Here is a 72,089-nt window from a genome sequence, read left to right on the forward strand (position 1 = left end):
AAAGGAATAGAGAGAAAAACTTTGACTCTTTGCATAAAAGTAAAAGATAGGCCCTTTGCAGAGGGAAGCAGAGGTTGCCATGCGCTTATTTGTTTGTATGCTCAACCCCTTAGTGCAAAAGAATGGCACGTTGTTGTATTGCCCCTTGTGATGGCAACCTTTATTATGCAGTATGTCGCTTTTATTTTTCACCATCACAAGTTCGTACAACGCTTAATTTTCTCTTACACTAAATGATCTCACACTTTTAGCAGCAATTTTTATTGCCTTATTGCACCGATGACAACTTACTCGAGGGATCTTTGCTCAATGCCTAGGTAGGTATGGTGGACTCTTGAAAATAAGATTTTGGTTTAAGGGTTTTTGGATGCATAGGTAGTATCTGTACTTGCTGCTGAATTTCTGGCTAGCAAAGATAGGGGGCAAGCGCCACATGTTAAAGGATCTATGACAATATAACTTCTATGTGAATATGAACAAACATAAATCATTAAGTTGTCTTCCTTGTCCAACGTCAACAATTTTGGCATATAATATTTTGATGGGGGCTCACAATCACAAAAGATTCCTAGGATAGTGTATTTATATGTGAATCTTCTCTTCCCTTATTAATTCTTTCATGAATTGCATCATTGACCAATGCTATGTTTGTCAATCTCTAATAAAATTTCCTACTTATACTTTTCCTTATGTGGTGTCATCACCTACCATAAGATTAGCATATGATTTTTTTCATTTATTTCCTTTCTTTTTATTGCAACATGAAAGTAAAGAAAGCAAAAACTCAAATTAAACTTTATTATATATTTACAAGGATAGATCAATAAGCAAACTCTTGAAAAGAAATGATCGAACTAAACTTTTATTCATCTAAAGCAAAAGATAACTATGGATCGAACTAAGATAAGTAAAGGCAAAAGATAGTGGGGATGATACGATACCGGGGCACCTCCCCCAAGCTTGGCGGAAGCTAAGGGGAGTGCCCATACCCGATACTCAATTTTCTTTTGGTGATGAAGAAGGTGGTGGTGATGATGAGATCTTGTCCTCGGATTTCCATGGCAGAGGTCCACCATCATAAGAGGAGGAGTGAGTCTCACCGGTCCTACAACCGGCAGCCAAACTCATACCTTTAAACCTCGCCTCATATACAAAGACTTGGTTTTGGAGATCGTAAATCTGGCTTTGGAGGAAGTTGATTTGCTCGTTGAGGGTGAAGACGATGTCCTTCATGGACTTGCCATCCACCTTGAGATCACGGGAAAGGTCTATGATCATGAGGTGATTGGCATTGAGTCCACGCTCCAGCATCCCCTTGCATCGGAAGACCTCCTGCTCCATAGCTTCAAGCCTGGCCTCCATGGTTCCCGTCCCCTTAGGACCTGGCACATCGCGGAGGTGAAGCACCCCCTCATGCATCTGGATGACCTGAGGGTGTTGCACCACCTCCCGCAAATACGGGTTGATGACGTTCTTGAAGAACTTGTCCTTGGAGGAACTTGAAGCGGCCAATGGCAGATGGGATCTGGCAGAAAACAGCAAGCAAAAGAAAACAGAAGATTTCTCTGTGATACGATGGTCAATAGGTTCGGGGGGTATATAATGATTTTTTATCTTTGGAAACAAGCAAACGGTAGAAAAACAGAGTCCGGGAGGTACCCGAGGTGGGCACAACCCACCTGGGTGTGCATGGCAAGCCAGGCGCGCCCTAGTGTCTTGTGCCCACCAGGGTACGCTTCCTGGTTGTTTCTTATTTTCCTAATTTTTGTTATATTCCAAAACTGTCAAAAAATATTTTTGCGGATTTTTCGGAGTCCGTTTACTTACCGTATCACGTACCTCCTTATTTTCACGATTGTGGAGTGTTCCAGAAGGACTCTTTTATGTGTTCTTCCGGTGTCAAAGTTTGGATAATATTAATTTCAACATTAATGGGCGTACCTGAGAAATAATGTTTTATTCGTTTCCCATTAACAACCTTCGGGTTAGTACCTTCGGCATTATTTATTTTGATAGCTCCAGACCGATAAACCTCCTCGATAACACAGGGTCCTTCCCATTTTGAGAGGAGTTTTCCTGCAAAGAATCTAAAACGAGAGTTGTACAAAAGAACATATTCTCCAACTTTAAACTCACACTTTTGGATTCTTTTATCATGCCATCTTTTAACTTTTTCTTTAAATAACTTGGCATTTTCATAAGCTTGGGTTCTCCATTCATCTAATGAGCTAATATCAAATAACCTCTTTTCACCGGCAAGTTTGAAATCATAGTTGAGTTCTTTGATTGCCCAATATGCTTTATGTTCTAACTCAAGAGGCAAATGACAAGCTTTTCCATAAACCATCTTATAAGGAGACATACCCATAGGATTTTTGTATGTTGTTCTATAAGCCCAAAGTGCATCGTCTAGTTTCTTAGACCAATTCTTCCGGGACCTATTGACAGTCTTTTGCAAAATTAATTTTATTTCTCTATTGCTAAGTTCAAGTTGACCACTAGACTGAGGATGAGAAGGTGATGCAATTCTATGGTTAACATCATACTTAGCAAGCATTTTACGGAAAGCACCATGATTAAAGTGTGAACCACCATCAGTCATCAAATATCTAGGGACTCCAGACCTTGGGAAATAACTTCCTTAGGCATTTTAATAGAGGTGTTGTGATCAGCACTACTAGTTGGAATAGCTTCACCCACTTAGTAACATAATCAACAACAACCAAAATATGTGTATACCCATTAGAGGAAGGACAAGGTCCCATGTAATCTAATCCCGAAACATCAAATAGTTCAACAACAAGTGAATAATTCATAGGCATTTCTTGAGGCTTACCGATATTACCTATTCTTTGACATTCATCACAAGATAAGATGAACTTACGGGAATCCTTGAAGAGAGTAGGCCAATAAAATCCAGATTGCAATACCTTGTGAGCAGTTCTATCTCCAGCATGATGCCCTCCATAAGCTTCGGAGTGACATTTTTGTAGGATTTGTCCATGTTCATGCTCAGGTACACAACGTCTAATAATACCATCTACTCCTTCTTTATAAAGATGTGGGTCATCCCAAAAGTAATGTCTTAAATCATAGAAGATTTTTTTTCCTTTGTTGGTATGTAAAGCTAGGTGGAAAATATTTAGCAACAATGTAATTAGCATAGTCAGCATACTAAGGAGTGTTATGAGCAACATTTATTGCAGCTAACTGCTCATCAGGGAAACTATCATCAATAGGTAGTGGGTCATCAAGCACATTTTCAAGCCTAGACAAGTTATTAGCTACGGGGTTCTCAGCTCCTTTTCTATCAGTGATATGTAAATCAAATTCTTGTAGCAAGAGAACCCATCGAATAAGTCTAGGTTTAGCATCTTTCTTTTCCATAAGATATTTTATAGAAGCATGATCGGTGTGAACAATTACTTTTGAATCAACAATGTAAGATCTAAATTTATCAAAAGCAAACACCATTTCTAGGAATTCTTTTTCAGTAGTAGCATAATTTGGTTGAGCACTGTCTATAGTTTTACTAGCATAATGAATAACATTCAGTTTCTTATCAACTCTTTGTCCTAGAACAACACCAATAGCATAATCACTAGCATCACACATAATTTCAAAAGGCAAGTTCCAATTAGGTGGTTGAACTGCAGGTGCAAAAATTAAGGCTTTCTTGAGTGTTTCATGGGCTTCTAAGCAATCACCATAAAAACAAAAGGAATATCCTTTTGCAAAAGATTTGTAAGAGGCCTAGAAATTTTATAGAAGTCTTTGATAAATCTCCTATAGAAACCAGCATGACCTAGGAAACTACGAATACCTTTGATATCTTTAGGACATGGCATTTTCTCAATTGCATCAACCTTAGCTTTGTCCACCTCAATACCTCTTTTAGAAATTTTATGGCCCAAAACAATACCTTCATTAACCATAAAGTGGCACTTCTCCCAATTCAAGACAAGATTTGTTTGCTCGCATCTCTGCAAACTTCGATCAAGATTGCTTAAACAATCATCAAAAGACTTCCCATAAACAGAGAAGTCATCCATGAAAACCTCAATAATATTTTCACAAAAATCAGAGAATATAGGAGTCATGCATCTTTGAAAGGTAGCGGGCGCATTGCATACACCAAAAGGCATACGTCTATAAGCATAAGTTCCAAATGGAAAAGTGAAAGTGGTATTTTCTTGATCAGGTTGAGAAATAGGTATTTGTGAAAAACCAGAGTATCCATCAAGAAAGCAAAAATGTGTGTGCTTAGATAATCTTTCTAGCATTTGATCGATAAAAGGCAGAGGGTAATGATCTTTTCTAGTTGCTTTGTTTAATTTTCTAAAATCAATTACCATTCTATAGCCTGTAACAATTCTTTGTGGAATGAGTTCATTCTTATCATTAGGAACAACAGTGATACCTCCTTTCTTACGGACACAATGAACAAGACTTACCCATCTACTATCAGCTATCGGATAGATTATACCTGCCTCCAGAAGTTTTAAGACTTCCGTTCTTACCACTTCCTTCATTTTTGGATTTAACCGACATTGGTGATCAACAACGGGTTTAGCATCAGGTTACATATTAATCTTGTGCTGACATAGAGTGGCACTAATGCCCTTTAAATCATCAAGAGTATATCCAATAGCAGCTCTGTGCTTCCTTAGAACTTTCAATAATCTTTCTTCTTCATGTTCTAAAAGGTGAGCACTAATAATAACAGGATATATCTTCTTCTCATCAAGATAAGCATATTTCAAAGTGTCTGGCAATTGTTTTAATTCAAACACAGGATCACCTTTAGGTGGAGGAGGACCTCCTAGAGTTTCAATAGGCAAATTGTGTTTAAGCAGAGGACGTTGTTCAAATAAAATATTATCTATTTCATTTCTTTCATGCATATGTAAGTCATTTTCATGGTATAGCAAATATTGCTCTAGTGGATCAGTAGGAGGCACAGCAATAGAAGCAAGACCAATTATTTCATCCTTACTAGGCAATTATTTTTCATGAAGCTTTCTACTAAACTTGGAAAAAATAAACTCATGAGACTCATCACCAAAGCTAACACCGATAGTTTGTTTCTCACAATCTATTTTAGCATTAACGGTGTTCAAGAAAGGTCTACCAAAGATAATGGTACAAAAGTTATCTTGTGGGGAACCAAGAACAAGAAAATCAGTAGGGTATTTTATTTTCCCACACAGGACTTCAACATCTCTAACAATTCCAATTGGTGGAAATGGTGTCTCTATTATCAAATTTAATAGTAACATCTATGTCTTCTATCTCAGCGGGTGCTATGTCATTCATAATTTCTTGATATAAGGTAAAGGGAATAGCACTCACGCTAGCACCTATGTCACATAAACCATGATAATATTGATCTCCTATTTTAACTAAGACAACGGGCATGCCAACAACAGGTCTATGTTTATCCTTTTTATCAGGTTTGGCAATTCTAGCAGCTTCCTCACAGAAGTAAATAACATGCCCATCTACATTCTCTTCCAGGAGATCCTTAACCATAGCAACACTAGGCTCTACTTTAGTTTGTTCATCAGGTTTAGGTGTTCTAATATAACTTTTGTTGACCACAATTGAAACTTTAGCATGTTCCTTTATCCTAATAGGGAAAGGTGGTTTCTCAATATAAGCAGTAGGAACAACTGGATCAACATTATAAATTATGGTTTCCTCTTTAGCTCGTACCGGTTCTTTAATTTCTTCTTTAATAGGTGGGTGATATTTAAACCACTTCTCTCAAGGGAGATCAACATGAGTAGCAAATGATTCACAAAAAGAGGCTACTATCTCAGAGTCAAGTCCATATTTAGTGCTAAACTTTAGAAAAGCATCGGTATTCATAAAAGATTTAACACAATCATAATTAAGCTTAATACCCGACTCTTTACCTTCATCGAGTTCCCAATCTTCAGACTTGCGTTTAATTCTTTCCAAAAGATCCAGTACAAGAAGTATCAAGCATGGGTCAATCATTACGAGAAAGCCGAGCATAAAAATTCTGGAGAATAATTTCTCCTGAGAGCTCATGATTGGACATGAATATAACATTGACTTAAGCCTCCCCAAGCTAGAGCGATACTTTCTCCTTCACGAGGCCAAAAATTATATATGTAATTCTGATCACGATGAACTAGATGCATGGGATATTTTTTTGGTGGAACTCCAATTTCAACCGATTCCAATTCCAAGATCCAGTATCATCGCATAGCCTATACCATGCCAATGCTTTTCCCTTCAAAGATAAAGGTAAAACCTTCTTCTTAACTTCATCTTTGGGTAAACCTGCAAGCTTAAACAATCCACAAATTTGTTCCACATATATCAAGTGTATATCACGATGTTCGGTTCCATCTCCTGCATAAGGATTAGCTAGCGGTTGTTTGATCATACCCGAAGGAATTTCATATTCAATATTTTCAGTAGGTGCAGTAGGTTGAGGGGTGAAATTGCAACTAATCCCCGGGTGGTTTTGGTAATTCATAACAACATATAGCTCATTGAATTAATGTCCATTCAATATTAATGTTTCAGAAAGTACAATGATTGGCATGGCATAGACTAGAGATGTGGACCCCTCAAAATGCTAAGGACACATATTGGCAAAAGCTCAAGACTCTACATTTTAATTTTAGTGATCCAAGATCACATTGAGTCAATAGGAAAAGCCAATACTATTAAAAGGGGATGAGATGTTGCTTAATGGCTTGCTTGCTCAAAATGCTTCGTGATATGCTCCAAAAGCCCTCAACCACTTTCTCATTTCCACATATGTCCTAAACCTAAAGTCAAACACGGCCCCACCGATTTGATCTATCCGACACCACCGAGTTCACTTGACATAGCCATAGCCAGAAACCCTAATCAGTTCGGACTTACCGATAGGGATCTCGGTCTCACCGAGATGGGATTACAAACTCTCTGTTTCCCTTTGTAACGTTCCGGTCTAACCGAGATGAGCGATCGGTCCCACCGAGTTGGCAATGCAAACTCACTGTTTCCTTTTTGTAACATTTCGGTCTCACCGAAATGAGTGATCGGTCCCACCGAGTTTGCCTGGCCAAGTCTCTGTTTGCTTATTACTGAAATCGGTCTCACCGAGTTCATGTGATCGGTCTCACCGAGTTGAGGTTTCGCCCTAACCCTAGCGCATCGGTCTCACCGAGTTGGTATTGTCGGTCCCACTGAAAAAGCCTAACGTTCACATTTTGAACTAGGTCGGTCTCACCAAGTTTCACTATTCGGTCCCACCGAGTTTGGTAAACTGTGTGTAACGGTTAGATTTTGTGTGGAGGCTATATATACCCCTCCACCCCCTCTCCATTTGAGAGAGAGCCATCAGAACGTGCGTACACTTCCACTACTCATTTTCTGAGAGAGAACCATCTACTCATGTGTTGAGACCAACACATTCCAATCCACCCACAAGAATCTTGATCTCTAGCCTTCCCCAAGTTGCTTTCCACTCGAACCATCTTTCCACCATAGCCAAATCTATGAGAGAGAGTTGAGTGTTGGGGAGACTATCATTTGAAGCACAAGAGCAAGGAGTTCATCACCATCTATTACCTTTTGGAGAGTGGTGTCTCCTAGATTGGTTAGGTGTCACTTGTGAGCCTTTGTCAAGATTGTGGAGTTGAACCAAGGAGTTTGTAAGGGCAAGGAGATCGCCTACTTCGTGAAGATCTACCCAAGTGAGGCAAGTCCTTCATGGGCGATGGCCGTGGTGGGATAGACAAGGTTCCTTCTTCGTGGACCCTTCATGGGTGGAGCCCTCCATGGACTTGCGCAACCATTACCCTTCGTGGGTTGAAGTCTCCATCAACGTGGATGTACAATAGCACCACCTATCAGAACCACGCCAAAAATCTCCGTGTCTACATTGCGTTTGCGCCCTCCAAACTCCTCCCCTTTACCTTCATGTGCAATGATTTACATTCCGCTGCTATACTCTTAGAATTGCATGTGTAGGTTGATTGCTTGACTTGTGTTAAGTTGCTAAAATCTGCCAAGATATAAAATTGGGAAAAGGCTAGATTTTTATTTGGTCAAGTACTCTAATCACCCCCCCCCCCCTCTAGACATACTTTCGATGCTACAAGTGGTATCAGAGTGTTGGTGTCCATTTGCCTTGATTCCATAGCTTTGGTGATCATAGCCTTGGTTTCACAACCTACGAGAGTATGGCGTCCAGCGAGAGAAATTACCACCGTAGAGGTTGTTACTTTGATGGTACTAATTTTGCTAGTTGGAAGCATAAGATGAAAATGCATATTCTTGGACATAACCCCGCCGTTTGGGCCATTGTGTGTATTGGCTTGCAAGGTGAATTCTTCGATGGAAGGGAACCAAATCGTGAAGCTACCACTGAAGAATTGAAGATGTTGCAATACAATGCTCAAGCTTGCGATATCCTCTTCAATGGATTGTGCCCCGAAGAATTCAACAAAATAAGCCGTCTTGAGAATGCAAAGGAAATTTGGGATACTTGGATTGATATGCACAAAGGTACCGACTCCATCAAGGAATCCAAATTGGATCTACTTCAAAGTCAACTTGACAAGTTCAAAATGAAGGATGGTGAAGGTGTCGTTGAAATGTACTCTAGGCTTGCTCTCATCACAAATGAGATTTCCGGCTTAGGAATTGAAGAGATGACTGATAGATTCATCATCAAGAAGATCCTAAGAGCCTTGGATGGAAAATATGATACCGTGTGCACATTGATCCAAATGATACCCAATTACAAAGATCTCAAGCCAACGGAAGTCATTGGTAAAATTGTTGCTCATGAGATATCACCTCAAGGACAAAGAAGAGCTTCACAACAAGTCTAGTGGTGCTTACAAAGCTTCATGTGACGCTCCTACATCATCAAGTGAGAAACAAGTCTTCAATGAAGAATTGAGCCTAATGGTGAAGAACTTCAACAAGTTCTATAAGAGTAGAAGCCAAGAAAGAAGTTCCAAGTCAAGGTCCTACAATGACAAAAGATCTTCTAGTCGTGATCGCAATTGCTACAATTGTGGAAGACGCGGACACTACTCAGGTGAGTGTACGACTCCCTACAAAAGAATAGAAGACTCACCTAAAAGGAGAAGTAGAAGAGAAGAATCACCTCCAAGAGAGAGAAGGAGTAGAGATGATCGTTATGAACGAAGAACCTCTCGCAGAAGCAAGGATTCAGAAAGGAAGGACAAGTCATCAAGGAGCTACACAAAACAAAGACATCAAGCTCATGTTGGTGAATGGGTATCCAGTTCCGACTGCGACAACCACTCCGAGAGAAGTTATCACTCCAACTCCGAATATACTCAAGATGAGGGTGTTGCCGGACTAGCACTTGTGTCAACCAACTCCTATGCCATATTTGACTCACCAAATGAAGGAATTGGAAGATGTTTCATGGCTAAAGGCCCAAAGGTATCACACCCCGAGTATGTTGATTTCAATAGTGATGAAGATGATTTGCTAGGTGATGATGATTTACTTGTTGACAACTCTAGTGATGAAAACTATGATGAACTTGCTATTAATCATGCTAATCAAGATAAAACGAATGACGATGATAAGAAGGAGATTGAGCGTCTAACTAAAGAACTAAACACTCTTAAGTTAGCTCATGAAACTACCTTAGAAGATCATCGAGAGCTTTCAAAGACTCATGAGAAGCTACACTTTGAAAAGCTCAATCTAGAGCAAGAGCATGGGTTCTTAAAAGCAATCAATGATGATCTTTGTAAGAAAAGTTCTTCTTACTATTGTCTACTTACATGCCACAAGTAAAATCTAGCAACAAGAGTAAGAAAGATTCTTCTTCTAGTAGTAACAATAATCATGCTAAATCCAATATTGTTGCTTCTGGTAGTTCTCTTTATTCCACTAATGATTCTCTTAGCCAAGTTACACTTGAGCAAGAAAATAGCTTATTGAAGGGGATTATAGAGAAAGGTGTTTACAAGAGCCTTGTTGGGAGTAAGCAATTTGAGGAAATTGTACGCAAGCAAGGAAGGCACCGGAAGAATCAAGGTGTTGGTTTTGAACGCAAGTTCAATGCCAATGGAGTTGAGTGGGAAGAAGATCAATACCCCAAGACGAAGTTTGTTCCTCAACAAGAGAAGTATGATCCTACTTCCTTCAAGGGGACACAAGCTCAAGACGATCTTCCACCACAAGACCACAAGCTAAAAGGCAAGGACAAGCTTCAAGAGGAGATTGATGCATTTGAAGAAACTTCTAAGGCTTTGGTCAAGTGGGTTCCCAAGACTACATCAAGTTCTACTTCATCAAGTATGACTACAACTCCAAGGATTCCCATCAAGATGATGTGGATCCCGAAGAAGAAGAACTAGAGAGTTCTTGAGGGTGACTCAGCCAACATACTTCACTCATATTCATATTGGCAAGGACAAGTGCAATCAACTTTCACATCTTGCACTAGTTCAAGGAGTCACAAACCCTCTTGTTGGTAAGTCAAGGTACAAGGTAACCTAATGTTTTCATGGACATCATCTTGTGTGTACTTCACTCTATGTCTATGGATATCCTTGTATGTTCCTTGTGGGACTAACCCATGTAGGTATTGAAAGTGCAACTCACTCCAATGGATTGCTCCAAATGATTACATCAACATTGAGCATCTACATCTTCAACACCTACATGAAGTCATCATCGACAAAACCCAAGGTTAGTTCATCCCTCTTAGGGGGGATATCACATCTAGGGGGAGCTTTACTCTAAGAATTGAGCTAAAGCAACTCTAATGGTGTGAACACAACAATGCTTTATGTAAAATTGGTAACCCCACTTGTTCTTAAACGATGAGTATGACCTACGATCAAATGTTCTCATTTGACTCCTCGGTCCATATACTCATATATAGATGACCTAGTCATCGCCAATTGCTTGATAGATGCTAGAGTGTTTGTGCATGCTTTGCCACATATTTCATTTGCCATCTTATTGTGTGAGCATGTTGAGTGCATATTTTTATCATTCGAGAACATCCATTTGTTGCTTTGATTGTTTGGTCTTTTCTTTTGCCAAATGGAAGGACAAGAATGCCTAAGAACTCCCTCTAGCTATCTATGCTTTTCTCGTCTCAATCTCTATTCATGCTACATCACAAAGTTTGGTCAAGTCAGATTCGAACCCTCTGGGTGAGGAGCACTCGGAGCCACCAATTCGTCATAGACTTAAACTTCCAAAACCTCTTAGTGTATTTCGGTCTGACTAATTCATTCCTTTCGGTCATACCGAGTTCACTGAGTTGATCTAGGTTTCAATCTCGGTGCAATCGATTTGAACAGTTCGGTCACACTGAGTTGCAGTAACCGCTTGCGATTCTGCATCTCGGTGCAACCAAGTCGTTCCACTCGGTCACAACGACAGGGTCTGGATATATATAGCCACGGGTCAAATTTTGGAAATTTCTCCGAAACCCTTCGCCCGCGCCTGTCCAGCTCTGCCGACTCGAGGTCTCCGGATTGTCTCCTCTATCGCCAGCGACCTCCTGCCGCTGGTCTCCGCCGCCGTCACAGAATCTTCGCCGCTGTTGTCGCCGTAGTGAGTTCACCACCGAGTTAGGGTATGAACTCGACCCCTTTGTGCAATCTTTACCTCTGATTCCTGCACTTAGGTCAATGCCATGAATCTTACCATGTTTGAGATACTTCTATCCAATCAAAAACTCCTTTAGATTAGTTTTTGTTCGAAAAATTAGGGTTAGGTTTTCGCCGAATTCATCTCGGACCGACCGAGTTGTAGAAATCGGTTTCACCAATTTGGCCTAGGCCATTGCACTTGTGATTTTTGGTCTGACCAAAACTTACAAATTGGTGTGACCAAGTTCTATTCTCAGTGAAACCCTAGCAATCTCGGAGTCACTGAACTGTGTCTCGGTCTGACCGATTTCACTAGTTTAGACTCTAATATTGCTTCGGTGTCATCGAGTTTAACAAATCGGTAGCTCCGAAATGACTTCTGTAGAAAACTAAAACTAAGTTTTTGACTCATTTGTTTTGCAAAATCTCTGCACTTTGTGATGCTCATCCACTCTATCTCAACTATATCTATTCACAGGGTCACCTTTCAGCTTTCAGTCATGTCAGACAACAGTGGCGGCCAAAACAGGTCTGAGGAACAGGTTAACTTAAGTGAGGGCACTAGTCCCTCTGACAGCTATGATGAGGGTAGCAGAAGTACTCCTAGCAACCTTCCTAAGGCTGCTACTAGGCAGAGGAGGAAAAGGAAATCAAAAGATGAAGATGAAGATTTTGTGGCTGATGAGGAAGTCACGTCAAGGAAAAAGGTTGTCAAGAAAGAGTTTGGCACAATAGCTTCAACCAAACCAGGTATGAAGAAGGCTCCTGCTCAGAGGAAGCCCATGTCAAAAGCTAGAGCATCAACTCAGGAGAAAGCTCAGCCAGCAAGTGGTGCTGGAAAGGAAAAGAAGGAAAGGAAAAGAGGAAGATGGTGCAAGCTTGTACATACTATGGCTGAATTTGAGAAGCACTCATCTGATGAGGAAGAGGATGATGAAGAAGATGCTGCACCAGCACCCAAAGCTCAGAAGTTGATGGGGGATGCCATCAAGTCAAGGGCTGCTCCATCAAAGCCCAAGACTGCCCCCAAGGCTGCTGTTGCTGCTCAAGCTTCTAAGCCAACAACACCCAAGAGATCAACTAGGAACATACCAGAGGCTGAGAAGAACAAGGCCCCAGTGCCTGAAGTGGAAGAAGAAGAAGAAGAAGCCCAAGTGCTTAGAAAATTGAAGCCCAAGTCTGGAGATCACAGGATGATCATAGGGCACTCCGTCAACTTGCTACACATGTTTGATGTGACAGAGAAATTCAAAGTGATGAGTTTGATTGTTGAGACTGTTAAGAGAACTGCAACTGCCAGAAGAGATCATGTGGCTATGCTCCACACATTCAGATGCTCTAAGATGGGCACAAGCACATATCTTCTGGACAAAGAGCACCTTCCCTTGAGGCTTAATTTTGAGGATAACACTGTTGTGATGGATGCTTCACATCCAACTTCTGTTTAGGCTCAAGAGAAGAGAGAGAAGGCACAGGCTCAAAAAGCTTCAAAGATCCCAGACCCCTCTGCAGTCAATCTCAAGACCAAGCAGGACCAACTCAACTATCTGCTTGAGGCCACTGTGAGAATAGAGAAAGGACTAGCTACCCTGACTCAAAATCAAGAGAGCCTTGAGAGGATCTTTGAGACAAATCTACATGACTTGGATGTCGAAGTCATTGAGATTCAGACTTCAGTGGAGAAGATACAAGAAGAACTTGAGGACAGGAGTTACAAGACAACCACAGATGCCTATCAGAGGGTGACTAGAAGACAGAGGTCTGCAGCAGTGCCAGTGATTGACTCTAGGGCCACAACATCAGCTCCTGCAGCTTCAGCCTCAGTTGCCCCTCCAATGGAAACCCCTCCAGCTCCTCAGACGTCAGCCGAAGTCTTCGCAGATGCTGTTCTCTCCACGCCATCTTCGCACTCCGGAGCTCCCAGAGATCATGCTTAGAGTGTCGTATAACACACTGCATTTTCAAGCTTTTTGGTAACTTGTTGTCAAAGGGGGAGAAAGTGTATAGATCATAGGCTTCGAGAGTGTGTGTTTTGCTTCTTTTTTCCTCTCTTGCTACTTTATTTGCTTGCTCGTTTGGTTGATACTCTACTTATGTGTGTGTGAGATACTTATATGGTCATGTGCTTGATCATATCATATTTTAATTTTTGTGCTTGAATGATGATATTCTATCTCTCATGTATGATCATTCACATCTTGTCTTGCTAATGAGTGCATATTTCACATTCTATCACTTTGAGCGCTCCACCAAGATGTACGTGACATGGAAGAGTAACCCATCATCTTAATCGATTGTGCATTTGCATTCAAAAGCAAATTTTAAATAATGCACAAATTTAGGGGGAGCTCTTGCTTATCACATACTTCTCAAAGCGATGATGTATTTCATTCTTATTATCATTTGTCGAAGCTTTGATCTATATGTTGTCATCAATTACCAAAAAGGGGGAGATTGAAAGTGCAACTAATCCCCGGGTGGTTTTGGTAATTCATAACAACATATAGCTCATTGAACTAACATCCATTCAAGATTAATGTTTCAGAAAGTTCAATGATTAGCATGGCATGGACTAGAGATGTGGACCCCTCAAAATACTAAGGACACATATTGGCAAAAGCTCAAGACTCTACATTTTCATTTTAGTGATCCAAGATCACATTGAGTCCATAGGAAAAGCCAATACTACTAAAAGGGGATGAGGTGTTGCTTAATGGCTTGCTTGCTCAAAATGCTTAGTGATATGCTCCAAAAGCCCTCAACCATTTTCTCATTTCCACATATGTCCTAAACCTAAAGTCAAACTCGGCCTCACCGATTTGATCTATCCGGCGCCACCGAGTTCACTTGACATAGCCATAGCCAGAAACCCTAATCAGTTCGGTCTTACCGATAGGGATCTCGGTCTGACTGAGATGGGATTGCAAACTCTTTGTTTCCCATCGTAACGTTTTGGTCTAATTGAGATGAGCGGTCGGTCCTGCCGAGTTGGCAATGCAAACTCTCTGTTTTCTTTTCGTAACATTTCGGTCTCACCGAAATGAGCGATCGGTCCCATCGAGTTTGCCTGTCCAAGTCTCTGTTTGCTTATTACTAAAATCGGTCTCATCGAGTTCATGTGATCGGTCTCACCAAGATGAGGTTTCGCCCTAACCCTAGCGCATCGGTCTCACCGAGTTGGTATTGTCGGTCCCACCGAAAAGCCTAACGTTCACATTTTGAACCAGGTCGGTCTCACCGAGTTTCACTATTCGGTCCCACCGAGTTTGGTAAATTGTGTGTAATGGTTAGATTTTGTGTGGAGGCTATATATACCCCTCCACCCCTCTCCATTTGAGAGAGAGCAATCAAAACGTCCCTACACTTCCACTACTCATTTTCTGAGAGAGAACCACCTACTCATGTGTTGAGACCAAGACATTGCAATCGAACCACAAGAATCTTGATCTCTAGCCTTCCCCAAGTTGCTTTCCACTCGAACCATCTTTCCACCATAGCCAAATCTGTGTGAGAGAGTTGAGTGTTGGGGAGACTATCATTTGAAGCACAAGAGCAAGGAATTCATCATCAACACACCATCTATTACATTTTGGAGAGTGGTGTCTCCTAGATTGGTTAGGTGTCACTTGGGAACCTCCGTCAAGATTGTGGAGTTGAACCAAGGGGTTTGTAAGGGCAAGGAGATCGCCTACTTCGTGAAGATCTACCCAAGTGAGGCAAGTCCTTCGTGGGCGATGGCCACGGTGGGATAGACAAGGTTGCTTCTTCGTGGACCCTTTGTGGGTGGAGCCCTCCATGGATTCGCGCAACCGTTACCCTTCGTGGGTTGAAGTCTCCATCAACGTGGATGTACGATAGCACCACTTATCGGAACCACGCAAAAAATCTCCGTGTCTACATTGCGTTTGCTCCCTCCAAACTCCTCCCCTTTACCTTCATATGCAATGATTTAAATTCCGCTGCTATACTCTTAGAATTGCATGTGTAGGTTGATTGCTTGACTTGTGTAAAGTGATACATCTCCAACGTATCTATAATTTATGAAGTATTCATGCCATGTTTACAACAATTTTATATGGTTTTGGTATGATTTGCATGGAACTAACCTAGACTGACGATGTTTTCAGCAGAACTACCGTGGTGTTGTTTTTTGTGCAGAAATGAAAGTTCTCCAAATGAGCTGAAACTTTTTGATGATTTTTTTTGGAACATAAGAGACCCCCCGAAGTTTCACGGAAGGACCAGAAGGTGAAGGAGTAGGGCACAAGAAACCGGGGCGCGCCTGGGCCCTTGCCCGTGCCCCGGTGGGTTGTGCTCACCTCGAGGCCCATCTTAGGGTGAAACCAACGCCAAAAATTCCTATAAATAGAGAAACCATCAGGGGTTAACCTAGATCAGAAGTTCCACCGCCGCGGGGCTCTGTAGCCATTGAAAACCAATCTAGACCCCGTTTCGGCACTCTGCCGGAGGAGGGAATCATCTCCGGTGGCCATCTTCATCATCCCGGCGGCCACCACGATGAGGAGGGAGTAGTCCACCCTCGGGGCTGAGGGTTTGTACCAGTAGCTATGTGTTTAATCTCTCTCTCTCTTGTTCTTGAGATGTCACGATCTTGATGTATCGCGGTTTTTGTTAATATAGTCAGATCATATGGTGTTTTCCCCTCTCTATCTTGTGATGAATTGAGTTTCCCCTTTGAGATTTCGTTGTTATCGGATTGAATATTTTTATGGATCTGAGAACACTTGATATATGTCTTGTAATTGAATACTCGTGGTGACAATGGGGTATCGTATTGATTCACTTGATATATGTTTTGGCACTCAACTCGCGGATTCCCGAGGTGACATTGGGGTAATCTATGCATAGGGGTTGATGCACGTTCTTGTCTTTGTTTCTCCGGTAGAAATCTTGGGGCACTCTTTGAAGTTCTTTGTGTTGGATTGAGTATTACGAACCTGAATTTGCTTTGGTGTTATTTTAGTACGAACTCTTGGTTAGATCGATCGGAAAGAATATCTTGGTGTTATTTTAGTACAAAGTATAGGATAGATTGATCGGAAAGAATAGCTTTGAGGTGGTTTCGTACCCTACAAACAATTTATTCTTATGTTCTCCGCTAGATAGGACTTTGGAGTGATTCTTTATCGCACTTTGAGGGATGGTTATATGATCGAATTATATTAGCATTGTTGAGAGGTTGCACTAGCGAAAGTACGGACCCTAGGCCTCATTTTCAAGCATTGCAATACCAGTTTTGTGCATGTATACTATTTGCTACCTTGCTGCTTTTATTTATCCAGATTATAAACATATATTTCTACCATCCATATTACACTTTTATCACCATCTCTTCGCCGAACTAGTGCACCTATACAATTTTCCATTGTATTGGGTGTGTTGGGGACACAAGAGTTTCTTGTATTTGGTTGCAGGGTCGTTTGAGAGAGACCATCTTCATCCTACACCTCTCACGGATTGATAAACCTTAGGTCATCCACTTGAGGGAAAATTGCTACTGTCCTACAAAACTCTGCCCTTGGAGGCCCAACACGTGTCTACAAGAATAAAGTTGCGTAGTAGACATCAAGCTCTTTTCTGGCGCCGTTGCCGGGGAGGTGAGTGCATGAAGGTATATCTTTAGATCTTGCAATTGAATCTTTTAATTTCTTGTTTTATCACTAGTTTGGTTTATAAAAGAAAACTACAAAAAATGGAATTGACGTTGCATCATATCATTGATCATCTTTATAATATCTTTCTTGAAAATGATTGTTCGGAAAATTGTGCTCAATTGTTAGAAGAAGAAGTCAATAAAATATTTGGCACAAAATATTTGAATGATGAGCATGATTGCAATGTTGTTAGTATGAATTCTTTGAATATCCAAAATGCTAATGATAATTGCACAAGTCATGACAAAAATGTTTCTTATAAGCATGTAAATTTTTGTGGAGTGCATAAAGTTTGTGAAGACGTGCCTCATAGGGAAGATAGACTTTGCAAGAAGCATAAACATGATGAAACCAATTCTATGCTCAAAGTGATAGATGAATTTTCTACAAAATTATGTTCTCTTTGTCCTATTACTTGTGAACTTTGCAATAAGGTTGGTCATCTTAATTTCCAATGCAAACTTTTTCATGATCGAATCATGGCCAAATATTGTAATGATTTGATCACCCTTGAACTTTATAATGAGCTTTGTCTATTTTTGGGGAGTGAATAATTGACACATAAAAATAGTTGGTTTGAAGTATTCGTTCTCACGGACGACATTGAAGCTAAACTAAAAAATATCCATATGTTTTGCATGGTAAATTGCAATGAGAATGCTTATATTGCCAACTATAGAAAGATGGGAAAACTAATAGAATATAAAAGGAATACTAATTAAAGGGTAAATATTTCCACCTTCCCTCCTATTGTCTCTCATGATGAAATAGGTGACGAGGGGGGCTCCCTATTCAACCAATCTCATCGATAAGAAGCTTGAAAAATTAATTAAACCCACACATGATGTGGTGAAGAAGAAAAGAAGAAGAAAGAATAGAGGTAAAAAGTTATCTCTCCCAAATAGTGTTTCTCCTATTATTGTTGTGCCTCATGAAAATGAATCAAAAATAATTGTGGAGGATGATGCACTTGATGATGATATTGCTTCTATGTCTTATGGCCCAATGTCCGAGAGCACTATTGATGATGATTTTGTTATGCCTACTGCTTGTTGTGATAATTATGATTGGGAAGATAATGATACTTCTTATAATATTGGAAATCTTTTTGGCACCAACTTGGGAAATTATGATGATAGCATTTGTTATACCGTTGGTGCTATTCATACTATTAATGATGAGAGTGATTGTGCTTATGATATGCCAAGCCACAAGCTCGGAGATGCTATGTTTGATGGGAATGACATGTTTGAGAATTTATTTGCTGCAATTAATGTTTGTCCCAAGCTTGGGGATGCTATGCTTAATGAAGATGATCTGTTTAATCCCCTTACTTTGAATGATCAAATTTGCTATGATCATTGCATGCCTCCTACTTATGATGAATATTGTGATGATAATTATGTTATAAAAAGTAGTGATAATTATGTTAATAATTTTGAACATCCTTTTACTGAACATTACTCTTTTAATGTGGGAACAATTTATAGTATTCGAGTTTCCTATGATACTCCCACTATTATGAATGAGAATAAAATTGCTTATATGGAGAGTAATAAATTTTCTATGCTTTTGGATCATGAAAATAATGCTTTATGTGATGGTTATATTGATGAATCTATTCATGATGCTACTGAAAATTATTATGAGAGAGGAACTTATGATTCATGATGCTCTCTTTATGTTTCAATTCTTATCTTTTATGCGACCATCATTGAAATCATCATGCCTACCTAAAAGGCATTAAAGAAAAGTGCTTGTTGGGAGACAACCCTACACTTTTACCTACTGTTTTTGAGTGTTCACATGATTATTATACTGTATTGATCATGTTTTATTTATTTTGTTTCAATAAAGTGCCAAGTAAAGCCTTTGGGATCATGTTGGGTGATAGTTGATTTGATCTTGCTGAAAAACAAAAACTTTTCTGCTCACGGAAATAATTCTCGTTTTTAACAGAAGAGTGCTTTTGAGTTTATTCTTTTTTCAGAAGTTTAATATACAAATTTCTCACGTGGTACTAATTTTTACCTAATTTTTGGAGTAGCAGAAGTATGGTTTGAGTACAGATTACTACAGACTTTTCTGTTTTTGACAGATTCTGTTTTCAATGCATAGTTTGCTTGTTTTCTAGTTTCTATGGCTTATATTGCTCAATATAAATTGTGGAAATGATATGCTACAGTAGGCATTGTGTGAGAACAATTATGAATCTTTTCTTTGACAGTACCAAAAGTGAAATGGTTTGTTGTTTATCATACTAACCTATCTCACAAAGTTCCGTTAAGTTTTGTGTGATTGAAGTTTTCAAGTTTTGGGTGAGATATCGATATGAGGGGAATAAGGAGTGACAAGACCTAAGCCTGGTGATTCCCAAGGCACCCCAAGTTAATATCCAAGGAAGATCCAAGCAACTAAGCTTGGGGATGCCCCGGAAGGCATCCCCTCTTTCGTCTCCAACATTATCGGTAACCTCACTCGATCGGAGCTATACTTTTATTCATCACATGATATGTGTTTTGCTTGGAGCATCATTTTCTTTCGTTAGGATTTGCTTTCTGTTATTTAGAATAATGTTTTGCATCTTTATTTTCAATAAAAATGCCAAGGATAGCCTTTACCATGCTTATTTTGCAAGTCTACATGTTGTTGTTTGAAAACAGAAAGTTTACCGCTGTTGCAAAAATTCCCTAGAAAAGTCAGAATGTGATAAGATGTTGAAACTTTTTGCAAAATAAGCCCTGATAAATTTTCTACAATTTGGTAGAATTTCATAATGTTTGGAGTTGAATAAGTATTGATACTCTTGCATTCTTTACAGACTGTACTGTTTTGGCAGATTGTTGTTATGTTTGCATATGTTTGCTTATTTAATGATTCTATTTGTGGATAGGAGTATTAAATATGCAGAGGCATTTAGTATGCAATGTTGAATAATAATTTTAGTGATTTGCTACAGTAGAGAATGATAAGGTTTTTGCATTAGTTTATACTAACTTATCTCATGAGTTCTTGTTGAGTTTTGTGTGGATGAAGCTTTTGAGATTTAGGAAAGCCGTGATATGAGAAGAATTAAGGAGACACAAAAGCTCAAGCTTGGGGATGCCCAAGGCATCCCAATATAATATTCAAGAAGTCTCAAGCATCTAAGCTTGGGGATGCCCCGGTAGGCATCCCACCTTTCTTCTTCAACAATTATCGATTAGTATCGGTTGAGCCTAAGTTTTTGCTTCTTCACATTAGTTGTGCTATCCTTGGAATGTCATTTTATTTTGTTTTGCTTGCTGTTTTAATAAAGTACTTAGATCTGAAAGTTTTTAAATAAAATATAGTCCTCAAATAGTTGCCAGGGAGGCTAGGTAAGCGGCACGCACATCCCGTTAACGAAGCTCTTTTCTGTGGAATTGCTCTAGTGCTTCACTTATATCTTTTTTAGCACGGTGTGCTCTAGTATTTTTGAAGAAATTCTCTCTTGCTTCAATTAAATTAATTTGAGAGAAAGAAATATTATGCTCATGATCTTCACTTATATCTTTTGGGAGTAGCTTGTCATTTACTCTTGTGCTTCACTTATATCCTATGAGTAAATTGTTGAATGAACTGAATATCATGAAGTTGAAATTATATCATGCCTAGTGGTAGCTTCACATTGGGTTTAGAAACTGAAATCTTTTGAAGCTTGACAATCACAATATTGGTCATACAAGCAATTCATGAATAATTAGTAGAAGGAAGAGGACTTTCAGATGCAAATATACTATCCTGGAAATCTTTTGTGATTGTGAGCCCCCATCAAAATATTATATGCCAAAATTGTTGACGTTGGACAAGGAAGACAACGTAATGATTTATGTTTGTTCATATTCACATAAGTGAACATGTGGTGCTTGCCCCCCATCTTTGCTAGCCAAAAATTCCGCACCAAGTAGAGATACTACTTGTGCATCCAAAAACCCTTAAACCCAAATCTTATTTTCAAGAGTCCACCATACCTACCTAGGGATTGAATAAGATCCTTCAAGTAAGTTGTCATCGGTGCAATAAGGCAATAAGAATTGCTTCTAAAAGTGTTAGATCATTTAGTGTAAGAGAAAATTGAGCGTTGTACAAAATTGTGATGGCAAAGAATAAAAGCGACAGACTGCATAATAAAGGTTGCTATCATAAGGGGCAATATAATGTGACGTTCTTTTGCACTAAGGGGTTGAGCATACAAACAAATAATTGCATGGCAACCTCTACTTCCCTCTGCTAAGGGCCTATCTTTTACTTTTATGTATTTACTTTTATGCAAAGAGTCAAAGTTTTTCTCTCTATTCCTTTTTATTTTTCTCCTTTGGCAAGCATCATGTGGTGAGGAAAGATCTAGGCACATATGTCCAGTTGAATATGGGTAGCATGAGTTATTATTGTTGACATCACCCTTGAGGTGAATACGCTGGGAGGCGAAATTATAAGCCCCTATCTTTATATGTGTCCAGTTGAAACGTTTTGCTCATGTGTATGCGGTGAGTGTTAGCAATCATAGAAGACTATATGATGGTTGAGTATTTGGAGCTCTTACTTAGACTCTGTTGAATAAGTTGAATTGCAATTGCTTGGTGACTGAGAACATATGTTGTTGAGTTTCAAGAGAATTCATTGTTTGAACCTTAACATGTGAATTGGTTGCTACTTTAACCTGAGAAGTTTTATGAGAAAGAATTGCTATTATGATGCTAGGAAAAGTGATTGAAATTATCATTGATCAAACTTATGCAATTTGCTAGCATCCACACTTCATAAATTATTTCTTTTATCATTTACCTACTCGAGGACGAGTAGGAATTAAGCTTGGGGATGTTGATACGTCTCCAACGTATCTATAATTTATGAAGTATACATGCCATGTTTACAACAATTTTATATGGTTTTGGTATGATTGGCATGGAACTAACTCGGACTGACGTTGTTTTCAGCAGAATTACCGTGGTGTTGTTTTTTGTGCAGAAATGGAAGTTCTCCAAATGAGCTGAAACTTTTTGACGATTTTTTTTGGAACAAAAGAGACCCCCGAAGCTTCATGGAAGGACCAGAAGGTGAAGGAGTAGGGCACAAGACACGGGGGCGCGCCTGGGCCCTTGCCCATGCCCCGGTGGGTTGTGCTCACCTCGAGGACCATCTTAGCATGAAACCAACACCAAAAAATCCTATAAATAGAGAAACCATCAAGGGTTAACCTAGATCAGAAGTTCCACCGCCGCAGGGATCTGTAGCCACCAAAAACCAATCTAGACCCCGTTCCGGCACTCTGCCGGAGGGGGGAATCATCTCCGGTGGCCATCTTCATCATCCCGGCGGCCACCGCGATGAGGAGGGAGTAGTCCACCCTCAGGGCTGAGGGTTTGTACCTGTAGCTATGTGTTTAATCTCTCTCTCTCTCTCGTGTTCTTGAGATGTCACGATCTTGATGTATAGCGGGCTTGGTTAATATAGTCGGATCATATGGTGTTTTCCCCTCTCTATCTTGTGATGAATTGCGTTTTCCCCTTGAGATTTAGTTGTTATCGGATTGAATACTTTTATGGATTTGAGAACACTTGATATATGTCTTGCAATTGAATACTCGTGGTGACAATGGGGTATCGCATTGATTCACTTGATATATGTTTTGGCACTCAACTCGTGGATTCCCGAGGTGACATTGGGGTAATCTATGCATAGGGGTTGATGCACATTCTTGTCTTTGTTTCTCCGGTAGAAATCTTGGGGCACTCTTTGAAGTTCTTTGTCTTGGATTGAGTATTACGAATCTGAATTTGCTTTGGTGTTATTTTAGTACGACCTCTTGGTTAGATCGATCGGAAAGAATAGCTTGGTGTTATTTTAGTACGAACTCTAGGATAGATTGATCGGAAAGAATAGCTTTGAGGTGGTTTCGTACCCTACAAACAATTTATTCTTATGTTCTCCGCTAGATAGGAACTTTGGAGTGATTCTTTATCGCACTTTGAGGGATGGTTATATGATCCAATTATATTAGCTTTATTGAGAGGGTGCACTAGTGAAAGTACGGACCCTAGGCCTCATTTTCAAGCATTGCAATACCATTTTTGTGCCCGTTTACTATTTGCTACCTTGCTGTTTTTATTTATTCAGATTATAAAAATATATTTCTACCATCCATATTACACTTTTATCACCATCTCTTCGCCGAACTAGTGCACCTATACAATTTGCCATTGTATGTGGTGTGTTGGGGACACAAGAGTTTCTTGTATTTGGTTGCAGGGTCGTTTGAGAGAGACCATCTTCATCCTACACCTCTCACGGATTGATAAACCTTAGGTCATCCACTTGAGGGAAAATTGCTACTGTCCTACAAAACTCTGCGCTTGGAGGCCCAACACGTTTCTACAAGAATAAAGTTGCGTAGTAAACATCATTAAGTTGCTAAAATCTGCCAAGATATTAAATTGGGAAAAGGCTAGTTTTTTATTTGGTCAAGTAGTCTAATCACCCCCCCTCTAGACATACTTCCGATCCTACATGGGATAGATAATTGTAGTTCCGGACGAGGTGAAGATACCCCGAGCAAACCCCTCAAAGGATTGTTCTCCATAGTAACAAGTGACAGTAAATTTCAGCACACTATATAAATGTTTCCTTACCAAAGGCGCTTCACTCCCCGGCAACGGCGCCAGAAAATAGCCTTGATGACCCACAAGTATATGGGATCAATTGTAGCTCTTTTCGATAAGTAAGAGTGTCGAACCCAACGAGGAGCAGAAGGAAATGACAAGTGGTTTTCAGCAAGGTAGTGTGGGCAAGTGCTGAAATTGTAAGTGACAGAGTAGTTTGATAGCAAGATAATTTGTAACGAGCAAGTAACGATAATAGTAACAAAAAAGTGCAGCAAGGTATCCCAATCCTTTTGAGGCAAAGGACAGGCCAAAATGGTCTCTTATAATAAGCAAAGCGTTCTTGAGGGTACACAGGAATTTCATCTAGTCACTTTCATCATGTTGGTTCGATTCGTGTTCGCTACTTTGATAATTTGATATGTGGGTGGACCGGTGCTTAGGTGCTGTTCTTACTTGAACAAACCTCCTACTTATGATTAACCCCCTCGCAAGCATCCGCAACTATGAGAAAAGTATTAAGAATAGATTCTAACCATAGCATTAAACTTTTGGATCCAATCGGTCCCTTACGGAATAGCGCATAAACTAGGGTTTAAGCTTCTGTCACTTTCGCAACCCATCATCTAATTACTACTCCACAATGCATTCCCTTAGGCCCAAATATGGTGAAGTGTCATGTAGTCGACGTTCACATGACACCACTAAGGAAATCACAACATACATACTATCAAAATATCGAACACACATCAAGTTCACATGATTACTTGCAACACGATTTCTCCTGTGACCTCAAGAACAAAAGTAACTACTCACAAATGATAATCATGCTCAAGATCAGAGGGGTATTAAATAGCATATTGGATCTGAACATATAATCTTCCAGCAAATAAACCATATAGTAATCAACTACAAGATGTAATCAACACTACTAGTCACCCACAAGCAGCAATCTATAGTTCCGATACAAAGATTAAACACAAGAGATGAACTAGGGTTTGAGAGGAGATGGTGCTGTTGAAGATGTTGATGGAGATTGCCCTCCCCAAGATGGGAGAGTTGTTGGTGATGATGATGACGATGATTCCCCCCCCCCTCGGAGGGAAGTTCCCCCGGCGGAATCCCTCCGCCGGAGGGCAAAAGTGCTCCTGTCCAAGTTTCGCCTCGAGACGGCGGCGCTCCATCTCGAAAGTCCTCTCCTTATTTTTTCTAGGTCAAAATGACTTATATACTAGAAGATGGGCACCGGAGGTGGGCCGAGGGGAGCACAACCCACCAGGGTGCGCCTGGGCTCCGTCTGTACTTATTGGATCCAATATTTCTTATATATTCCATAAAATTTCCTCGTGAAGTTTCAACTTGTTTGGAGTTGTGCAGAATAGGTGGCTTGACGTAGCTTTTCCAGGTCCAGATTTCCAGCTGCCGGAATTCTCCCTCTTTGTGTGTACCCTGCATATTATGAGAGAAAAGGCATTAGAATTACTCCAAAAAGCATTATTATGCATAAAAACAACATAAATAACAGTAGGTAAACATGATGCAAAATGGACGTATCACGTACCCTCTCCCCCTATCAATTCGCCTTTGTCAAAGGCCGATTCATCCTCGATGGGTTTTATGCCTTCACGAAATCAGTCATGACATTCGCAAGACTGGTAGTAAGGTCGTCATTCTCAAGTTGGATTTTGAGAAGGCATACGACTCTGTCAGCTGGGGTTTCTTAGGACAGGTTCTTTTGGCCAAGGGTTTTGATGGTGGCTTCGTTCATAGGGTCATGCAAATGGTCTCGGGAGGCCATACTACGATTTCAGTTAATGGGAGATCTAGAATTTTTTCTGGAACTCTAGAGGCCTCAGGCAGGGTGATCCTGCTTCTCCTATCCTATTTAACTTCGTTGCGGATGCGGTCTCTAATATCATGTCCAGAGCCGCGTCGGCTAGACACATCTCCCCTGTTACCTCCCACCTTATTCCGGAAGGTGTCACCCACCTCCAGTACGCTGACGATACAATTATCATGGTGAAACTCAATGACGCTTGTTTATCCCACCTTAAGTTTCTTCTACTTCGCTTTGAGGCCTTGTCTGGGCTTAAGCTTAACTTTGCAAAAAGTGAGGTGATTGTCACTGGGTGACACAGGCTGAGGCATTGCGAGTCTCTCAATTACTCAACTACTCACTGGGCTCCTTCCCTCTCAAATATCTCGGGTTTCCTATCTCGTGTGATAAACTATTGGCTAAGGATTTTGCACCTACAGTGGCTAAAGTTGGCAACCGTGTCATGCCGTGGAGGGGCCGATATAATACTCAGGCTGGCAAGGTGGCCCTTATCAACGCTTGTCTTTCCTCCCTCCCTATATTTCTGATGGGGTTTTACCTTCTTACTAACGACACTCATGCTGGGTTTGACAAGCACAGGGGTGCTTTCTACTGGAATGTTGCTGATAACAAGCGCAAGTATAGATTGGTTAAATGGGATCACATCTGCCGACCCAAGAGCCTTGGGGGGATGGGTATAATTAACACCTTGGTCATGAACAAGTGATTTCTCATTAAATGGTGGTGGAAGATCATGTCTATTTCGGATAACCCCCTCTGGTATAACATACTCAAGGCCAAATATTTTCCTACCTCAAGTCCTATGTTTGCCCCCGCCGTAGGCGCGTCACAATTCTGGAAAGATCTTGTTAAACTCCGGCCGGTGTGTCAAGGCCTTGTCAAGTTTCTGGATCACAATGGTAGATCCACGAGGTTCTGGCTAGACTGGTGGTGCGGTCCGACCACGTTAGTTGTCTCTTTCCCAGTTCTTTTTTCTTATTGCCCGAATCCCGAGATCTCGGTCTCTGAGCTCTCTCACAATAATTGGGACCTAGAGTTGCGTCGATCTCTGTCTCTTGAAGAGTTGGTTGACTAGCAGCGTCTTGTTGCCCTCTTGCCTGTGCTCTCGGAGGAGGAGGACTCGGTGTCCTGGCCCCACTCTGCGTCTGGGCGTTTTTCTGTGAAATCGTTATATGGCAAACTCATCTCGAGATCGACCACTACCAAATTTAAGTGGATCTGGAGGGGCCGCATCCCCCCTAAGGTTAAGGTCTTCAAGTGGCAAGCTTTCCATGGGCGCCTTCCGACGGCTGACCAGATTCGCAAGCGTAACGGCCTGGGATCTGATCGATGTGCTTTATGTGGCCAGAGAGAGGACATAAATCACATTTTTTTTCAACTGTGTCTTGGCTAAGCTCTTTTGGTGTTGTATCAGATCTTGGCTTCATGTCTCTTGGAGACCTGACTCCTTCTCAGAACTTCGTCTTTTAGCTTCTAACCTGGTTGGGGCCGAGAGAAGAATGTTCTGGGTGGGATTCGCAGCGATGTGCTGGACCCTCTGGACGACTAGGAACAAGTTTACCATTGAACACATTTTCCCTGCTAAACCCGTTGATTGCTTATTTAAAACTTGCATATTCCTGCAGCAGTGGAGATTATGGACTAAGGAGGAGGATCGGGATGCTTTTGATGATATGTCTACTAGGATTCGGGCTACAGCTACCTCCCTTCTTCGCTTTCAGGCCGGCGGTGCCCTACTATCATCGTTAACTTCTGTTTGCCGTGATTAGGCGTTGATACTATGTGGGTGATGTGTCGTTTCGTTTGGCGCGGCTACGTTGTTGACTCTGCCTGGTGCCTTTATTTATAAAGTCGGGCTCTGGCCTTTTCTCTAAAACAAATATTTTTCTTAGTGACGTATGATGGAGATCGAGTATGCATTTTGGTCAATACTGGAGGTTTCACGCCTACTTGTCCATACTAATTATTTATCTATTTCTATTTGTTTCCAACACAAAAGATTTTAGTTTAGTATCCAACTCCATCATTAGTTGTTGAGATTAATTTTTTATGATGAGTACACTAGCAAACAAATGATTTATTTATAGTAACATCAGATTTAGCTCAGATCGTTCATTTGCATCTAAGATCGGCTTTAGATGTTGAAGATTGGAAGCAAATTTCTATGGTGCTGACTGGAGGAAACTGTATAGGCCTAAAAGGTTGTGTGGTGGAGTTTTTAGGGATATGCAACAGCCAATTGAGAAAACTAGCGACAAATTTTTTAGATGTACAGTAACTGATGTGTTGGAGTATTTTTCTTCTCTTTCCATCAAATGGTTCTTTTTAGAGACATCATAGATGCTAACGATATGTTGGATAGATGCACCTTATTTATTTATTTTGAGAAACTTGCTGGTACAAACTAGCAGTACCAAACTAGTCAGAAACATCACACACACAATAGCCTCCACCACTATGAATATGACAATGCCCACGAGGGATTCCGAAGTAATGGCACCACTTAATGCATGAATCATTGTTGTTGCATTCTACTTTAATAGCATGGCCCTTGCAGTCCCCTTGAGCTGCATCCATATAAATAAATAGAGTAAGATACGAAAGTTATCTCATGGTATTGTCAAAACAAGAAGCAATGTATGGAAGGATCATTATATTGAAGCTTCATAGAACAAGTTTGCAACATATCTCATCTCCTTACCAGAAGACACGAGGAGTGCCAACATAAAGATACATGCGATAGCAACAACGACTGTGGTCTTGCAAGCCATGGCAAACACTTTGAATGGGTCTTGGTTTATGTGGACATGTATTTGTAGGACTAGAAAGATTGTGTGATGGATATTTTTCATTTGCGGCATAGTATGATGGAGATTAGATATGCACGTATGTGAAGATCTCGGGTGTTCCACACTTATCTGTTCTTCTCGGACTAATTATATATATATAGCTTTAATGTAGTAGTGTTCATCCTATATCCAATACTGGCATTAGTTGTCGAAAATTGCACATTTCTAATACACAAATAGTAGGAAACTAATTAACATCTCCTCGCACTGAACAGACATCGTCGGAAAGCCTGAAATAAATTCAGAAAAATGTGAGCACTTGTATTGGTTGTCTAAGACTGGCATTAGTTGTCTAAGACTTGAACCCTGGTGGGCTGATTCCACCAACAAACCTAACCATCTAAGCTACGCTCAATTTGCATCATGAAATCAATCTTGACATATACTCTCTCCGTAAAGAAATATAAGAATGTTAGATCACTACTTTAATGATTTATAAACACTCTTATATTTATGTACATAGAGAGTATTTCGTATTTATAGGCCTGAAAAGGTTGCGCGGTGAAGAGATATGTATGGAGAATGAGTAGCATTTTAATGGTACCAGAGGTATCATACCTACTCCACTTTTTTTTCACGAAATGAATTATCTATTTCTATTTGTATCTCTGGCAATATCTGTTGTACTACTAGTTTGTTATCCAAACCCCCTGCATTAGATTCAGAAGATTGAAAACATTAATGGTGTGTACTAGGACAAACACATGATTTATATAAGTAGTAATCGAGATGAACCGTAACTTGATAATGTTCATGTACGTCAAGCCCCGGCATTAGTTTCTGAAGATTAGAAGCAAGACTTTTTTTTCGAGAGTATGCCAATGGCATACCATATTTTTATAGAAGGCAGAATAATATGTACAAGAGCCCGAACGAGGTGCGAACAAGTCGACGGGGGGACACACACCACACCTACACCCTAGAATCAAAGGCTACTCTCTCGTAAAAGCATCTAAAGCTCCAGCACCGCCGAGACCGGCCTTCTTCCAATCCTCAATCTCCTGTTGGATATCATCAGTAAGCTGCAGGGGGGACCTCTGTCGCGATCTGTTGTTGAAGACTCGTGCATTGCGTTGCTTCCAGAGAGCCCATGCGATGAGAATCACGACGGAGTCCACGGATCTCTTGGCCTTCCCTCTGAATCTACTCCTTTGCTGAAGCCACCATTGCAAGGAAGTGGCGTTTGCGTCTGGCGTGTGGATGGTGAATCTCCATGAGCTGAAACAGGTGTGCCACACCTCGCGGGCGTAGACGCACTGCATGAGGATGTGGTCCGTGTTGTCCTCATCCTGGAGACAAGTATAGCAAGGGGATGGGGCGTCCTGAAGGCCATGCCGGGCACGACGGTCCGAAGTCCATAGCCGGTGTTGACAGGCCAACCACATGAAGATTTTGCATTTGAGAGGGGCCCAGCTACGCCAAATGCCACCGGCAGCCGGGGCACGTGTGTATCCAATGCAGAGCCTCGTATAGGTAGAACTGGTTGTGTATTTGCCAGAGGCATCGTAGGGCCAGTCGAACTGATCCGGCTCGTCAATGTTCCTCTCCACCAAGCTAATGGCTTGAGTTAACAGGTAAACTTGCATGTGGCCCATGAATGAGAGCTCTCCATGGATATCGTTCGCCCAGGCGTTATCAAGGAGTGCCTCTTGCACCGTTCTTCTGTTCTTATCACGTGTACTGACAAGTTGGAGGAGCAGCGGGGCAATGTCTTTTATCGCCACTCCATGAATCCAACGATCTTTCCAGAAGAGTATTTTTGATCCCTCTCCGATGGTGATCTTGACCAGGCTATCAAAGACGGCGCGCGCTTGCTCATCAACCATTAGATGGAGCCCTTGCCATGGTCTCTTCGGATCCGTTCTCCTAAGCCATTCCCACCGCACACGAAGTGCGAGAGCTTGCACAGCCAAATTTTTCACTCCCAGACCACCGAAACTCGTCAGCCTGCAGACCGTATCCCAAGCAACAAGGCACTGCTCTCCATGACTCTTATCCTTACCAGCCCAAAAGAAGGATCGCATCCACTTATTGATGTCTTCCAAAACCCAAGCAGGGGGGTCAAGCACCAAAAGCTGATGAACTGGCCTGGCCACGATCACCGTCTTGACAAGGACTAGTCTGCCTGACCTTTGAATGAAGTCACGCTGCCAGGCCGGGATAAAGTGCCGGACCTGATCCAGGAGGGGTTGCCAGTCTGCACGGGATAGTTGATGAATCGCCAGCTGCAGCCCCAGGTAGCGGCAGGAAAATTTAGCAATCTTGCATTGCAGCACTGTCTCCACTCTTTGCTGGTCGATCTCATTTGGCACGAAGGTGTGTTGTGCTACTGCATGTCGGGTCGCACCTTGCACAAGAGCAGTAGAGACTAAATTTGATTCTGACGGTGTGATTTTAGTTGGCATCAAAGATAAACAGCGAATTTTAAAGAGGAGATTTCAATCGTATGATTAAACTGTTAATTCCGAAGAAAAAAAGGTCCTCAGGCGCAACGGCTGGGCGACATACGAGGGCCCAGTAGTAGCTGCTACTGTGGTGAGCCCTCCTCATAAAAAGTAAATTTAATATCATTGTGGGCACATAGCCCATATATTAAATATTAAAATAATAAGAACAGATACTACACTTAATCTTAGCGAAAAGGCCGTGGGTCTGCTTATATAGCGCGTCTTCGACTCCCCTCCGCCTTGGCTGGGCGAGGTGGGACTAAACGAGAGAGCACTACGCAGCGCAGCGCAGCTCCCTGTTCGTTCGTTGTTTCGAGAGGCTCTGGTCGGTTTACTTGGGCCGTAGTTGAATAAGGCCCAACATAGATGGGTTGCTGATTCCCGTAGCATGGCCCGACAGCGAGACTTGCATATTTTCATCTTTGGACGGCGGCAACGCAAGATTGAACGGGTAAAAAAAAACTCCGTAGATCGAGTTTGCGGCAATGGTTTCTCAAAAACAAACAAAAGAAAAAGTTTGCGGCAATGGAGTCGTGGGTAGGGGTAGTTCGAGTTGCTGGTCAGCGGCCGAAGTAACGGCTCCCAAATCTGTCAACGCGGGTTATAGCCACCGTCCAAAGATGAAAACAGGCACCAGTTCTTGGAGCACACCATGTTAAAGCATGATGTATGATGCCACAAGTAAACCAAACGCCGGTCCCCAGCTGATCGATCGCACAAACCTGCAAGTAAGCTGCAAGAGGTTTTTTGCTCAAGGCGGTGACGTCGATCGGCTTCGTCCAACATGCATGGTGGTGTCTCCTGTTATTCAGGACTGCACAAGTTAACGGATCTATAACAGTCAGTGCCGGTGGGCGACAGCCCGAGACAGCAACATGAACAGAACAGGTGTACTATATGGCTGCCACTGGAGCGTTGCCACGGCAGCAGGACATGTCTACCACATCTGGGCTGGAGCGCTCAAACTATACACAACGCGCTCACATTTGCAGGCCGCAGCAACGAACGAATTCCTCGATAACTCTCCTCTGTCATGGGGTAGAGGAGTTCACCCAGATCTCTTGGGGCACAGGGGGGCTCTGCGTCTCCGGAGAAGGGCTGACAAGCCTTTGTACCGTCTTCAGAGCAGTTGTTAACTGCGCAAACGAAGGGCGCAGATTCGGATCCCTGGAGATCCATAAATAAACCAGATAACAGTAGCATCAGCGACATATTTCTGAGTTGTTAAGACCTAAAAAAGGAAGACATGAGAAAAGAGTGCTCTGGAAACTCAGAGACTTACTTCTGCCAGCACTCCCATATGATCCTAGCGACTAGAGGATCAATTTCCTTGGGGATATCAAGCCTTCGATCCTGGAAGCCAACCGCTCCCACGACTTGCATCGGGTTCATCCCACCCCACGGCATTCTTAGTGTTGCCAGCTCCCACAAGATGACGCCAAAGCTGTAGACATCGCACCTGCATTCCAGTAATGGTTGAGCAAGATTAACTAAGATGCCACACCACTTGAGAAAAGATGAAAAGGAAAAGAAGATGAACGAAATAAGCTGAAGGACTAATGGTCCTTCTAAAGTATAGGAGGAGTATTTTATCCCATCCCAACTCTAGGAGTCAAAACTGAGAACATGCCTCTGAAGGATAAGCACATACGCACATACTCCCTCCCTCTGAAAAAACTTGTCCCAACCTTGTCCTTCAAATGGATGTATCTAGCACTAGATACATCCATTTGAGGGACAAGCTTTTTCGGACGGAGGGAGTAGTCGTTATATACCAACATACAGTGTGTGTTTTTATAGCTTACCAGGTTTGCCACCTGGTACCAAAATACAGTGTTAGATCTGTTATCCAGTATTATTTTCATGTCAATGTTGGTGTAGTGTCTACGATACTGCTCTGTAAACACTAAACGGCACCGGAGCCAATTGACAGCTATCGTTATTTTCTGGTTCAAGCTTGGGTAATGTTACTTTGTTTATGCTCTTAACATATAAAGCAAGGGTTACTCTCCGTGCTTGAAAAAAATGGAAACACAACAATTCAAATGGGAAGATCTCTCTTTCACATGAACTATTCTGAATGAATAAGTAAACGAGACTTGCAAGGACATGAATAAAACAGTTAGAATGAAATGCCTCAAGAATCACTCACTTTTCATTTGACTGCTCATTCCGCAAGACCTCAGGTGCCATCCACTCAGGCTGGTGGAATAAAAATTTTAGATTAAAAACAAGAACTAGTAAGTATTTAGTGTGACTAAAGAAACTGAAAATCGCCCCGTAATAGTACAGATTAGAGGTGCTAATTACTTACAGTTCCAGCAGTTGATTTGGATGATAAAAATGTGCTGTGCTTCAAGCGTGAAAGACCAAAATCACAAACCTGCCTCATATCATTGGTGAACCAACAGACCAAACCCAACATTAATATGACTACGAGCCATCAAGTTCTAATAGTTAAAATGCAAAAGGAGAACACACCTTGACATTCCAATTATTGTCGACCAGCAAGTTAGGTGATTTAAGATCCCGGTGAACAATTGTTGGTACACTAGTGTGCAGGCAATTCATGCCCTTGGCCTAATGAGAAAACAGTCATCTACATAAGCAGGGGCAAATAAACAAAATGGCAAAAAATTATGGAAGATTTTTCCATACCACATCAATGGCCATCTTAATCCTCCGCTTCTCGTCAATTTGGCAGCCAGGACGGTGAAGGATCTTATATAAACTTCCCCTAAGCAATGAAATAACAATGAAATCAAGGATGGGCCATCAAAGTTGAACCAATAAATCCATTCTAAACTTGCTTAAGACTGGAACACAAGTTACATGACATTATGCTAGAGCCATATGCCACCTCCGGTAAACCAAAATACTTCTGTTCATCAGATTTTATGAATCCAACTAACAGAAGTATTTTCTCAACAAAGTAGCATGTAGCACCTTCAGTATTAGGTGCCAATTCAAAGCTAGGTGTTCAAAGGAACTTCTCATGTAGGAATTTCTTCAATGATATCTGTACCCAGATACTTGTAAGCAGTGGCGTGGCAAGCCTACCCAAGGAGCCTGGGTCTACTCACTGGAACGCTGGCAACCATTGGCCCCAATAACATCACTACTAATCCCCTAGATAACAACAATATTTAAGGGAGACTAGCCAGAGCAGCCCAGGCAGCTGCCCGGGTCAGGAGCTAGCTCGACCCCTGCTTCTAAGTTGTAACTTGATTCAGGAAAAGCATGAGACTATACCAAGATACGCATAAAATAAGATAGATACAAAACTGGTATACCTTGGAAGATACTCAGATACAATAGATAAGTTTGGAGGGCGTGTAACAGCACCCATAAAGAGAACGATATTTGGATGACGCAGTCGACGCATAATCCGCACCTTGCAAAGAGAATATATGCAATTACAAAAAGAAGTGCATCAAGAATGAACTAAACCAGAATATATAGTATACACTGAGTACTCTTAGAAAAAAACATATAATTTCACCTACTTCACTTCGAAATTCATCCAAAGCATCGCCATAGAAATCTTGATCCAAGAATTTCTTCACAGCTACTTCCTGCAAATTAACAGAAAGTTCAGTGCGCTGACAGAACCAACTTAAGAAGGAAAAAGTGAAGATGGTCCATGATTTGGTCTCTAATCATGTCGACCATTTCATGCATGTAACATCCTGTAAAAAGGACCAATCTCAAGATATACAAACAAAGGGAAATAACTGCTTACTGTTCCATTCCAATCAGCACGGTATACCTCACCATATGAACCTATTGGAAGGAGGAAGCAATTCATTCAATTATTTCTCATGGAGAACTACAAAGATGCAAGTTCGCAACAAATTGGCTCTTAATAGCGCAAAGATTAGAAGTACATAACTGAGCCACACTAATAATTTGACAGTGTATGACAAGTATAATATAAATATACAAATATTTCTCCCTAAACCTAGGAGTGTCAGTTCAACTTGTTAGTGCAAAGGGCAGTAAGGAACACATCAAAACTTGGTTGCAAAGAAATACCTAAGCCAATCCGTTCACCAATCACAAGATCTTCCCAGAGAATTTCACACTCAGAAACATCATCGAACACGCAATCAAGCCTGTGTGACCTGGCAGAGGATGGTGAAACAGATTCTGAATTTCTTGATGGCATCGACACGTCCATGAATCTGTCAAGTGGAGATTTCTTTGGATCAGGAGGCAACTTCTTATGGTCTTGCTTTCCGTCGAAGTTAGTTTCACGTTCTTTTGCTTGGTTCTGAACTGAATTAGTCGGAACCCTTCGTTCAGTAGAATCACCCCATTTGTGTCTTCCAAATGGTGGTTGATCCTCCAGTCTAGAACCTGTAGTACCTTTGCTCAAATCACCACGCATAGCCATTTCAGCGGCCTTCCCAATATCAGCTACAGAAGGCATCTTCATGGCAGAGGAACCAGCCATAAAACTGTCATTATTGTGAGCTGACACTGGTGATCCATCATTGCGTGCTCCAATATTAAGATTAATATTATTTGCAGCAGATCGTGGCACCTGCGGCGATGATACAACATTATCACCAACATTTCTACGTGCAAATGAGTCCTGAACATAGTTGTACTGCTTGTTGTTGGAAACATCATTGTAAGGGGACCAGTTTTTCATAACCAATCTTTGCTGTGGCCTTCCAGTGCTAGGGACTACATTTTCTCTACGCCTTTGTAACTCGTTGTTTCTATTATCTGGCCCATTGAATGGTACTGAAGCTTTCTTTGGCTCAATACGCCCAAAAGGATTAAGCTCAGCAAATAGGTTACTGGACTCTGTATTTTCCTGGTGACCTGGGCTTAGTTTTATATTCCCGGCCCCAGGATGTTCTCCACCTGGGGGTACAACTTTATGCTGTGACGATGTACCAGCAGAAGTCGACGGCTCGTCCGATTGCGTATGAGGAACTAATGTCCAAGAACCATCAAAAACATCTGCAGCAGTAACAGATGGTGTACCACTGGAAGAGGTTTGTGAGTGTGTTATGGCCGCCTCTTTCTCGTATCCAGATTGACTGGCCGATATCCAATCACCACTGTTTAACAAAGGTAGTTGGTTACCTTTATGTTCAAGTGGCAATGCATTGGCACCCAGAGTAGGATAAATGGTACTTGATGACCCAGCCATTTGATTCAGTCCAGGTTTCTGGCCAAGTTTATGGTTAGAATTTGACGAACTGCCCTTCCAACTTAAGACATCTGCTGGAATAAGAGCACCAGGAGCAGCCATCAGATCTACCAAAAACTCCCTGCAGGTTGCAGCACAAAAACTATTTAGCAAATTTGACAAAACAAATGAATTAAAATATATCGGCAATAGTTGTAGCAGATGAACAATGCACTTGGATTGTGTTTCCCTGAGAAATTACTATGACATGAACAAATTACAGTGCCCAATCTTGTCAATACCTTTCTTTGTCCACCTTTATTATGTTAACAGCATCATCCTCATCACCAGTGTAATTACTCCCTTTGACAAGTTTGCATGGAATGCCAACACTATCAGCAAGAATCTGCAGAAAGAGCCACATGAGCTATAAGAATGCTATGTTTGTTAGGCAAATGAACAGATCTAGTGCTATCTTCAATATATTTGGGTTTTTCTGCATTTTCTCTTAGCACTGTCAGTTTATTTTTATACAGAAAAAGGAAATTCATCAATTAGTAATGAATACAGTACCAACATGTTGCTCTCTGCTGTCTGATAGGCTCATGAAGAAACACATGTAAACACATAATAACCCACTCAAATGGCCAACTACATCAATAATTTGGTATGCTTCCACAGACATGGTGACATCAGTCAATCTTGTAACAAGCTACAAAGATACTTCTTTCACAAGATATAACATAGGTAAGCACGTGGCATGTAGTGATTATTAAATAACTAAACATGTCAAACAACGAAGGAAGTATTTTAGGTGAAGATTGATCCTCCCTTCTATACCAGGCAAAAATGCTGACTAATTATAATTTTTAAAGCAAGACATCCTAAATTAGACAGAGAACAAATTTATACTGATATTATCTAGAGTGCACACATCCTAATAACCAAAAGAGTTCAAGTATGGAAGTTGTACAAACCAAACCCCGGTGGAACCATCATACTATCTCTTAGATGTTTCTTTTCATACCCTCTATTCCGCCACAGCCACATGTTAGGCCCAGGCACCTCTATCCATGTGAAGCCGGTGCTGGTGTCAAGCTGTGTAATGCTGGCTGCAGATGCCGCCTGGGGTCTATATAATTTATTGGTTGCCCATTTCCAGGTTTGACAATGATAAATAGATGGAAATGGAGCGAGGATAGTGTTTAAACTTAACTTTGGTCAACAAACAGTGAAATAAATGTACACATAGGTTCAAGGTTAACTTCGTGGGTGAGTGAGTCCATTGGCTAGGTTTTACCATTCTGATCAGGGTGGCTATCGGTATGGGCTTAATATATTTATCCAAGCCATGGACCAGGAACTGGTTAAAGATTGATAAAACTGCACTTCTCAAAGATCTGCCTGGTATAAATAAGACTGGCAGAGGGATGAAAATGGAGCAGAAACTTCCCGTCCATTCCGTAAACAAATGGAAACAGAGCACACAAATGGAAATGGAAATTTACACAGCAGCAGCTGAAACGGAAACGGAATGGTGTGTTCCGGCATAACTCCCGCATAAACAGAATTTCTGTATCCGCACATGCGAAAATATGCGTTTATCTTTAGTCTATATGGGCCCCAGCCCATATACATTTTTGGCCCAACCAAATCATATCCACCAAAAACTAATCATCCACTACTCCTGTAATCGTCGTCCCTCTGACTACACGCCTGCTCACCTTCAAACCTTGTTGCCTCTTCCTTGGCGCATAACCTAACAAGTTTGTCGGTTTGGTTGTGTTTTTTTGTATGGTCCAAGAGGTTTTCGAGTTCTTTCAAACTTTCGCTTTTGTATCGTGTCCGCATCGTATTTGCTCTGTATTCGTTTCCGGCAATATCTGCTTCCGTAATCATCTCCAGTATTTCTGTATTTGTTTCCGCTTCTGCTAAGAAATACGAAAACAAATGTGGCGGCACTCAGTTCTGTCGCTTCCGCTCCGTTTTCAGCCGAGTGAGAGATATTCTACAATTCTGAGGGAACAACAGGGGCACTACACGTGCACTTCCTGACATACACACATAGAGAGGGAGGGAGGGAGCTGACCTTGAAAAGTAGGGCACGGTGACGAGACAACCCTAATTTAATGCAGCCAATTGGCAGCAAGCTAGTATGTAGTGAGGTTCTCAGCTGAGTACTTGTCTCCGACCACCTTGCAAGCATAGCATTTGCATCTTTCACAGGTCCACCTAGATTATCTGTAACAAGATCAGCTATCCTTTGTACTAGGAGTGTAATATTTGCAACAGGGAAATCCAACAAGATGCATTGCGCCACTTGCTCCATCTCCTGCAAGGCAGTATCAACTGCACGGTTGATTACGATGACCTCAAAGCCCAGGTCCCCGATGCCTGTTTGAAGGTCTTCTAGTGATGGCATCTTCCCCTGCCTAGAGGACTCCATGGAGGGGTCAAATATGTCGTAGAAACCATCGACAACTTTCTCATGATAATCGAGGCAGTTGTAGTCCTGGAAATCAGAATGGAGCACAATTGTAAATACATTCACAAAGAATTTGAGATTAATTAATAAATCAAAGAGGAAAAGACGCAGATATTTGCCTAGCCAAGGAGAATAGCTACAACAAAGCAGCAGTGAATAGTATCTGGCACACTAAGTATATGAATGACATCAAAACAGCACATAGAAAAACAGCTAGATGCGATCCAGCAGCGAACATTTTCTACAAATGTATATAACAAATGGACAGCACATTTTGTTGAATGTTGAGCATGTAAGCTGAACTGCGGTCAGGAAAGAACACCAATATCTGTCTTCTCTCTATAAATAGGAAGCAGTAACAAATAGCATATCTATAGCTTTGATGTGGTCGAGCAAGCCTGTTGTTGCTACCACAAGCACCTCTAGCCTGAATCATCCCTATTGCCTTCTTAGTGTTTTCTACTTCTGCAGTAGCTTGTAACACCTCTCCTCTTATGTGATTTTGACTGTGGACCCAGGTGAAGCTTGCCAGCAACCCAGATCTAACTACTCATTTTTTTGGCGAATTCTCCAGATCTAGCTACTGCCCACTACTATCCAACAACCCCCATTGACCTAGTTTAAATGTGAATATAGTGATATGAACAGAAAAACTTCACTTATATTCCAACTTAAAAACTTTACTAATTTAGACAATGATAGATAAACTTAGTAGTATCGTGGATTGAAGAGGTAAATGGTGGAGGTGAACTAGCAAGCAAGTAGCACCACCGGAATCTGGCTCGACATTTGTTTGAACCATGAGTCTTGCTCATTTGTTCCCACATTAAGTGTGTCAATTCTGAAAACTGGCGTAATTAAGCAACCGCAACCTAATAGTACTACTATCTCATTAGAGAACTGCGCGGTTCAGCATTCCAGCTCAGCTCGAATGGAATTCGCCGGTGTGAGGAGTGGAGCCTCACCCAGTAGCGGCGGGAGAGAGAGTCGGCGGTGTGGCCGTCGTCCCGGCCGGCGGCGAAGCGGTCCCCCCCGCCGAGGCTCATGAGCTTGGCGTCCCTGATCTGGTCCCTGTCCCGGTCCCCCGCGCAGTCGCTGTTGGACGCCGACAGCGCCATGGCCAGCTGCATCTGGAACTCCTCCTCCGAGTACATGTAGTCGTCCCCACCCGCTCCGCCTCCCCCTCCCCCACCAACCCCCGCCGTGGGCGTCGTCGCCACCGGGGCGGAAGGGGGCGGGGCGGAGGCCGTCGGCATCGCCGCGGCGGAGGACAGCGCGGGCGCCGGCGCCGTACCCGACGGGGAGCTCGCCGGCGAGGTCGACGACGACTGCGGCTGCGACGAGGAGGCGGGGTCGTTGGACCGGTGCTGCCACTTGATCTTGCTCTTGAACAGGTTCTTCATCTCCGCGACTCGCAACCCCCGGCTCAGCAAGGGGCTACGAGTCTCCCCGCCCCCAGGCTTTTATCTGGCTGGCCGCAGGGCGCGTGGAGCGACGGTGATCGGCGGGGAGGGGTGCCAGAAAGTCTCCGTGTCGTGATCGCGTCGCCACCGCCAGGAGGAGAGGGGACGGGGCGGGGGAAGGTGGGGAAAGCTTGCTGGGTAAGCGAGCGAGCGAGCGGGCAGACGTTTCCGAGGGGGGGAGACTGCGAAAACGCGGTGCTGTGGGGGTGACCTCCGCTGGCGCATTTGGGCCGGGTTTCCGGGACGTTTACCCGACGAAACCGCCGGGTTTAGCACGACGCGAGTAAAGTTCACGCGGGCGGCGGGCGGCGGCGGGGGCGGGGGCGGGGGCCACTGGAGACTGCGACGCGAGTGCAGCAGACGGCGGGGAGCCGGCCGCGGGTCGTGCGCTCGGGCCCGTCTCACGGCGCGGTCATGTGCCGTGTGGGGGCACTGACCGGGAGAGGGACATGTGGAGGATGGATGATGTGCAGATACAATGTGCCGGCGCCGTGTTTCACCGTGACGGGGGCTCGACCGGCGGGCCTCCGACGAGATCCAGAGCGTCTGACTCGGACGACGACGACGAGGTGGCCGTTCTGCATGCCCGCCGCCGTCTCATTGACGCGCGCACGGACTTTGAGGCTGGCTCGGAAGTAGTCGAACGTCGCCGTCGGCAAGCCCTTGGCGAAGATATCCGCGCACCGAGAGCTCACAGGGATGTGCATGGCACGCACCTTGCCAAGAGAGAGACCCCGGTCGCGGACGAAGTGGATAAGCAACATTGTTGTACGACATAGGAAAAAACGGGGCGGTGAGCGTTAAGTACTATAGGGCACCATCTATGCTATGGTGATGGGTGGGACTGGAAAAAGGAGTATTGTTCAACGCGAAAACTTTGGATTTGGTGTCAATCGGTGTGGTGATAGGATTGACGTTGAGGTGGACGCCACGATCTAGGATTTCTAGCATATTGCTCTTGGTAAAAAAAATAGGCCTCTACTATTTTGATGTATGTTGATGCCCAGGAAGTGATGGAGCCCCCATAAACCGAACATGGAAAACAATCATTGAAGAGAGCCAATGATGTTGAGGAGAAGGGGAACGTGGCTAGCCGTGAGGATGATATCATCTACGTGGATAAGAAGGTAGGCGACAGATGTATCTCAATATAAAATGAAGAGGGAGGAGTCTGATTTCAAAGTGACGGACCTCATGGACACAAGGTAGGCGGTGAAACGAGGGAACCATGCTCGGGGGTTTGTTGTAGGACATAAAGTGATTAGTAGACGGTGCGATGGACGAAAGGAGTCAAATCAGCCGAATGGTTGGTTGTTGTACAGGATCTCAGCCAAATGTCCATGCAAGAAGGCGCTTCTCACTGATGGATAGGCCAAGAAGAGCTAAGGAATGTTGAGCATGATGATGATCATCGCGTATTTGACCACTGGGCTAAATGTCTCCCTATAGTCGATGTCGGACTGTTGGGTAAAAACTGCATAACACCCACTGAGTCTTGTACCGCGCTAAAGTCTCGGTCCGAAATTTGTAGTGGTAGATCCATTTGCTTGTCATGACATTCACACTTATAGGATGAGTAATCAAAGATCAAGTGTCATTCCATAACAATGCATTATATTCCTCGAGCAAAGCATTTTAGTAGTTAGGATTCTTAAGAGATGCCTTAATTATAGGAAGAAGGAACGGGACTAAGGGAAGAAACGACGATGTTTAGGTTAGAAAGTTGTTTGTGTTGTAAAAATCCAGTTTTTGCTCATGTGTGCACCAAGTATAAATTGTGGGGGTGAATTTATCTGCACATTGTTGGGATGGGATGGGAGTGCTACATGCCATAGTGGGAGAGGATTGCAAGGGAACAAAAGTGGCCCCTGTAGGCGTGTCGAGTTGGGCACGTGGTGGCTGATACGTCTCCATCGTATCTACTTTTCCAAACTCTTTTGCCCTTGTTTTGGACTCTAATTTGCATGATTTGAATGGAACTAACCCGGAGTGACGTTGTTTTCAGCAGAATTGCCTTGGTGTTATTTTTGTGCAGAAATAAAAGTTCTCGGAATGACCTAAAAATTTACAAAGAATATTTTCAGAATATATAAAAAAATACTAGCGAAAGAATCGACCAGAGGGGGTCCACCCATTGGCCACAGGCCTGGGAGGGCCCCTGGGGCGCGCCCTGGCGGCTTGTGGGCCCCCTAGACCTCCTCCGACCCTAACTCCAACTCTATATATTCACATCCAAAGAGAAAAAAATCAGAGAGAAGGATTCATCGTGTTTTACGATACGGAGCCGCCGCCGCCTCCTGTTCTTCATCGGGAGGGTTGATCTGGAGTCCGTTCGGGGCTCCGGAGAGGGGGATTCGTCGTCGTCGTCATCATCACCAACCTTCCTCCATCACTAATTTCATGATGCTCACCGCCGTGTGTGAGTAATTCCATCGTAGGCTTGCTGGACGGTGATGGGTTGGATGAGATTTATCATGTAATCGAGTTAGTTTTGTTAGGGTTTGATCCCTAGTATCCACTATGTTCTGAGATTGATGTTGCTATGACTTTGCTATGCTTAATGCTTGTCACTAGGGCCCGAGTGCCATGATTTCAGATCTGAACCTATTATGTTTTTATGAATATATTTGTGTTTTTGATCATATCTTGCAAGTTGTAGACACCTATTACGAGTTATGATCCGCATACCCCAAGGTGACAATAATTGGGATTCTTTCCGGTGATTACCGTAGTTTGAGGAGTTCATGTATTCACTAAGTGCTAATGCTTTGGTCCGGTTCTCTATTAAAAGGAGGCCTTAATATCCCTTAGTTTCCATTAGGACCCCGCTGCCACGGGAGGGTAGGACAAAAGATGTCATGCAAGTTCTTTTCCATAAGCACGTATGACTATATACGGAATACATGTCTACATTATATTGATGAATTGGAGCTAGTTTCGTGTCACCCTAGGTTATGACTGCTACATGATGAATATCATCCGACACAATTATCATTGCCGATCCATTGCCTACGAGCTTTTCACATATTAATCCTTGCTAAGTTACTTTTGTTGCTACTGCTGTTACGATCACTACAAAACTGCTACTTTTACTTTTGCCACCGTTACCGTTACTTCCATATTACTTTGCTACTAAATACTTTGCTGCAGATATTAAGTCTTTCAGGTGTGGTTGAATTGACGACTCAGCTGCTAATACTTGAGAATATTCTTTGGCTCCCCTTGTGTTGAATCATTAAATTTGGGTTGAATACTCACTACTGAAGGATGCTGCTAACGCGACACTACGATCAGAGACCCTTCGAGAAACTGTGTGCGATGCAATAATCGCAAACGATGCTGTATGAAAACCATCAGAAATGTATAAAACGTTTGCGATGACGGATGCATCAAACACGGTTCAGGTTTTAGTTGCGTGTGCGATGAAGGGCATACAGTTCAGTTCAATTAACTGTTTGCGATGAGGAGGAACAAAAGAAACGGGCAGCCAGATGAAGGCGTGGGCGATACACAGCATACGGTTCACTCGGATGAACTGTTTGTGATTAGGCAACACAAAAGAAACGGTCAGCCAGATCAAGGTGTGTGTGATATACGGCATGCGGTTCACTTGGATGAACTGTTTGCGTTGAGACATGAGAACAGAAACGGTTCAACTTAACAAGATGTGTGTGATACGCGGCAAACAGGTCTGTAATAAAAAATGTGTGTGAAGACCGATAATAACATAGACGGTTGCTGCTAATAAGATGTGCGTGTTGTGCGATGGGATTGCATACAAAACAACAACATATATACACACACACACTTATAAGGACATGCTTGCATAACCAAATTAAATATCCACTTACATAGGTGGTTACTACAACCATGGCATTTGCACACACCAAAGTAAACTATTACATGCATAATTACATAGGTGGCTACTACACACATGACATTTCCACACACACCAATAAAGTAAACTATATACTACATGCATGATTAACTAGCATAAACGATCATCTGATCATCATCTACTTCTTGTGACGCTTGCTCTGCTTGTGGCTCGATCCGGGCTCGTCGATTTGGGTAACGAGGCACTTCCTCATGTCAACGATCCACCTGTGCATCTCGTAGCATGTGTACACGCTCTTGGCCGCAAACCTGAGGTGAGGTTCATCCAGTTGCCGAATCCAGGCCCCGTGCCAGGATACGGGACTTGTTCTCTGGGCATCCTGCTTCATCTTTTCGTAGTAGGGGTCGATGATGGCCGAGGTGAGTTCGACTAAGGAGTCCTTCTTCGTGCTGCCCCAGACCGTGAAGTGGTCACGGATTTCGACAAGGTTCTTGCAGGCCAAGCCCGTAACACTAAGCGCTTTTACATCATTGGTGGTATCCACCGTGGCGAACTTGTAGTCGGTGCTGTTGACAAACCTGTTGAAACGGTCGCAAGGCTCTGTGGCCATGCAATAGTGGTAGATGAGGACATGATGGCGCACGCACAACTAGGCGACGGCAACCTTCTAATCTATGTCGGGACGACCGGCGGTGTATTGGAGGTCGATGCCAACCACCTTGTACTTGTCTCCAGCAAGCAACTGCTCAACGATGTTGATGTAGTCGTCCACCACGGCCGGGTCGATGGTGTACACCACCGAGAGATCCGTCTCCCTCGCGTGGGTCTCCACTCTATGCTCGCCGAACTCCATTGGAGCGCCGCCGGACATCCCCTCTCTATGTGTCGTCGTGGGTGTGCTTGTTGTGTTGTGGGGCGCGATCGAAAGGTTGAAGAGACTAAGGTTATAATGGCCGCGGGAATTAAAGGGGAAGCCGGACGGCCAGGAAAATATCGGCAGGCCCTGATGGCAGTTCTAATTTGCAGCGCGTAACTCCATCGTGTCGCACGTAACTGCATCGCGTGGCAACGCGCGCGGCGCAACCGCATGCATATGGGGCCCCCGACGTGATCGTGTGCACGCCCAACCGCTGGCAGAGCGCGCGCGGAGGGACGCGAGCAGAGCGCTCCGCGGTCGCCTCAAGGAAAAGTTGTCCACAAGCCGAGCGCGCTGACGGACGCGAGCAGAGCGCGCCGCGGCGCCTAACGGCGAGCAGAGCTTGCCGAGGAACGCGAGCAGAGGACGGTACAGTGATACGTGGCAAATAAGATGAACTGTGTGAGCGATGTCGGAGACATCAAGCACGAATCAGATTAGAGTTGCGTGTGCGATACGTGGCAGACAGTTGATCCATCAGAGCTGTTTGTGATGGAATAAGCCGTGTGTGTTGTGGGCAAACGCTTGCTGGTGTATAACCTTAAATTTAACCAAAAAAGTGTTAATGCATGTTACAAAAATTGTATAGCTGGAAACTATGTTCAAATACGACTCCAACAATATAATCTATGACGACATGCATTCGTATTTTATTAGTTAAATCCTACTTATAAACCAGGACGGGGTATAGTAGGTAATTAAATCGCAAACATTTTTTTATTAACTGTCTGTGTACGTGTCCTCTCGTCCTCCTCTCGCACGTCTTGTCACCCCGCTGCCGCAGATGGCTTACAGCGCAAGCTTGCGCAGCGCGCGGGGGCGTTCTTTTGGCCAAACGGTGGGGCCAATGAATCGTCGGTGAGCTCGTTCCCACGCTACCTCACAGGTTCCCGCGCAAGCTTCCCGCCCGACTCGGTGAAATCCCCCAAAATCCCAATGCTTACCGGTCTGCTATAAAAACCCTCATGGCCGGTGATTCCTGCGTCGCATTTTCCCCTCCCTCCCTGTAGCTTATCTCGTCTACTTCTCCCACAATCGCCAATGGCACCGGTCCGTTGTCGTCGCTCAGCCACTCCGCCGTCATCAGAGGACAGCTCCAGCTAGGAGGCTACACTGCGGCGGCGACGCAGTCCCCAGCGTAGTGTAGTGCGCGTGGCGTCCCTTTTGGGTGTGCGCGGAACAACCACCACACACTCCGCCGCCGCTGCCCGTCGACAGCTATTGCCGGCCGCCTATGATGCCCCAAGACCGACGCTCCAGACGCCTTCCATGTTTTTCGTTGTTGCCATGTGTTTTATTTGTTTGTTGCATTCATCATCGCATCATTCGCATTGCATCGGCACTCCGTTGCCGTCATGTTTTCAAAAGTTGCATCCGCTCGTAGTTGCCGCTTCTTCCTCGTCTTCGTTGACCTTTATCGGGACCCTTTGTCTTTGTCGACCTCTCTTAGACCCCCTCTCGAGCGCATCCAAAACTGTCCCGAACCCGAACCGCTCAGTCGTGACCGATGTGTCCGGATCATCCTCAAACATCCCTAGGACATCTCCGTTTTCTTATTTGGACTCCCTAACCTATCTATTCTCGACCGCCCGGTTACGATCGGACGGACCAAATTAGCCCCTAACCAAAAACCCACATGCTATTTATAACAGTCTAAACCCTAGCCCCTACCTGTCCATTCCATCCCATCCCGCAGCCGCCGTCGCCACTCCACCAAATCCCCCTCGGGATCCAAGCCCGCAGCCAGCCTCTCTCCTTCCCTTGTTTTCAGCATCAGACCAACCGAAGCCGCACCCGATCCAGATCCTCTCCCGCCTCCGACCATCTCCCTGGATTTGCGCCGCCGACCAACCACAACCGCCACCTCCTCTGCTCCCAAGGCCCCGAGCTCCTCCTCTCGATCCAGAGCCCGAGCGCTCGACCCCCTCATCCACGAGCTCGATCAGGAGAGGAGCTCCCGATCGTGCGCGCCTCTGCCTCGTTTCTAACCATCGCCGATGCTGCCGGCGTCCACCACCAGGGGCACCAGCATCCGTCGCGCCTCCTCGCTTCCTCCATCCATGGAGACCAGCTCCTCCCGAACCAAGGCCGTGCCCTTGCTTCCTTCCCTCTTCCTCGAGTTCTCTCTCTCTCTGTCGCTCAAACTCTCTCTGTTGTCTTTGTCCTGCACGACGTCACGGATGCACGCGCTCGATCCTCGCTCGCTCGCGCCTTCGTATTCGACCCTCGTCGCCTCCGACCAACAGCAGGTCGACCGAAGCCGCGCCTGCCCTCACCTTTCTTCCTTCTCCTTCTCTGCTCTCCCTCCCTCTCTCTGAATGCTCCCTCCCTGTCTTTCTTCCATAGGGAACTGGCACCGCCCCTGAGCTCCACCCGCGGCGTCGTTGCCCGGATCCGGTGCCGGCCAGCCGGATCCGCCCCGGCTGCACCTCGCCGGCCTTCCCTGGAGCCCGCTGCCACTCGAGACCGCCGCGCCTCTGCTTCCCCTGCATCGCCCCCTGCCTTCTGCCTCGTCCTCCTCCAAGCAGAGAACGAGCGCACACTGCTGCCGCGCGTTGACCCGCGCCTGGGTCGCTTCCAGCACGCCAAGGCCCAGCGCCTCTACATCCCCGAGCCGGCCTGTTGGCCCGATGTGAGCAGCCGCCCAGCCCCTCCTCTCTGTTGGCCCATCATGCACCAGATTTGGCACGTGTCATGTTTTTTTCCCTGTTCTGCGAATTTGCTAATTATCCAAAGAGTGCACTTTTTCAGAAAAACCCCTAGTGTTCATGCATCTAATAACTAATTAACCATGCATCATATGTAAATGTTTTATATATGAAAAATGTTTAGAATTCTGTCTAGTTTCATAATATGCAACTTTCATCCATGTTTAAAATGTTTAAACTTGCTGTTTGTTTAATTTTGCATAAATGCCATGGTAAAATGCTTTATTTCATAACTAATTAACCGTAGCTCCGATTTTAATAAACTATATATGTAATTGGGTGGAAAAATGCATAGATTAACATGACGCCCTTTGTTTTACTGTTTAACAACATTAAAATATGTTTTAGGGTAGAATAGTAGCTAATTCAAAATATGCATATGGGGATTTTCCGGAATTGTTGTTTGTTGTTTCCGGCCTCATTTAAACTTGCCTAGATAGGTAGTTTTGTTATGCTTCACCCCTTGCCATGTTTTACAACATTTAATATTGTTGGGTACATAACCAAGAGAGAACTAAATGAGTCATGTGGTGTTTCGTCAGTATGCAAGTCGTTGCATATTGAGCTCCACTTAATTTGTAGTGTTGTTTGTGCACTTTGCCATGCCATGCCTTTTTAAACCGGACATGCATCATACTTGATTGTGCATCATGCCATGTTTATGTGATGATTGTTTACTATGTTGCTTGCTTCTTTCCGGTTGCGCTTCTCCTTGATAGTTCCGGTTATGTTGCGATTGTGAGGATTCGTTCGACTACGTTCGTTTGTCTTCTTCATGGACTCGTTCTTCTTCCTTGCGGGATTTCAGGCAAGATGACCATACCCTTGAAATCATTTCTATCTTTGCTTGCTAGTTGTTCGCTCTATCGCTATGTCGCGCTACCTACCACTTGTTGTATCATGCCTCCCATATTGCCATGTCAAGCCTCTAACCCACCTTCCTAGCAAACCGTTGTTTGGCTATGTTACCACTTTGCTCAGCCCCTCTTATAGCGTTGCTAGTTGCAGGTGAAGATGAAGTTTGTTCCATGTTGGAACATGGATATGTTGGGATATCACAATATCTCTTATTTAATTAATGCATCTATATACTTGGTAAAGGGTGGAAGGATCGACCTTATGCCTGGTGTTTTGTTCCACTCTTGCCGCCCTAGTTTCCGTCATACCGGTGTTATGTTCCTTGATTTTGCGTTCCTTACGCGGTTGGGTGTTATGGGAACCCCTTGACAGTTCGCTTTGAATAAAACTCCTCCAGCAAGGCCCAACCTTGGATTTACCATTTGCCTCACCACCACCTACTTTTCCCTTGGGAGTCGCGCTCCCGAGGGTCATCTTTATTTTAACCCCCCCGGGCCAATGCTTCTCTAAGCGTTGGTCCGAACTAGAGTCCTTTGCAGCGCCACCTCGAGGAAACTTGAGGGCTGGTTTTAGTTGTATGGAGTGCTCATCCGGTGTTGCCCTGAGAACGAGATATGTGCAGCTCCTATCGGGATGTCGGCGCATCGGGCGGTCTTGCTGGTCTTGTTTTACCATTGTCGAAATGTCTTGTAACCAGGATTCCGAGTCTGTCGGGTCTTCCTGGGAGAAGGAATATCCTTCGTTGACCGTGAGAGCTTGTGATGGGCTAAGTTGGGACACCGCTGCAGGGTATAAACTTTCGAAAGCCGTGCCCGCGGTTATGTGGCAGATGGGAATTTGTTAATGTCCGGTTGTAGAGAACTTGACACTTAATTAAAATACATCAACCGCGTGTGTAGCCGTGATGGTCTCTTTTCGGCGGAGTCCGGGAAGTGAACACGGTCTTGTGTTATGCTTGTGCGTAAGTAGTTTCAGGATCACTTCTTGATCACTTCTAGCTTACGACCGTTTGCGTTGCTTCTCTTCTCGCTCTCATTTGCTTATGTTAGCCACCATATATGCTTAGTGCTTGCTGCAGCTCCACCTCATTACCTTATCCTACCCATAAGCTTAAATAGTCTTGATCTCGCGGGTTGTGAGATTGCTGAGTCCTCGTGACTGACAGATACTACTAAAATAGTTGCAGGTGCCAATGATACCAGCGCAGGTGACGCAACCGAACTCAAGTGGGTTTTCGACGAGGTCCTTAGTCATTACTATGTTTCGTTTCCAGATGATCAGTAGTGGAGCCTAGTTGGGACGATCGGGGATCTAGCATTTGGGGTTGTCTTCTTTTATTTTGGTTCCGTAGTCGGACCTTGTGTGTACTCTGACTAATGTATGTTTAATTTATGTATTGTGTGAAGTGGCGATTGTAAGCCTCTTTATCCCATTCTTGTTCATTACATGGGATTGTGTGAAGATGACCCTTCTTGCGACAAAACCACCATGCGGTTATGCCTCCAAGTCGTGCCTCGACACGTGGGAGATATAGCCGCATCGTGGGCGTTACACCGCCTTACCGCCACACCACCGTCGAAAGCCAGGACCATCGTCTCTCGCTCCGCCGCCGCGGCCCGAAGGGGGAGGTGGCTGTCGTGGCCGCCACCCCACTGCCGGCCACCCTGGCCATCACCCGCTCCGCCACCGTGGCCCGAAGGCGGGAGGTGGTGGTCGTGGCCGCCACCCCATCATCGGCCGCCGTGGCCGCCAGCCCACCGTCGACTGCCGGGATCATCACCCGCTCTGCCACCGTCGCCCGAAGGAGGGAGGCGGAGGTGGAGGCCCGGACGTGCGTCAGCGACCTTGCGCGCTACATCGAGTTCCTGCGGGAGGAGGAGGAGCGCCTCGTTGAGCATGCAAAGAGCCTTACCGCAGCCGTGGCCGCAGCACACGCCGACGCAGAGGCGAGGAATCGGGAGATCTATGAGCAGTCCGGCCGCTTCGAGAGGAATCGTCTGGAGCGGCAGTGGGCGTTCGAGCTGGCGAGCGTCGCTGAACATGCAGCACGGTAGGCACCGTATTGCATTTGTCCAGCTCGTCGGTAGGCTCCTCCTCCTCCTCTGCCTCTTACTGAGCGCGCTCGGCAGAGGAGAGGCTGCTGGAAGTAGCACAAAGCCCCTCTGTGGTAGTAGTAGTATTTAGGGGCTATTTTGTTCAGTTCATCTGACTATAGATGTGTGGTTGAACTTTACAACGTACTTAAAATTAGCTAGTATATATAGTTGAACTAGCTATTTCAGTACGTGGTTGGCAACAATTGGGGAGAAGTTTGGTCGGTTCAGCTGTCGAGTTGAACTGTTTGTATAAATTAAGAACGACTGCTTAATCTATGAAATCTATGCTTAATTACTGAATTTTAGTTACAAAAATTACATAGTGCTAATGATTTCTAGCTGCTTATTTTGACAGATCGCAGTGTTACAAGGATTGGCAAATGGCAACGTTACTAGATCAACAAATGTAAATCTTTCCAGTCTGACAAATGGCAACATACCCAATATGACAGATGCAAATCTTACCAAATTGTTTGTACGTGGTTGCACACGGGTCATCCAAAACAACCGTTTGCGTTGAAGGGATGCACAAATCCTGCGCTGCTCTCACTTTGCATACGGGTGTTCTATCTAAATCGTTTGCGATCAAGAGTTGCAGAAATCCTGCTCGGCACATTTTCTCTTGGCTCCCTGGGGAAGCTGTCGGTTTGCATACGGGTGTTCTAACTAAAACATTTGCGATGAGTGTTTTATATTTAAAAAGCGAATTAAACTGCGGCTTGGGCGCCATTAATGGAGAGGATGCGAGCAAGGCGGGCGGCCATGGAAGTCAAAGGGCTCGCTTCCCAGTGAGCCTGCGCAGCGTACATCTCGCACGCTTCTCGGTGAGCCTGCGCACTCGAGGACAGCTTGCACACCTCTCGGTCAGCCTATGCACCGGACGGCGCTCGCACGCCTCCCGTTCAGTCAAGGTCAAGCAGCTGTCCGCACGGCACCTCCTACAACCATTAAAACCAAAACACGTGGCGTCACGTCAATGGTTAACAGAATTTTGGATTTACTAGAATTTAAAAACCAGGCATCTCAATGTTTTGCCGGCAATCAACGGTGCCCTGGTGTTTGAAATTCATTCCCATTTCTTGCATGGGACCTAAGCATGCACCCAAGGACACAGATTTGATTTTTCAACCAATTTATATGCACTGGAGAATGTGCATGTAGTTCAAATTTGAATTATGCACATAAATGCATTGAAAACTCAGTTAATGGATAAAAATGTCCAAACGAACCCCGAAAAATCACAAAAAATCACACAACACTCCTGTTGTTCTATGTTGACACGAGAAAAAAAATTGAAAGCAATAAGAGGCAATGGATATCGTTTCGTCCCCAAAGGTGGGACGTTCCCTACCGAAAACCATCATGCTTGTTGTGAGAAGCTCCGGTTTGTGAGAAGCATATACCCAAACCTGCCCCAAATGGGAAAAAATTTGTACCACGGCATGTTGATGCTGCTTCATGATAGCATGCCAAGTTTCATGAATTTCAGACGAGTTTTGGATTTACTAGAATTTAAAAACCTGGCATCTCAATGTTTTGCCGGCAATCAACGGTGCCCTGGTGTTTGAAATTCATTCCCATTTCTTGCATGGGACCTAAGCATGCACCCAAGGACACAAATTTGATTTTTCAACCAATTTATATGCACTGGAGCATGTGCACGTAGTTCAAATTTGAATTATGCACATAAATGCATTGAAAACTCAGTTAATGCATAAAAATGTCCAAACGAACCCCGAAAAATCAAAAAAATTCACACAACACTCCTGTTGTTCTATGTTGACACGAGAAAAAATTTGAAAGCAATAAGAGGCAATGGATATCATTTCGTCCCTAAAGGTGGAACGTTCCCTACCGAAAACCATCATGCTTGTTGTGAGAAGCTCCGGTTTGTGAGAAGCATATACCCAAACCTGCCCCAAATGGGACAAAATTTGTACCACGGCATGTTGATGCCGCTCCATGATAGCATGCCAAGTTTCATGAATTTCAGACGAGTTTTGGTTTACTAGAATTTAAAAACCTGGCATCTCAATGTTTTGCCGGCAATCAACGGTGCCCTGGTTTTTGAAATTCATTCCCATTTCTTGCATGGGACCTAAGCATGCACCCAAGGACACAGATTTGATTTTTCAACCAATTTATATGCACTGGAGCATGTGCATGTAGTTCAAATTTGAATTATGCACATAAATGCATTGAAAACTCAGTTAATGCATAAAAATGTCCAAACGAACCCCGAAAAATCACAAAAATTCACACAACACTCCTGTTGTTCTATGTTGACACGAGAAAAAAATTTGAAAGCAATAATAGGCAATGGATATCGTTTCGTTCCCAAAGGTGGGATGTTCCCTACCGAAAACCATCATGCTTGTTGTGAGAAGCTCCGGTTTGTGAGGAGCATATACCCAAACCTTCCCCAAATGGGACAAAATTTGTACCACGGCATGTTGATGCCGCTCCATGATAGCATGCCAAGTTTCATGAATTTCAGACGAGTTTTGGATTTACTAGAATTTAAAAACCAGGCATCTCAATGTTTTGCCGGCAATCAACGGTGCCCTGATGTTTGAAATTCATTCCCATTTCTTGCATGGGACCTAAGCATGCACCCAAGGACACGGATTTGATTTTTCAACCAATTTATATGCACTGGAGCATGTGCATGTAGTTCAAATTTGAATTATGCACATAAATGCATTGAAAACCCAGTTAATGCATAAAAATGTCCAAACAAACCCCGAAAATCACAAAAATTCACACAACACTCCTGTTGTTCTATGTCAACACGAGAAAAAAAATTGAAAGCAATAAGAGGCAACAGATATCGTTTCATCCCCAAAGGTGGGACGTTCCCTACCGAAAACCATCATGCTTGTTGTCAGAAGCTCCGGTTTGTGAGAAGCGTATACCCAAACCTGCCCCAAATGGGACAAAATTTGTACCACGGCATGTTGATGCCGCTCCATGATAGCACGCCAAGTTTCATGAATTTTAGGCGAGTTTTGGATTTACTAGAATATAAAAACCAGGCATCTCAATGTTTTGCCAGCAATCAACGGTGCCCTGGTTTTTGAAATTCATTCCCATTTCTTGCATGGGACCTAAGCATGCACCCAAGGACACAGATTTGATTTTTCAACAAATTTATATGCACTGGAGCATGTGCATGTAGTTCAAATTTGAATTATGCATAAATGCATTGAAAACTCAGTTAATGCATAAAAATGTCCAAACGAACCCCGAAAAATTACAAAAAATCACACAACACTCCTGTTGTTCTATGTCGACACGAGAAAAAAAATTGAAAGCAATAAGAGGCAACGGATATCGTTTCGTCCCCAAAGGTGGCATGTTCCCTACCGAAACCATCACGCTTGTTGTGAGAAGCTCTGGTTTGTGAGAAGCTTATACCCAAACCTGTCCCAAATGGGACAAAATTTGTACCACGGCATGTTGATGCTGCTACATGATAGCATGCCAAGTGTCATGAATTTTAGACGAGTTTTGGATTTACTAGAATTTAAAAATCAGGTATGTCAATGTTTGCGGCCGAGTGACTCTGGCAGGGTGTTTGAAATTCATTCCCATTTCTTGCATGGGACCTAAGCATGCAACCAAGGACACATATTTGATTTTTCAATAAGTTTATATGCACTGGAGCATGTGCATGTAGTTCAAATTTGAATTATGCGCATAAAATGCCTGGAAAACCCAGTTAATGTATAAAAATGTACAAACGAACCCTGAATAATTCCATTTTTTTGACGACACACCTATAGTTGCATGTTCACTGTAGATAAAAGTTCTAACAATTCAAACACCATCCTTTGTAGCCGTGACCCCATTACGTAATTCAAATGATCAAGACGATAAATCAAGTAGATCGCACATAGTTTATTATCACCAACCGTGTGAGATGCAGCACAAAATATCTTGGAGCACCGTCGGTGTATAGTACGCCTATGGCTTACGAGAGAAGGTGCGTCGGCTACAGTCCACAGCCGGCGTGTCAAGCACACTAGCTCACTCCCCAAATATCATTTCACTGTTCATTCGTCGCCGGTGAAAGATGGGGACGTGGACCCACGTCGTGAGGGCAACTTCGGTGACCCACTCCGGCGAGAGCGCGGCCGCATCCGCCAGACGCGTGCTAATAAGCTTCGTGAGGGCGACCGTAGTCTGCGTTTGGGCGGCCAAGGCAGCCCAAATGGCCGTTGTTGCTTCTCAGGCGGTGGCAGCAGCATCTGCCTCGGGAATAGCAACTGGCGATAGCGGCACAGCAGCCGTCCGTTCCGCAGCGGCGGCCTTAGCCCTGCTGGAGGCCGCCCACTACCATGTCGAGGCCGTCCACGCCCAGCTCGTGGCGGTCACCGCACAAATCGAACGAAGCTTCTCCGACAACAATCGGCAACCCACGGCCAAAGAGCTGGCAATCGCCGAGAGAGTTCGAGCAGCCGTCTGTTCCTGCGCGGCATACCTTGCCACGACGGAGCCTGCCAGATCCCATATCACGGCCGCCCACGCCCAGCTCGTGGTGGCCTATTCCAAAGATATGGCGGACGCGGATGGCGAGATGCTTGCCGAGTATGGTGCAATTGATGCCATGGAGCCCCTTCCCCATGAGACCGTCGGGCGCGAGCTGGACATGGAGGCGGCGACGGAGATCGACGAGGACCAGCCGTAGTAGTACTCTTTGTTTTGTTTAATTAAGAGCGCCGGTCTTTAATTTGTTAGAGTAATGTTTAGGTCAGCTAGCTCTGTTTAATTGCTGAACTTGCTCGATTAAGAAGTTAGTCTCCTTTGTGTACCCAAATTATGCAATGACGTGGATGACCACTGTAACCAGGGAAATTCGAACCAAATTTTTTGACGTTCAAACTCAACACACACGGGTTAAGCTATCTGAATCGTTTGTGATGTTCACATATCGTACACAGTTCTGAATAAGGGATCGTGTCTGATGACACTTTGCGCCCCAGTTTTTAGCTGAAGCGATTCCAAATTTTCGGCTTCCGCGGAAATATCTACCTCCCCGCCCCTCCCACTTACCAAAAGCCACATTTCCCCTCTTTCCGCCTTCCTTTCCAAGTTGAAACCTTCACTCCTTGCTTGCAGCACCGCCGCCTCCTCGCTGGCGACCCTCCTTCACGCTCCTCAGCCTCGCCTATCCAGGCAGGTAATCCACACCCGACCCCCATCCTCCTCCTCCTCCTCCTTCCACATCCCACATGCCCCTACCACCGGCGCGAGCGCGACACCTTCCACCCAAATCAGCAACCCCTCCACCAAATAAGCGCTGGCCTAAGCCATGGTGCACGCAGTATAGCCAGGACCTCAAGGAGCATTTGGTAGCGGAGAAGCAAATCGTGGCCGCACGCGCGGATGAGGTCGCGATGGCTGCCATTCGTGCCGACCCCCAGATTTTGAAGGAGCACCTTGCCATTTGCTAGCTACGCCGGTTAAGCATGCTCGGTTTACCCATTGCGTGTGCTGCTCCTGCCTTTCCTTCACAAATTCTAGTGAATTGTGCTATCTAATTTTACCATGCAATCTGTTGCTCCAGTGTATATGTTCTATATGTCATGCAGTGTGGTGCTCACTTATTAACTGGTTTGTTAATTAGTTGTCGTCTTCAGTTAACTTTTTTGTTCAATTCTGCAAATGTGATGTTCAATTCTTCAGGCTGCAATTTTTTATTGTCTTCCATGTGAGAAATAAATCGAATTTATCTTTACAAAATTGTTGGTGCATTCTGTTATTGTATACCATGTGAGGAATAAATTGAATTTGGTTGTAGTAAATACATGAGAAACAAATACAATTGCTACAATTGGTTGTAGTTAACTGTTTGGTTAACTATCTGATCTTCTATTAGGAGTATGTTATATTGTGCAATGTGGTGCTCAGTTAATGTTTGGTTCATTTGTTGTTGTGTTTAGTTAACTACTTGGTTCAATTCTGCAATGCGATGTCCAATTGTCGTGTGTAGAATTTTGTATTGTTGTGCATGTGAGGAATAAATCGAATTTGACTGCACTTAATACATGAGAAACATATACAAGTGCTATATTTCCTTGTTCTTAATCATGCTTGGTTTGGATAAATGGGTTTTCCGTGTGGCTTGAATTAATCTAATGAATCTGCAATGTGATTATTTTTCATCAACATATTTTACTGATAGCATGCGAACCCTTACTTAACCTGATGACTAACTACCTTATATGTGTTGCAGGGAAACAATGGGAAGCACTGAGGTTTACAATCGAGGTTAGCACGTGCATGGTCCGTTGTCTAATAGCACATTATTGTGCAATTGCAGGAACCATTCTAATATTTAGGTTTTTAACAATTTGGTCTTGCACATGTAGGTCCTGCTGTCAGAGGTTTTGACCCACTGTTCGACCCTTTTTGCATATGGGGAAATGAGTTGTCCATGAATATCAGTCAAGTCAAGAAACTCAGAAAGATTGTTAGGATAAAGAAATTAGCGACAAAAAACAACAAGATCTTTGTCTGCACAATGAAGAAGACATCAGTTCACTACAGGATGGTACTAACTATTATACCTTGCCTTTTTTATTCCTTTGCCCCATTTCCAATATAGAGAAGATATTTATGCACATCCTTGTTTTCAGACCTTTCCAAAGCAGTTCACTGATGATTACCTCTCAAACCACCTGTATGGTCAGGAGGCGAGGAAGGTATTCATACAACACCCACGGTTCAATATTGAAGTGTTCCTGAAGAGGACGAAGGATGTACGGTCAATCATCCACAGGCACTGGCCTAAAGTTACAAAGACCTTCAACATCAATGAAGGCTCAATATTCGCCTTCTGCTTTAGCAGTTTTCCAGCTGAGATACATATGTCTATGTACCGTCTATGATGCTAATTTCGAAAGGTTATAGATGTTGCATTTGAAACTTGGTCCTGGTGTAGTTGTGTAATGGGGTAGCTGAGTGCTGAAGCTATATGATGTTGTACTCTGATGTATTTCAATTATGAAAATGAAATATATTGTGTGCTTAATATGAACTGTCAATTAGATTAATAAATGAATTATGAATAATCGGATAATTAGTCTGCTAGTGGCGAATTAGCCTGCTAGTTGGGTTTTGCTATTGCAAACGGTTGTTGAAAAAATACCATGGGTGATGACCTCAGGCAACACACACAGTTTCTAGGAATAAACCGTGTTGGATCAATGAACAATCACACACGACTTTCTCTTGAAAACTGTTTGCGTTAGGCCACCTTGCGCAAACGTTTACCACATGAAAACTGTGTGTGATGGACAGCCTTTGCCACACAGTTTCTTCCATGCACCGTGTGTGATATATTCAATAACGCAAGCGATTTAACGGGAAAAATTGTGTGTGATGTACCTGTGAACGGAAACGCTTTCCTTGGAGCGACTGTGTGGGATGTACATATGAACGGAAACGTTTAGCGGGGACTGGCTGTGTGGGATGTAATTGCGACCGGAAACAATTTCGCCGTATAATTGTATTTTTAGCTCTACTGTACGTATTTCCGTATTTGAGCGCTCGCCGGTCGCACACGACCTCATTTTGCCGAACGTGTGTGCCAGGAGGGCATATCTCCGACGGTTTCTGGGTCGTGTGGAAAGGACCCCCCTATCGCCCACACTCACTTGGCGACGGTTCCAAATGCCGTCGTGGAAAGGGGTTAAAAACCATTTGTTTAGGAGCTCGCTGTACTAGTGACTCTACCCTCGAAAACTGTTGCGATCCCCTATACTTGTGGGTTATCTGTGGCGCGGTGCAATGTGGTGACCGATGAGTGGTGGAAGTTGTCCCCTGCATGGGAAGCAAAGGTGTGTGTGATTGCGTGGTCTAGCCAGAGAAAGCGAGTCGAACCTGAGTCGGAGCAATTCTGAGGGGGGTTGACTGCATCCAGGTGCCGTCCGAGGTAGGCCCGACGCATGGGTTGGGAAGGATATGCGGTGGTAGGATGGGAGGATCGCATGTGGCAAAGCTATGTGTGGCGGTGCTGTGTTGCTGAGTTCTGCAAAGAGAAACCATGATTCATCAATTATAGTATGGCGAGAAATGATAACCTTGTGTGTGGCCGTGTGGGCAAGTTGAGGCACATGCATGCACTTGTGCTATGGTGGGGTACCCAATGAAAACACAACATGTTGAACGCTGGGGGAAAGTTTGTGAGGTGTGAAGGCGCAGAGATTAGGAAAACACAAACATCAAAAAGTGCGAAGATGAGATAGGATGGGTTATGACCATGGAGTCGAAGGTGTGGGGTTTGGTTGGTGATGGTGCTAGGAAGGCGGATATTGTGGAGGTGGTAGCAATATGGAGGCCTATAACCATAATTTGGTGGCAGGGCATGGGGGCGAGTAGTGCACATAATATCGTTTGTGAGTTGAGGAGGCGATCGGCCTTGCCGTAGGAGAAGTATGCATGGATCAAGAAACACAATGCCTTATGGGAAAAGAACGCAAGCACGGTATGGTCGAATCCCTCCTCCCCTCCCCCCCCCATTTTCACTCTGCATACACTTAAGAAAAAACATGAAATTGGTCTAGGGCCGGACCAACTTCTACCAAGACAAAAGCAAACACCAAAAAAGAGAGGGGGCAACTTCAATACATTGTAGTGCACATCACATGTGTAAGACATGACATGTTAAGGTGTTGATTTGACCCAATCCAACTAGCAACAATTTAATTGAAATAGAATTCAAGCCATTTCCAAATTCAAAGCATTTTAATAAAATGCCACTTGTTTTACCCTAGACAACAAGGTTCGGTTGCTTAATCATGCATGAACATGGCAAATAGATATGGTCCATTTTTCATCATTTCTCATATAGATAACCTATTTCAATTGGATATGCGGTTGAAGTTTTCTCACAAAAAGAAGAATTTCTATGAAAATTTGAAGTTTATATTGTTTTTCTAAAATTCCAAAACAAATCTAAAATTAAAATTTCAGATAAACACTTATGTTACTCGGGAGGGGGGGGGGGCTAGCCTATGTCACAGACTGCACTACAAAATTTCGTCTATTTAGCGTGTCACAAACAATGTTAGGTGGGTTTAGAAAAATGGATAACAAAATGGCTTGTTGGTGTTCAGATCATAGTACCTTATAAATTCTACCATGGCAGAGTTTACAACATATTAGAATTAAATTTTCAGTGTTTAGGGTTGAGATGCTCGTATCAAAATCCATTGAGTATTTCTTCATAGAACATACATGTTCATCATCATCACATCAGTACCAACAGTAACATAAAACATGGCATACAAAGATGGACGATCACTGAGGCAACATGATAGAGAGTCAGAACTACTCCTCATCTGGTTCGGCAGCAATGAAACCGAGGAAGAGAAAGGTCCCTGCACGTCCATGGTGTAGGATGAAGATCATCCTGTCTCCAATATCCATGTCGTACACGTCAACTACTTTGTTCTACCCATTAAGGATGATGCTTCCATCCCCTTGTCCCGAAGCCTAGTATGAAGTTGAACTGATGTTCACTCTAGGATGGAGAACAATGGTCAGCTCTCCATTTGCACCCATCTCCTTAGGCACAACACGTTGCGGAAGTATCTGGTGGCATAACACAATTTGAACACTTTAAGCAATCCACATAAGTACCTGCACTATCTGAAGGTAATGAGAGTAGATACAATCCAACCATGATTCTGTTGGGGAGGGTTGCATGGGAACCAAAAAAATTCCTACGCTCACCAAGATCCAATCTAGGAGATGACCATCTATGAGAGGAGAGATTGGATCTACATATCCTTGTAGATCGCTAAGCGGAAGCATTAAGAAATGCGGTTGATGTAGTCGAACGTCTTCGCAATCCAATCACGATCCATCCCGCGAACTCCCGATCCAAGTGCCGAACGGACGGCACCTCCGCATTCAACACACGTACGGCTTGATGACGCCTTCACCTCCTCGATCCACTCAGCAATGGTGAAGTATTAGCTCGAGTCCTCCTGCAGCACGACGGCGTGGTGGCGGTGGTGGTGGCGGAATCTCAGCAGAGCTTGCTAAGCACTACGGAGAGGAAGAGGGATGCGAGGGAGAGGAGAGGCAGCGCCGTGATACATCTCCAACGTATCTATAATTTTTTATTGTTCCATGCTATTATATTATCTGTTTTGTATGTTTAATGGGCTTTAATATACCTTTTTATATTATTTTTGGGACTTACCTATTAGCCGAAGGCCCAGTGCAAATTGCTATTTTTCTGCCTATTTCAGTGTTTCGCAGAAAAGGAATATCAAACGGAATGAAACCTTCACGAGGATCTTTTTGGAACAAACGCAATCCAGGAGACTTGGAGTGGATGTCAATGAAGCAACGAGGCGGCCACGAGGCAGGGAGGTGCGCCCAGGGGGGTAGGCGCACCCCCACCCTCGTGGGCCCCTCGTAGCTCCACCGACCCACTTCCTTCGCCTATATATACTCTTATACCCTGAAAACATCCAGGAGAGCCACGAAACACTTTTTCCACCGCCGCAACCTTCTGTACTCGTGAGATCCCATCTTGGGGCCTTTTCCGGCGCTCCGCTGGAGGGGGAATCGATCACGGAGGGCCTCTACATCAACACCATGGCCTCTCCGATGATGTGTGAGTAGTTTACCACAGACCTTTGGGTTAGCTAAATGGCTTCTTCTCTCTCTTTGGATCTCAATACAAAGTTCTCCTCGATTCTCTTGGAGATCTATTCGATGTAATACTTTTTGCGGTGTGTTTGTCAAGATCCGATGAATTGTGGGTTTATGATCAAGATTATCTATGAACAATATTTGATTCTTCTCTGAATTCTTATATGCATGATTTGATATCTTTGCAAGTCTCTTCGAATTATCAGTTTAGTTTGGCCTACTAGATTGATCTTTCTTGCAATGGGAGAAGTGCTTAGCTTTGGGTTCAATCTTGCAGTGTCCTTTCCCAGTGACAGCAGGGGCAGCAAGGCACATATTGTATTGTTGCCATCGAGGATAAAAAGATGGGGTTTATACCATATTGCTTGAGTTTATCCCTCTACATCATGTCATCTCGCCTAATGCGTTACTCTGTTCTTATGAACTTAATACTCTAGATGCATGCTGGATAGCGGTCGATGTGTGGAGTAATAGTAGTAGATGCAGAATCGTTTCGGTCTACTTGACACGGACGTGATGCCTATATACATGGTCATGCCTAGATATTCTCATAACTATGCGCTTTTCTATCAATTGCTCGACAGTAATTTGTTCACCCACCATAGATTATGCTATCTTGAGAGAAGCCACTAGTGAAACCTATGGCCCCCGGGTCTACTTTACATCATAGTAGTTTATCGTCAACTAGCTATTTCTGTCGCCGTTTATTTTGCAATCTTTACTTTTCAATCTATACAACAAAAATACCAAAAATATTTATCTTATTATCTTTATCAGATCTCACTTTTGCAAGTGGTCGTGAAGGGATTGAAAACCCCTTTATCGCGTTGGTTGCAAGGTTCTTGATTGTTTGTGCAGGTACTAGGCGATTTGCGTGTAACCTCCTACTGGATTGATACCTTGGTTCTCAAAAATTGAGGGAAATACTTACGCTACTTTGCTGCATCACCTTTTCCTCTTCAAGGGAAAACCAATGCATGCTCAAGAGGTAGCAAGAAGGATCTCTGGTGCCGTTGCCGGGGAGGCTTCGCCAAGTCAATTCAAGATTTGATCTCCCGCCAACGTGCGATTTTTGGCGCCGTTGCCGGGGAGATCTACGCACAAGTCAAGACATACCAAGTACCCATCACAAACTCTTATCCCTCGCATTACATTATTTGCCATTTGCCTCTCATTTTCCTCTCCCCCAATTCACCCTTGCCGTTTTATTCGCCCTTTTTCCGTTCGCTTCTTTTTGCTTGCTTCCTGTTTGCTTGTGTGTTGGATTGATTGTTTGTCACGATGGCTCAAGACAATACTAAATTGTGTGACTTTTCCAATACCAACAACATGATTTTATGAGCACCCCGGTTGCTCCTATTATCGATGCTGAATCTTGTGAAATTAATGCTGCTTTGTTGAATCTTGTCATGAAAGATCAATTTTCTGGCCTTCCCAGTGAAGATGCCGCTACCCATCTAACCAACTTTGTTGATTTGTGCGATATGCAAAAGAAGAAAGATGTGGATAATGATATTGTTAAATTGAAGCTATTTCCATTTTCGCTTATAGATCGTGCTAAAACTTGGTTTTCTTCTTTGCCTAAAAATAGTATTGATTCATGGAATAAGTGCAAAGATGCTTTTATCTCTAAGTATTTTCCTCCCGCTAAGATCATCTCTCTTAGAAACGATATCATGAATTTTAAGCAACTTGATCATGAGCATGTTGCACAAGCTTGGGAGAGGATGAAATTAATGATACGTAATTGCCCTACACATGGTTTGAATTTATGGATGATTATACAAAAAAATTATGCCGGATTGAATTTTGCTTCTAGAAATCTTTTAGATTCGGCCGCGGGAGGCACTTTTATGGAAATCACTTTAGGAGAAGCTACTAAACTCCTAGATAATATTATGGTTAATTATTCTCAATGGCACACCGAAAGATCTACTAGTAAAAAGGTTCATGTGATTGAAGAGATTAATGTTTTGAGTGGAAAGATGGATGGACTTATGAAATTGTTTGCTAAGAAGAGTGTTTCTTCCGATCCTAATGATATGCCTTTTTCCACTTCGATTGAGAATAATAATGAATCCATGGATGTGAATTTTGTTGGTAGGAACAATTTTGGTAACAATGCGTATAGAGGAAACTTTAATTCTAGGCCGTTCCCTAGTAATTCCTCTAATAATTATGGTAATTCCTACAACAACTCTTATGGAAATTTTAATAAGATGCCCTCTGATTTTGAGACTAGTGTTAAAGAATTTCAATGCTTTGCTTGAAGAAAAATTGCCTAAGATTGATGAGTTGGCTAGGAACGTGGATAGAATTTCTCTTGATGTTGATTCTTTGAAACTTAGATCTATCCCACCTAAGCATGATATCAATGAGTCTCTCAAAGCCATGAGAATTTCCATTGATGAGTGTAAAGAAAGAACCGCTAGGATGCGTGCTAAAAAGGATTGCTTTGTGAAAGCGTGTTCTTCTAGTTTTCGTGATAATAATGATGAAGATCCAAAAGTGACTGATGTGTCTCCTATTAAATATTTGTTTTCTAATATGAATCTTGATAATGATGGGACTGGAGATGAGTCAACTTTAGTTAAAAGGTGTCCCAATGATTCAGAGTTTTTAGATCTTGATGCAAAAATTGATAAAAGTGGGATTGAAGAGGTCAAAACTTTAGATAGCAATGAACCCACTATTTTGGATTTCAAGGAATTTAATTATGATAATTGTTCTTTGATAGATTGTATTTCCTTGTTGCAATCCGTGTTAAATTCTCCTCATGTCTATAGTCAAAATAAAGCTTTTACCAAACATATCGTTGATGCTTTAATGCAATCCTATGAAGAAAAACTTGAATTAGAAGTTTCTATCCCTAGAAAACTTTATGATGAGTGGGAACCTACTATTAAAATTAAGATTAAAGATGATGAATGCTATGCTTTGTGTGATTTGGGTGCTAGTGTTTCCACGATTCCTAAAACTTTGTGTGATGTGTTAGGTTTTCGTGAATTTGATGATTGTTCTTTAAATTTACAACTTGCGGATTCCATTATTAAGAAACCTATGGGAAGGATTAATGATGTTCTTATTGTTGCAAATAGGAATTATGTGCCCGTAGATTTTATTGTTCTTGATATAGATTGCAATCCTACATGTCCTATTATTCTTGGTAGACCTTTCCTTAGAATGATTGGTGCAATTATTGATATGAAAGAAGGAAATATAAGATTCCAATTTCCATTAAGGAAGGGCATGGAACACTTTCCTAGGAAGAAGATTAAATTACCTTATGAATCAATTATGAGAGCCACTTATGGATTGCCAACCAAAGACGACAATACCTAGATCTATTCTTGTTTTTATGCCTAGCTAGGGGCGTTAAACGATAGCGCTTGTTGGGAGGCAACCCAATTTTATTTTTGTTCCTTGATTTTTGTTACTGTTTAGTAATAAATATTTCACCTAGCCTCTGGTTAGATGTGGTTTTATGTTTTAATTAGTGTTTCTTCCAAGTAAAACCTATAGGATCTTCTTGGGTGATAATTATTTGATCTTGCTGAAAAAGACAGAAACTTTCTGCTCACCAAAACAATTGTTAAAAATCACCAGAAAGTGATAAAATACTGATTCCAATTGAAGTAGATCAATAATCAAATTATCTAGGTCGTCCTATTTTTGCAGATTTTTCTGAGTTACATAAGTTTGCGTTTGATGCAGATTACTACAGACTGTTCTGTTTTTGACAGATTCTGTTTTTCGTGTGTTGTTTGCTTATTTTGATGAATCTATGGCTAGTATCGGGGTTTATGAACCATAGAGAAGTTGGAATACAGTAGGTTTAACACCAATATAAATAAATAATGAGTTCATTACAGTACCTTAAACTGGTGGTTTGTTTTATTTCGCTAACGGAGCTCATGAGATTTTCTGTTGAGTTTTGTGTTGTGAAGTTTTCAAGTTTTTGGGTAAAGATTTGATGGATTTTGGAACAAGGAGTGGCAGGAGCCTAAGCTTGGGGATGCCCAAGGCACCTGTCGGTGTCAAAACCGGCGGATCTCGGGTAGGGGGTCCCGAACTGTGCGTCTAGGATCGATGGTAACAGCAGACGGGGGACACGATGTTTACCCAGGTTCGGGCCCTCTCTATGGAGGTAATACCCTACTTCCTACTTGATTGATCTTGATGAATATGAATGTTACAGGGGTTGATGTACCACGTGATCGTAATGGCTAAACCCTAGAAGTCTAGCCTATGAGAATATGGTAATGCGTCTCCCTTTATCCGGACTACTCTCTCCGGTTTATATAGACACCAGAGAGATCTAGGGTTACATGAAGTCGGTTACATCAAAGGGAATCTTCATAGTTGGTCGCCAAGCTTGCCTTCCACGCCAAGTAGAGTCCAATCCGGACACGGGTATAGTCTTCGGCCTTCATGTCTTCACAGCCCATCAGTCCGGCCCAAAGGATAACAGGCCGGACGCCCAAGGACCCCGTAGTCCAGGACTCCCTCAGTAGCCCCTGAACCTGACTTCAATGACGAGGAGTCCGGCGCGCAGATTTGTTTTCGACATTGCAAGGCGGGTTCCCTCCCGCCGAACTCCAGAATAGTCTTCGGGTGTAGTAAGTATGTCCGGACCTGTGCACATAATTGCAGAAAATACAATATTCCACAAGTCCAATTTGCTGATAACTGTTTATGACATCGTATCACGCGTGCCCGGTTACTATTTCCAACTGTTGGCTAGCACGTCGCCCCATGTCTCGGGACGCGGTTTTACTGGCACGTCTTGTCAAGGCAGAGATCGTGTTCCCTTATTCATGAGATTTTTATTAATGCAGGCGTGGGTAACCCAACCGTCCCCTGGGTACAACTCTTTGGGGACAGGTAAGTTTCGAGACCCAGGTGGAGACGCTCAGTATTTGGGGTCTTTATATAGGGACCCAGACTCGTCTTCTTCCTTTGCGCTCGCTCCTTCCTCAACCCCAGCCACCCCAAGTTCCAACCCTCGGGTTCCAATCGCCACCAGCCCTAATCATGTCCGGATCCAGCCGTCAAGGCCGGTGGGTGGCTTCTTCTATCACAGAGGAGGATATTGCGAAGCTCCGCGCAGCGAGGTATCTGACCCCGGAAATCCTTCATCGGCTTCCTACATAGGGGCAGGTTATTCCTACCCCCAAATCCGGCGAGAGGGTACTATTTGTGTCCCACTTCCTCCATGGGTTAGGGTTTGCACTTAACCCCTTCGTCCGGGGGCCCATGTTCTACTATGGGCTAGATTTTCACGATCTGGCCCCGGACTCTATTCTCCTCATCTCGACATTTATCGTCACGTGTGAGGCCTTACTCCGGACTCCTCCGCACTTTGGTTTGTGGCTCAAGACCTTTGACGTGAGGCCGCAGGTGACAGAGGAGGAGCAGGCAGAGTGCGGCAGCGTCATAATAGGCAAGCTTGCCGGCGCGGTTTGGTTTGAAGGATCCTTCGCCGAGTCTTCCGGCATGTGGCAGCAGGGGTGGTTTTATATCAACGAGCCGCAGGGCTCCAAGTGGGCGGCTACGCCTGCGTTCCGACCCGGTCCTCCAATTCAGCTTGCTTCATGGATCAATAAGGGATTGGATTGGGGATCCGTCAATGAAGTGCAGACTCTGCAAAGTCGCATCCGGAGCCTTTCCGAGAAGGGCATCGATCTTGTGAACGTCGTTCAAGTAATGCTAGTCCGCCGGACCCTACCATGTCAGCGGCGGCCTCTCCGTATGTGGGAGTTTAATCCAGAAGGGCGGTGGACTCTTCAGCACTTCTTCGGCACTACGCACGAAGGAATGTGGAAATTATATTTCGGGGAACGAGAGCAATGGCCGGACACCACCGAAGATGTTGGCCTTGACTGCAATCATCCGGACACTTCGGTAAGTATTCAATCTCCGAACACCTTCTATTTGAGCATCTCTTGACAAGATACTGAACAATCCGTCCCTATACAGGACTGGATAAAGAAAGCGGTGTTAATCTGGTGTCCGGCGCCCCTTCCCGAAGACTCTGCGACCGCCCTGCTGACGAGGATGCTGATTCCGACACCGTACCAGGTGTCTGCAGAGGGGGGCGAGAGCGGGGAGCCCAGAGGTGATGCCCGCCCTGAGGACGAATTAGACGCTGTGTTCGGGGAAACCGAAACCCTTTTGCCCGAGGGCAAAGGTGCAGAGGAAGCTCTCCATGGCAAGAAGAGGGCCGCTTCTGAAGATCAGGAGGGGAAACCTTCCAAGAAAGGGAAAACGCCATCGTCGGGCGGCTTGGGCCGGGCAAGCGATGTTGATGTAGAGCTTTATGATGAGGACAAACCTCTGGCCAGACCGTAAGTGCAGCAGGGTACTTTAATCATACCTCATTCCTTTCTTATTACTGAAGTAATCCTCTGACATATGTACGTCCTCGCAGGTTAACGCCTGGTGTTTCTCAATCGTCTTCCTCCTCGGGAGACCTTCTTCCAGAGATGATGGAGAGTGACACGCCTTCTCCAGCCTCCTCACCCAACAGGGCAGATGATTTCGAGGTATCGTCCCGGGGGGCTCCTCCCGATCGACAAGTAGTGCAGGAAACGAAGAAGGCGTTACCCGAAGGTGGTGCCTCTGTCACTCAGGGTTCGGGAATCAAGCATGACAGCCCTGAACTATCCGGTTTACAGCCAAAGATGATTCTGGAGGCAGGTGGGCGGGTTCCCTCAAAGGAATGCCGTACTCCGGCGGCGGTTTCCGGATACCCAGGAGCGCCGAAAACGCTGATGGACATGCTGCGACAAGTGTCCATTTCGGAGGAGCACCGTGCCTTGATGGTTACGATGGTCGAAAAGGTTTTATCCGTGAAGAGCGGGTTGAACGAGGCCTTCACGAGCCTTCTGAGGGGTTTTGAGGTTTGTGATGTAATTTTGCCAATGGAATTTTATTGGCAGAATGCACCTGTTGTATATGCAGTAGCCCCTGAGACTCGGATTGCCTTCCAAAGGAGGCGATCGGAGGATCGAAAAGATATGCTCAGGTACTAACCTTGATTTGACATGGAATACAGGCTGCCTCCCCTCCTGCGGCTACCCAAAATACGGAAGTGGCCGAACTGCAGCGAAAGCTGGATATTGCGGAGGATGACATTGCATTGATCAACAGGCGTCTTGACGACTCGCAAGGTATATATTTCGAGCATTCCTTACACCAATGTGCTTGTATTTTAAGCCTAACTCTAAAAAGAGTTTTATATGACATGTGCATGAATGCAGATGGTGCTGCCGCCGTGGAGGCCCTTCGGGCGGAGCTAGCCCGGGCCAAGAAGCAGGCCCGGTTTAGTAATGCGGCTGCCGAAAAGGCATCGGCTGAGTTGAAAGCCGAACAAGCTGCGCGGCGCCAAGACCAGGAGAAGATGTCCACCATGGGAGATGAATTAGAGAATGCGGCTAGCCGCTGTAAACTTCTTGAGAAAGAAAATGAAGCCAAAACGGCTGAACTTGACAAGGCCTTACGAGAGGCGAGAGAAGCGCAGTCTGAATCTAGAGCGGCCCGTGAGGAGATCCGGCAAGCTGTGGATATTGCGACTGGCAAGCCCTTTTTGCTGCAGACTAAGTTCGGCGATCTGAACTATGCTCAGCTTAACCACGTATGGAGTTATCCGGACAAATTTTTAGACTTGCCAAAGAGTTCTTCCGATGCGGCGCGGTTTTACCACGCACAAGAGGGGTATGCAACGGAGAAGCTTTTCTGGTCACAATTCGGCGCATCGAAGCGCCCTCTGTTGCTGAATGAACAGATGTCCCAGTGGGCCGAGCTGCATAGGATATCCGGCGCTGCCATGAAGAACATCATAGTCCGGTTGTGGCCGACTGACCCTGTTCCGAGTAGTTATTTCGGCCTGGTGCAGCGGCTTGTTGACGCGGTGCTACATATCGACGCTGTGAAGCGGTCGGCGTGTATTGAGGGTGCACGGATGGCCTTTGCCCGAGTCAAAATGTTCTGGGGAAAGATGAAGGCCATCGATGTTGCGGCGAGCAGTCCACCCAAGGGCAAGGAGAGTTGTGAGCCGGAGCACTATTTTGAAGACGTCCTAGAAGCCGCCCGCTTGATAGAGGGTCAGTGCTCTAAAGACATAATGTTCGAGTGATGTGTATAAGGGTTGTAACAGACAACTTTATAGTTAATCTATTTTTATATTTTGCTCAAGGGCTTGAATTCCTCCTGTGCGGCCGTTTTAGTATAATCTGAAAGTTTTCCAGTCGTCGGCTTCAGCCCCCTCATAGGAAGTACGGGGGTGTTCGGAAAAGCATTTAATCACTCTTTATCCAACGTCTTGGTCCATAAAGGAGGTGATAATGCGGCGAACCAGGCAATCGGACTATAGGGCGTTAACACTTTCACTTAGCCATAGGAGTTTTATCGTGAGGCTACGACATAGCCCCTGGTATGTATACGGCATATTGTAATATGGTGCCTTACATATTTTGATCTAAAAAAGATCCTTCGTGTGACACGGAGAATCGCTAAAGATTCGAATAAGTCGTCAAGTGGTTGACCAGCTCTCGCCGCATCATGACAGTCAGTTTTCGGCTTTCTCTACTGAGGTGCTCATCCGGTCTAGGCCAGGGCACAATCGCAGTAGTTCTCCCTTTACTACCCTAGCCGATAGAGCGGAACGTAGGGTAGCAAGCACAGGAGCCGGGCAACCCAACTATTGACCAAAGACAATGATTCGGAGCTGATGCATATAAGGCCAAACTTGCGACGCCGAAGTACGCTATAGAGCTGTTCGGACTTTTACTGGCGACTCATTTGTTCCCATACCGGGCCCTTGGCAAGTTATGCTGAGGTGCGTCTTGTAAGGCAGCCGTTATGGCTGGACTCATTGTAGAAAGAGCATGGAAGATTAGTTCGGATGAAGTTTACTGGGAGCGGAGCAATATGCCAATGATAAAAATATATATAAAGAGTAAAAAACCACAACCCGGCTATTTGACATGCTCGGGGTCGGGAACGGAGGAAGAAGGCATAGTACAGGCTCAAAATAAAGAGTGCGGTCTACAAAAACTTATTTTGGACCTCCTGCCGCACGTCTGCACCGCCCGTCCTCGGGGAGGGGGAATCCTTAACGGGAGTAGCCCCTTAGGTGAGTGTACGGATCCGAACTCCGATAGAGTCCGATGTAGATGTTGTCCTGATGGTCACCTGTTTTTAAGAGATAATAAAGAAAAATAAGGAAAAACAGATAAAAAACATTACGGGAATGCTTGCAGGGTTGTCCATATCACGCTTCCGCCGATGCCCATGGTATCTTGAGTGCGTAGTGATGTACGCGTGGTGTAAATCTTGCCAGTATAGTAGGTGGGTGGCGGAAGCCGAACTGCTATTTCCGTTCCGGGAGTGGTCGAACTTCAGAGGGAAACTGTTTCTGGCCCCTGGTGTTCGGCTGGCGAGCCGCTCCGTCGTCTTTATCGCCTGGTGGCCTCCTCCCCTTGTGCTCGGCGTTAAGCTTGCCTGCCTGCTTGAAGACCCAACAGTTTCTGTTGGTATGACAAGGTCGGTCCAATATCCTGTCAAGGGTGGATGGTCCATCCTGGTTTGCCTTTAATGGCTTCTTCCGTTGACCGGGCTTCGGATTGTGAAATCCGGCGTTGACCGCTGTGTCGCATAATCTTTCATTATTGTTGCGACTGTTTTGTTCGGTTCGTCGTGGCTTGCCGTTGCCGTCTCGGATTTCGGAAGTGCCCGGGTCGCTGGCGTTGTTGCTTTTACGAGCGAGCCAGTTGTCTTCTCCCGCACAAAAGCGAGTCATTAGAGCGGTAAGGGCTGTCATGGATTTAGGTCCTTCCTGGCCGAGGTGACGCGCTAGCCATTCATCCCGGACGCTGTGTTTGAAGGCCGCAAGGGCTTCCGCGTCCGGACAGTCGACAATTTGGTTCTTTTTGACTAAGAACCTGGTCCAGAGCTCCCTGGCTGACTCGCCGGGCTGCTGGACAATATGACTCAAGTCATCGGCATCTGGTGGCCGGACATATGTTCCTTGGAAGTTGTCTCGAAAGCCGTCTTCCAAATCTTCCCAGTTGCGTATAGAATTTTCTGGCAAACTATTTAGCCAGTACTGAGCTGGCCCTTTGAGCTTGAGGGGTAGGTATTTAATGGCATGAAGGTCGTCTCTGCGAGCCATGTGAATATGGAGGAGGTAATCCTCAAGCCATACCGCGGGATCTGTTGTTCCATCGTATGATTTGATGTTAATGGGTTTAAACCTGTCTGGGAATTCATGCTCCATTACCTCGTCAGTGAAGCAGAGAGGGTGTGCAGCTCCTCTATGTTGGGCCACACTGTGAAGCACCTCCGGCGGACTCCGCTTACGGTTTTCGGACCGGGCATGGTCGGGTTTGTTGTGTCCGTATAGGTCTTGTTGGATGTCGCGAGTGTTCCCCTGAGCTGTTTTGTTCTTGCGTTGACGGCCGAATGGGGTGGTGTGGTACTCTGCTTGGGTTGTCGTTTTATCCGGACCGAACTGTGGTCGGCCTACCATAATATTCGATGGTGGTGCGGGCTCCAACGCCTTGCCATCGTATTGAGGGAGCCACCTACACTTGGGGTGGCTTTTGTCTGGGCTGCTAAGGCCGTATTCTTCGGCGGCCAGGACCTCGGTCCATCTATCATTGAGCAAATCCTGGCTCGCTTGAAGCTGCATCTGCTTCTTCCTTAGGCTCCTTGCGGTGGCTATGAGCCGGCGTTTAAAGCGCTCCTGCTCGCGAGGTTCCTCAGGCACGATAAAATCCTCGTTGCCGAGGCTCTCCTCTTCCTCGGAGAATGGGAGATAATTACTATCCTCCGAGTCTCCGTAT

The 72,089-nt window shown here is 44.1% G+C and overlaps 1 protein-coding gene and 1 non-coding gene across 2 annotated transcripts; both read right to left on the reverse strand.

Annotated features, from left to right (window-relative positions):
• Positions 1 to 31,079: 31,079 nt before the first annotated feature.
• Positions 31,080 to 31,267, reverse strand: LOC123100966 (U2 spliceosomal RNA). The gene has a single exon (XR_006448571.1). It is a non-coding gene; the product is annotated as a U2 spliceosomal RNA (small nuclear RNA).
• Positions 31,268 to 31,787: 520 nt separating this feature from the next.
• Positions 31,788 to 40,361, reverse strand: LOC123098487 (serine/threonine-protein kinase EDR1). The gene is made up of 13 exons (XM_044520487.1): positions 39,655 to 40,361; positions 38,294 to 38,716; positions 36,507 to 36,610; positions 35,094 to 36,346; positions 34,801 to 34,841; positions 34,565 to 34,633; positions 34,352 to 34,452; positions 33,717 to 33,795; positions 33,540 to 33,638; positions 33,373 to 33,441; positions 33,211 to 33,260; positions 32,341 to 32,517; positions 31,788 to 32,225 (listed from the first exon to the last, which is right to left on the reverse strand). Exons 1-13 carry the CDS (start codon positions 40,090 to 40,092, stop codon positions 32,090 to 32,092), a joined length of 3,039 nt encoding a protein of 1,012 aa, XP_044376422.1. The 5' UTR covers positions 40,093 to 40,361; the 3' UTR covers positions 31,788 to 32,089.
• Between the last annotated feature and the right edge of the window lie 31,728 nt (positions 40,362 to 72,089).

This window comes from Triticum aestivum, chromosome 4D, assembly GCF_018294505.1.
Source record: "Triticum aestivum cultivar Chinese Spring chromosome 4D, IWGSC CS RefSeq v2.1, whole genome shotgun sequence".
NCBI lineage: Eukaryota > Viridiplantae > Streptophyta > Magnoliopsida > Poales > Poaceae > Triticum > Triticum aestivum.

Coding starts and splice junctions, on each gene's coding strand:
- LOC123098487 (XM_044520487.1), bottom strand. CDS start 40,092: ATGAAGAACCTGTTCAAGAGCAAGATCAAGTGGCAGCACCGGTCCAAC. Junction 34,842..35,093: donor TGGTGAACGGATTGGCTTAG/GTATTTCTTTGC, acceptor TCCTTCCAATAG/GTTCATATGGTGAGGTATAC. Junction 34,634..34,800: donor GTGCTGATTGGAATGGAACA/GTAAGCAGTTAT, acceptor GTTAATTTGCAG/GAAGTAGCTGTGAAGAAATT.